At 30.2% G+C, this 72,089-nt stretch overlaps 4 protein-coding genes across 6 annotated transcripts; 2 read left to right on the top strand and 2 right to left on the bottom strand.

The window, feature by feature from the left end:
• The first annotated feature begins 5,136 nt into the window (after positions 1 to 5,136).
• BDCG_06200 lies at positions 5,137 to 7,314 on the top strand. Of its 3 annotated transcripts, XM_045421927.1 has the most exons (8): positions 5,137 to 5,402; positions 5,504 to 5,625; positions 5,680 to 5,755; positions 5,830 to 5,839; positions 5,896 to 6,092; positions 6,151 to 6,246; positions 6,306 to 6,983; positions 7,060 to 7,314. In XM_045421927.1, exons 2-8 carry the CDS (start codon positions 5,536 to 5,538, stop codon positions 7,173 to 7,175), a joined length of 1,263 nt encoding a protein of 420 aa, XP_045281579.1. In that variant the 5' UTR covers positions 5,137 to 5,402; positions 5,504 to 5,535; the 3' UTR covers positions 7,176 to 7,314. The 3 variants fall into 3 exon arrangements, with proteins under 3 accessions (XP_045281579.1, XP_045277683.1, XP_045281580.1); XM_045421926.1 differs by having other exon boundaries at positions 5,137 to 5,625; XM_045421928.1 differs by having other exon boundaries at positions 5,137 to 5,625; positions 5,830 to 6,092.
• Positions 7,315 to 7,328: 14 nt separating this feature from the next.
• On the top strand, positions 7,329 to 9,486 carry BDCG_06201 (phosphopantothenate-cysteine ligase). Its single transcript, XM_045421929.1, has one exon. The coding sequence runs from the start codon at positions 7,935 to 7,937 to the stop codon at positions 9,204 to 9,206; it is 1,272 nt and encodes a 423-aa protein (XP_045277684.1). The 5' UTR covers positions 7,329 to 7,934; the 3' UTR covers positions 9,207 to 9,486.
• A 28,858-nt stretch (positions 9,487 to 38,344) lies between these two features.
• BDCG_17258 (uncharacterized protein) lies at positions 38,345 to 38,614 on the bottom strand (the record flags this gene model as incomplete). The annotated part of the gene is made up of 1 exon (XM_045426401.1): positions 38,345 to 38,614. One exon carries the CDS (start codon positions 38,612 to 38,614, stop codon positions 38,345 to 38,347), a length of 270 nt encoding a protein of 89 aa, XP_045281581.1.
• Positions 38,615 to 56,261: 17,647 nt separating this feature from the next.
• BDCG_17259 (uncharacterized protein) lies at positions 56,262 to 56,592 on the bottom strand (the record flags this gene model as incomplete). Its single annotated transcript, XM_045426402.1, has 2 exons — positions 56,262 to 56,423; positions 56,479 to 56,592. The coding sequence occupies 2 exons, from the start codon at positions 56,590 to 56,592 to the stop codon at positions 56,262 to 56,264; spliced, it is 276 nt and encodes a 91-aa protein (XP_045281582.1).
• Positions 56,593 to 72,089: the final 15,497 nt, after the last annotated feature.

A 72,089-nucleotide genomic window follows, 5' to 3' on the forward strand; every position in this document is an offset into this window, starting at 1 on the left:
ATATCTTCTCAGTTTCTTCTCTTCTTCAGTTTCTTATAATCACTAGTATAGTGATTATCAGCTTCACAGTTAAAATAGAGATCTTTATCAAATCTTTTTTAATATTTCTTTACAGTAAGTGAAGAATCAGAATACTTGAAATTCTTCTTTACTTTCTCTATTCTAAAGCTGTCACAGCACTGTTTAGATTCTATCATTAATTACTTAGAAGAGATCTTATTAATCTTTTTCTCATAGTATTAATTATTTAAATAGATTTAGAAAGTTAAGTTAATAAGCTTAGTATAATTAATTAATAAACTCTGATACTATTATTATTATTATTATTCTTTCATTATACTCATATGCAAGCGGAGCTTATGATGAGTCCTTGCGTGATGTTAAATACAGGCCAAGTGTTGATTATACAGAAGGAAATACAGGTGTTAAGACCACATCAAGATAACAAGAACATAGGAAATACAAAGGAGTGACAATTAGATACATGCGATAATAACTTCCCAGCCCAGGAACATAGAGCGATTTTATTGAAGCGATTTGTACACCTCTGTATTTATTAGAAACCTGAGGTGCTTGAGTTCCGGATTTAATGTATTCCCTGCGGGTTTCGAACCCACACACCTTGGTTTCCCACGTCAAGGCGCTACCGGGTGGCCGCATTAACCATTCGGCCACCGGGGCATAAACTCTGATACTATAATATTATTATTTACATCTTATAAGTCAGCTTTGTAAGATAAAGCTATATCTTTAATTAATTCAAATTATCAGTTAATTTCTCTTAATATTCTTCAAAACTTGTATTGTAATTGAAAGAATTCTTATTATCTTATTAATGTAATAAGTTGAACTGCTGTGTCACTGTAAAGCTGTAGTTATAATAATCTTCAATCTGATTCAGTAGAAAGTTTTTGAATTCTTCTCAAGTTATAATAGTATTGATATACTTAAGCTTTCTCTTCTTAATAGTTCAAGTAGTTGCAGAGATGTCTTCAAGAAGGTTAACAGTGTATATAACTTATATCTTATAAGTATTAAACTGGCTCAGATTAAGGTGAAATTTCTGTTTAAGAATATAAGTGAAGTTGTGAAATTCAGATAATATATTTCTCTTATAATTCAGAGAATTTTCAATCTTAATCTCTCTATCTTTATAATAGATATAGATGTGTAGAGGCTGCAGTGATGATAGAGCAGTTAAAGATATTATACTAAAGTATACAGCAGGTTCAGAAATCTCAGATTTCTGTCAGAGTAGAGATGTACACACTCTAGAGAATGATATAAAGTTTTCTTCAAAGAGTGAGATCAGATCAGTTTCAGCATAGATATATAGAGTTATATTAGTTTATTAATAGAGCTCAACTGATTCAAACTTATAATCAGATTAAGTAATTTGAATTGTAATATAATAGAACTAAAGCAGTGACTAGTCAGCAGTGTTATATAGAGATAGTTATATAAGAAGCTGTAGAGATGAGCTTGACTATTTTACTTAAATAGTAAGCTTATAAGTTACAGAATTATTGTCAGAATATCACAGATATAATACTTAATATATTAAGAAGATTGTATAAGAAATGCAGTAACTCTTATATATATCTCTGTCAGAGATAAAAATAAATCACTGACTTCTTTAATAAGAAGTCAGTATCTAGTTATTCTATATAGACAATGAGCAGATACTCTTCTCTTATTTCATAAATAAGAATAGTCAGAGTGATACCTTAGCAGTGTCTTACTACTATAAAAGAGTAATCTGCTGATCTTATATAGAAGTGAGATTATTATATTTATCAATCAGATCTTTCTATATTATATTTAAATAATGTCATAGAGTAATTGAAAACCAGTTTGAACAGCCTGCAGAATGAATGAAATCATTCACAGAGAAGTGATAAGCTGTGTGAAACTGCAGCAGAGTCTTGACACGGTCAGAGGCGTGATAATACTGATTTCTTTATTATCTCATCTTTATCTTAATTATCTGCAGTTCTTTTAAAACAGCTTCTGATAGATGACTGACATCATTAACTTGATTATATCAGTGAAAATAGTATATTAAAAATAATCAGAAACCTGTGATTTAATATTATTATTATCAGTCTGAAAAAAATTATCATTCTGTTTCACATGTGTTCAGACTGAATAGAAACATGCTTTCTACAAGAATTTCACATCATATCATATTATCTACAAGGTTTTGAAGATTTGAGTGAATATATTTAATAATGATAAGACTCTTGAAACTGAAAATGTATTATCTTACACTGATAAGAAGCTTGCAATGATGATTACAGACAATATCATCTAAGTGAGATGAATATTTCTATTGAAATGAAAAGATAAGATGTTGAGATATCTATAGATCTTCAATTAATTTATCAAGAATCTACTGAAATGTAGCATTGCAATTATTCACTCAGACTGTGAAGAATTGAATTTGAATACAGTTATAGTATATATAGTCAGTGAAGAAATAAAGTAAGAGCTGACTCTCTCTCATACTTTACAGTAAGATGAAGTATCTGAATAATTAATTAATTTAATCATTGAGAAGTTCTGATCACTATTAATAGACTCTTCAGCTTTAGAAAAGATGTAAGATGAGACAGTTATTATAGTCACAGAGCTGCTTAATCTTATGTCAATCTTAATAATATTATATAAGCACTCTGAAAATACAAAGCTGATTACACTGTATGAGATCTGACTTGAAGCTCTATCTTCTGCACACGGCATTTATCAATGAGATTGCAAAGCATTCTTGAAGATAGTTCTCAAGCTTATTAATAAGATGACTTTCTGTTTCAAAGAGTTGATTTTTGCAGAATATGATGATTTTATTAATTATAGATTAATGAACCTCTTCAACAGATGTTTATACATATCAAAAGATGTCATCTTTCAGAAGAATCTTTATCTTGTCAATTCATTGATACTGACTACACACAATCTGAAGGTTCTACTTAATGCGGTCTGTAAAGTGACTCTGATGATTTCTTCAGTAATATCAGGTCTACTCACTGCAACAATTTCTGCAATGATTCCCGCAGTAATTTCTGATTCATCAATTGATGATATGTTCATTGATTAGAAAATGGAACCTAAGTGTTCATTATTTCTCATATTTACTAATAATTAGTGAATTGACTATGATATCTCCGCGAGAATACCTATCTTTTTAGTGCAGAATACACTGAACTTCTCAGAACTTACAGTTGAATCTGATGATTCTCTGACATCTACAAGAAATATCACTACAGTGAGAAAATCTTCAGTGAGAAACAGTCTTGAAGATCTAATGTAATTAATCATCTAACGCTTGTTTCCACCTAACGCTCACCTTTGTAAATCAATTACAATCAACTTTGAATGTTAATATCTCAATAAATATTCATTATTTTATTTTTTTAATTTGTAATCTATAAATATCAAGACTTATAGTATAATATAATTCAAAATGATTATAATATAGTTAGAATTGATTAAAATATAGATTCAATTAGAAAATAAAATACAGTAAAATAAAATATATAATATTTTATTGTAAATTAAGAAATATATATTCATATATTATTAAAAATAATAATTCTTATATAAATATATTATAATTTAATAAATATTAAATTATTTTATATAAGAATTCTATATTTTAATTTTTAAGAATTCTTTTATTTTTTTATTATAATTCTTTTTATAAATTACAAGTAAAATATTAAAAATTCTTGAAATTTTAAATTTCGAAAAATAATTTATTAAATATTAATATATTTAAATAATTTGATATAATAATTTATTTAAATTACAATTTTAAAGTATAAATAATACATAGTTATTATAAAAATAATATTTTAAAATATAAAATTTTATATGATAATTTAAATAAATCAATAATAAATAAGAATTTCAAGATAAAATTTTATATTTTATTAAAAATATATATAATCTATAAGATATTTAATTTTTATATGAAAATAATTTATATTTATAAATATATTTATAAATATAGACTGTGTATTTTATTTTAAAATAGTATTTTAAAAAGCTTAATAAATTAATAATTATATATTATTTTCGTATAGAAATTTAATATAATATAATATATATCTACAAATTATTATTTTGTTTTTTAGAATGATTTTAAATAAATATTCATTGAGATATGAATATTTGAAGTTAATTGTAATTGATTTACAAAGGTAAGTGTTAGGTGAAAACAAGTGTTAGATGATTGATTATGTTACTTACTGATTTCAAGATCACTGTACTTTCAATTCTGAAAAACCTCACACACTGCTTAAAGTATATAGAGTTCTCATTTGCAAGAACAAGATATCTATCTGATATATTTCATCTGCTAAGAACATAGTGAATAAGCTTACTAAACTTCTTAAAACATTGAAATATACATGTTGAAAGAAGTAGACTGGCCGCCGCAATTATAAATTTCATGTTTAATTTCATTTGATCTGATCTCATACATTTCTTGATGTGAATCTCACTGAGACTAGTCATTAAAAAAACATGCAAAGTGACTATATATCAGATCTTAAAATGAAATCATGACTTGAAAAAAATAAGAAAGTAATCTCATTTAATCTCATTTAGTCTTATTCTTGATATAAAGTTACTATTTTTAGACATTTTAAGATTTTTTTTAGACTATTTTTAATTTTTTAAAAAGTAACACTTTTTAATAACACTTAAATGAGATTTAAAGTCATTTAAAGTAATAAAAATAATTTAAATTGAGAAGTGAAAATCATGATCTTATTTGAAAAATATAATAAGAGCAGACAGTAAGTCTCACTGAGATAGTATGAAACTACTATCTAATGTTAAAACTATGTAATGAGATCAGTCAAATTGATAATGAAACTATCAAAAAATCTGGTCCTGGTCCCAGACATGGTCACACGGTCAGTCTAGGAAGGAGAATATGAAGATGCTGGTTTTTCATTGCTACACATTTTCCAGTCATTTTTTGTACCTGTACTTGATTTGAAGGCGAATTTTGTATATAGCATTGTGTATAGTTACTCTGGTGAGTGGGGGTGTCAGGTCATGTGATCTGGCTTACTAATCCTTCCACCATATAACTTTTCACAAGCTACAATCACACAAGCTTTACACCTTCCACACATAGCGTATGATCTCTTATTTCCCGACACACTCATTCTAACTACTCCGTACTCTGCCTCCAGTTCAGCTAATGCTAACTAGCTAGCTTGCTTAATAAAGAATGACTCATCAATTTCATTGAACGTGTCCACAGGAGCTTAACTTTAATTTGACGTCAGGTCATATGATCAACATCAACTTCCTGTGAGCTGCCTTAGCGCATCATTACTTTGCCTATTGTGAATAGCAGTTTAACACTCTTCCATAAGCTCTCTGATGTATGGTGCGATTCATTTTTCCTATCTTTACTGCTCATCTAAATATGCTGTCAACTTGTCTAGTATTTTGACTGATAGTCTCCCATTTCCATTCATACCAGTTGCCTAAGCGCAGCTCTGAGCCGTCTCAACCATGGGCCTTCAACCGGCAGAAATAGATCCACATTTCACTGTGTTCATAAGGCTACCTTTTCCTAGAGGTGACTTTGTAGATACTCCTGCGGTATGTTCACTTGAAAATACCTTGCTCGCAATGTGTTCTGACTGTTGCTTCTAGGTCGACTGGAGTGTTGCCAAAGACCATGCCCTGTGGGATATCCTCTCACGGCCTTCGAAAGGCAATGATATTGACTGTCTGTAACATTCTCTGGTCGTCATTGTGTATTATATTTGCTGCCGCTCTAGCTGACTCTATGATTATCGACAGGGAAAGGATTGTACGCCTATTTCTGTGCTCTCGTACCTATCTAGTAATGAATCTAACAGCCTCTAGGGCAGAACATTTTGACGTGACTCTGCCGTTCCTTCTTCAACAAGCAGCATGGCTATATGATCGGCAGCTATCACAAGTTAGAGCTCAGATACGAAAGGTTGGAAACCCTCATTCTGCTGCAAGCTCGCCCGTGCCACAATCGATGTCCGGGAGTGCCGCCATAGGTGGGCAGCCAATGAAGAGAGTAGGGAGTAGTGGTACGTTATATTGACTACCAAGAAGTTCTTGTTTGCGTTTTTACTAACGGATCCACAGCTTCAAAAGACCTGTCAAAATTATCGATGCGCCAGAAGGAAGGACAAGTGGTTAAACAAGATCCCTGTTCACCTCCTACGCCAATTAAGTCCAAAGGTAAGCGCCTACAAACGAACCATCTTTACGATATGTTGATCTTGACTATTGCTTTACAGCTCTGTACCCAAATATTTCATCAATGAACCCCCCAATTCAGGCAACTGGCATGGGACTCCAATCACACCGACAGGCAGCACCACCTTATACAGATTCCATCACTCGTAATCAACCATCCTCAAAAAAGGAACTGCACACAGTTTCTTCGCCGCTTACATCACCCCCTTTGGATCAGGACATCTCGCCAGCCAGCTCATCGTCATCGTCATCTGATTCCGAAGAAGAAGCGACAACGAGAAGAGGTCCACCGTTCAAAAGATTTGGTAGATTTTCTGTCCATAGGGGAAGCAATAGTATTGACGAGGACGAAGAGGATTCGCCGGCGTTTTTACCTCTACGTACGCACCATAGCCAATCTACACAACAAATGGGGAATGGTACTAGTGCAACACTTCGACAGGAGCCAGAAGCAGCCAGCCATCCACATGCTCCTTCGACTGAAGCCACCGTGCCTTTGACCAGGATATCAGCACCAGAGTCTTCAGCTAGTTCAGGGAGCTCAGGACCCGCAAGCGGCACAGCAGCACACGAAAGAACCCAGCCCTCTCGCCACCCCACCGCTCTCAGTCCGAGGAGGGCTGCAGAATTAGCTCGACTGGGTCCACGCCGACGGGCAGCTGGCCGAGAGGGAAGTGATGGGACCCCTAGCATGGGTAGTAGCTTTAGCGATTTGGATGGTACGCTGCTTCCCCAAACCAATGAATATCACCCCATTGTACCCTTCCGGTTTAGTCACTAACTTACAATGCGCAGACGCCAGTTTAACACAATCTGCACTCGAAGAAGCACTCCTAAGCACAATGCAACGCGGCGGGGTTGCAAGCAGGATGAGTACTATCAGCCAGGCCCTCAAAAGCCGATATTTGTAATACGCCTAGAATCGGACCGTTACATTGCTACATAGACTAGCCTCTATTCTATTAGATTTTAGATAGGGTTCTGACTAAATAGTTAAAGAAGAAAATATTTACCTCGAAATTGATGGTGAAAACCGAATATCACGTGACATTAAGAGTGAGGCTTGCGATGACATCATCCGCCTTTTCGATTCCCGAGGCAAACTGTGTTTCAGCTCCAGAACGCAAACCAGGAAAGGTTGAAACGGACAACCGAGACACTGAGGGGCTCAATCAGGGTTCCCCGCCTATAACATAGCAAAGAGACTGCGATCCAACTCGTATCGGCCACATTGGAGTTGAAACCGTTCAACTGACGGTGATATACCAGGCCTAACCCTCCTTCCGCTGCCCCGTGCCCCTCCTTTAAAAGAAATACCACTCCAGCAGTTTGAAATCGGTTCGGCTACATGTGGTGAATATTTTAGCCGTGTAACAACAACCCGAAAGAGAGATAATTCTCAATCTTTCCCTGCAGGACAAAGAAAGCACTGCCCGCGAATTGGAGAGCACTAAATACGTGTGGTCTTTGTCCCTCGATTAACTGGAAGCTCTGGACGGATTTCTTGGCACCGCCATAACCGTATACCTAATACGGAGTAAAGAGCTGCTTAAAAGGAGACGCCTTTTGAGGACATAGAAATTTACTTCACTGTTCGATTTACGAGCACCTACATTGTGAAATCGATTCATTAGTCGTTTCTCCTGCCGTTTCCCCAAATACGTACAAAAATGCCATTCCCAAGTGCCAAGGTAGAAAATGTCCCACCGACGCTCACGCCCGAGCCTGACTATTTCAAAACCAATCCTCCACCTCGTGATCTCCAAGAGCATGCTACGCAGGCCCAGGAGTTTGTAAACCTCCATCTAGTGGCAAACAGACGGGTGGTTCTGGTCACATCCGGCGGGACTACCGTGCCCCTCGAAACCCAAACGGTGCGTTTCATCGACAATTTCTCTGCAGGCACACGAGGTGCCACATCAGCTGAATACTTCCTCCAAGAAGGCTACGCAGTGATATTCTTGCATCGTCAATTCAGCCTCCTCCCGTACTCGCGCCACTACAGCCACTCGACAAACTGCTTCCTAGATTTCATGGACGAGGCCGTCGCGCCACCCTCATCGTCTCCCGGCCATGATGAAAATAGCCCGGACCACGGTGCCGTAGTTGTCCGCCCAGAGTACCAGGACGAAATGCGCAAAGTGCTTCGCCAGTACCGCCACGCGAAGCAGAACCAACTCCTCCTGCTTATCCCCTTCGTGACAGTGACGGAGTATCTGTACGAGTTACGCTCCCTTGCCACAATCATGCGACCCTTGGGCGCCAATGCGCTCTTCTACCTCGCTGCGGCGGTTTCAGACTTCTTCATCCCACGCGACCGCATGGTAGAGCACAAGATCCAATCTTCAAACGAAGTCACCACGCCCTCTTCCCAACCCACACAAGGCCACAGCGTCATCCCAGCCGACCGGATCTACACAGGTTTCAATGACCCACAGCCACCAACGCACGGCAAGAAACTGATCGTCGACCTGGACCCGGTCCCCAAATTCCTCCACAGCCTCGTTAACGGCTGGGCACCACAGGGCAGCATGGTCGTCAGCTTCAAACTTGAAACAGACCCGTCGCTGCTGATTTCCAAGTCCGAGCAGGCACTGAATCGCTACTCGCATCACCTCGTCATTGGCAATTTGCTCTCGACGCGCAAGTGGGAGGTTGTGTTTGTTGCTCGGGGCGCGGATGGGAAGATTTCCGAGCACTGGTTGCGGATCCCGAAGACGGCGGCGGCGGCGCCACAGAGTGGTTCAAGGAGGTTGAGTTGGAATGTAGTCCAACCACATCAACAAAATTCTGTGACGGAAGGGAAGAAGGAGTATGGCTTCCAGGTGACGACGGCAGATGTCAATGCGGGTGAGATGATAGAGATTGAGAGCTTAATTGTTCCGCAGCTGAAAAAGAAGCATACGGCGATGATCGAGGCAGTACTTGCAGGGAAGAAATAGGTGTGTTTGTCTTTCGCTGATGTTGATGTGTATGCAGCGACGTTATGTGTGGTTTCGATTGTAGGTTTCATTTTTTGGAAGCGTGGTGAGAATCGCTGTTTGACACCCACACCCCGTGATATATAAAGCCAGTAGACACCTGCTTTATTGCAATTTTCTAGTACTAGATATATTTACTGTATAGCTGCATATCGAATTACATTCATAGAAGGATGATCCATACAAAGTTAAAAGTCGAGCTATATTTTAATAATCCTTGTAGTACCAAGGAACTTAAAACAACAAGATTTACCTTCATTCAGTAGAGTAGATGAATAATATATTGCAATCAGAGAATATCAGATCTGTAGAGAAATTGTGATAGAAGTTGATGAAATTTGTTAAAAGATGTGTGAAACATGTTGTTTTCCAAGAACTGACAGAATTTTCGAATAGTTACGCTAAGGGCGCATCTTCTCAACACCTCCAGGCTGGTATTTTCCCTGGTGTTTTGTTCAGTGAATTTTTACAAGGACGCGGGAAATTCTGTAAGAAATCTGATGTTCCTGTATAATGGAAGATAGCCTAATAGTATCAGATTATGGCGCATTCATAGCCAATCCCAGATATTGTGGCGGACGTATTGCTTGCGAAGTTGCGAAAACAGAATTTTCGCAGCACCCCCTGAAAATTAGTAGCAAAACACTACTTGTCTTGACACACTCTTTGTAAAAGAACTTAGTCTTAGAATCTTCAATTATGACTTCAGTATGAAGATTCTTGATCATAGTAATTATAGTATCAGTGTGAATATATTCAAGATTGTAATGTTAATTTAAAAGAGTTTTTGATATCTTTAATATCTATCTGTGTTTTCATGTCTGCAGAATTAATATTATCAATAATAGTAACAGCAGTCACAGGAAAATCAACTTTTGAGTCAAAATTGTACTTGTAAGGCATCACAATATACTTAACTGCTTTGCTTAAATAATTAGAATTCTCATTGAACTTCTATTCAGTGATCTTATATATATTGTTCTAAGCAGTCTGAATTGTATGAAAAATGACATTATTCAGAGTTCTGTAAATGAAAAAAGAGAGAATAGTGAAAGAGAATGTAAATCAGAACTTCTGATCTTCAAGCTTTTTAAATAAGATCAGATTAACTGTAATATTGAAAATATAGTGAACATTCTTCAAGTTAATATTCTCATTCTCAATCTTCAAGATAACAGTCTCAATCTTCTTGACAAACTCTGTTCTCTCAGTCACAGAATTGACAGTGATGATATTATTAAAAGATTTAACATTTGAAAAAGAATGAAGCTCATTTATTATATTCAGACTTATACATGTGTTTAAATATAAAGATCTAGAGAATTGTTTTTCAGTAACTGTGAAAGAGAAATAGAACTTAATATTTGTAATTACTGTATTTACTGATAATTAAGAACTAATTAAGTCATTCTTCTTCTTCTTCTTTTTATCATTATTCTTCTTGTTCTTTCTCTTTCTCTTTTTATCAGAGTGTAAGATGAAATATCTGTCAACTGTATATTTATTCTTTTTTGTAGTGAATACACTTCTGTATATCTGTGTCTTTATTCTTGCCTTTGTTCTTCTTTACAGTCACAGAATCAGTGTGAGCCTGCTTTTTAATTCACTAATAATCTTCTTAAATGTATAATTAATCAGTTACTTTATTAAATTATTGATATTAATATTGACAATGAGTTCTTAATCAGTGAAGAAACACTTAGTCAGATATATCTTAATAAATAGTCTTTGATAATTATATAAATTGTTAAGAAAAAGATTATAATATTTATATTCAGTACTCTAACAGAGCTTTTTATAATAAGTAATAAGATAGTGAAAATGTCTCTGAAAAGTAAGATAATCACTGTTCTTAATCTGTAATCTCATTAATTTCTTGAAAATGTTAACATGTTCTTCAGTTAGTGATGTAGTGTATTTAATATTAATCTTGTTTTATAGAGCTGTAGTATTGTCAGCTTCTAAGATTTCAATAGTAGATTAAATACTACTAATAAGACTTAATATCATATATCTATATAGAGACTTGAAATAAATCTTTCACTTCTCAGAATTAATATAATATGTAAAAGAAGATTCTTATTAAGTCTTCAATAGAATGTTAGTTATATTAATAATCTCTGTATTAATTCACATACTGACATGTTAGACTTTATAATTAGAACTGATAAATGTAATCATTAATTTAATATCTAGAGTATATTTTACTTTCTTCTAATATTTCTATAACTCATCTCTTATAGTATTGTTTAAGCTTTGTACAGAGATAGATGTAGTAAGATATTATGTAATTTCAGTTACAGTGAGTTGATTCTGAAGTATTATCTGTATAGAATTTATAAAATTACCTGTAATACAATAAATAAGTGAATTCAGATTATTATTCTTATTATTATTCTTCTTCTTTCATTATACTTATATACAAGTGAAGCTTATGATGAGTTCTTATGTGATGTTAAATACAGGTCAAGTGTTGATTATACAGGAGAAAATACAGGTGTTAAGACTATATCAAGATAACAAGAACATAGGAAAATACAAAGAAGTGACAATTAGATACATGTGATAATAACTTCTCAGCTCAGAAACATAGAGCAATTTATTAAAGTGATTTGTACACCTCTGTATTTATTAGCAATCTGAGGTGCTCGAGTTCTGGATTTAATGTATCCCCTGCGGGTTTCGAACCCACACACCTTGATTTCCCACACCAAGGCGCTACTGAGTGGCCGCATTAACTATTCGGTCACCGGGGCTCAGATTATCATTAAAAGTTAGCATTCTGAAGAAGATAAATAACGAAGAATTTATTAAGTGAAAATAAACAGATTCTGCACATGAATATAAATGTTAATACTACTTTTCTTTATTCTGAAGTATTTCTATTATCTTATCATTGAATTCTATACTCAGATAAAAACTAACATCACTCTTATCTTATAACTCAGAATTCTTCTCATAATAAGTAATTATTCTATTAATAAGTTATCTAGTAGAACAGATAGTTCTGAGTCTTGAGCTAAACTCTGAAGTAACAGATATATTACTCATATTAAGATGACTCTGCTTCTTCTAGATATTTAAAAATGAGTAACATTCTTCACAATGAAGAATATGTTTTTGAAAAGAATATAAATCTACTGACTGATAAATTTAGAGAAAATGAAATATCTCTAGTAAAAAGTAAGAGTCTTTCTGAAAAAGATAAATAACTTTTATAAAAATATTGATACAATATTTCTTAAAAAAGAAAAATGTACTATTCATACTATAATCTGTAGAATAGTTAAAGATTGTATTCATATATCTATCTACAAAGAGCTTAATATAGTGATTAATTATAAAATACCTGAGCTTTCATCTTACTATAAGAAGAATCTCATAATAGATTTATAGAAGAGTAGAAACTCTTCTAAGAATCAATTTATAAGCTCTTTTATTATAAGACAGAACTTCTGCAGACTTATATAAAGAAGAATCTGAAGAATAACTATATCTGATCTTCACAGATCTATGCAGAAGCCTCTGTAATATTTATATAAAAGAAGAATAAAAATCTCAGATTATATATGAATTATTATAATTTAAACTCTAAGACTATAAAAAGTTACTACTTTCTATCTCTAATTCAGAATGTGATTAACTATCTCACAGAAGCTATTATATTCATATAACTGAATATAATTAATATATATATACAGCTGTGAATACAGTCTGATAATGAATAAAAGACTGTCTTTAAAACTATGCTGAGATTTTTTAAATATTTAGTGATAACTTTTGAGTTGATAAATCTCTCTGCAGTACTTCAGTCTTTCATTAATGAAATACTTTATATATATATAAATGTCTTTATAATAATATATCTGAATGATGTGATAATGTACTCTATAAAGAAGAAAGAATATACTGAGTATATATAAACTGTGATAAAGATCTTGAATGAGACAGAACTGCATATTAAGCTTATAAAGTATAACTTCAGTGCTTATTAGATTAATGTTCTAGAATATGTAATTACTGCAGATAATATTCAGATAAAATCTTTATATATTAAGACTATTCTATTATAACTGAAGTTAACTAGTATTTATAAAACTCAGATCTTTCTGAGTTTTGTGAATTTCTACAGATAGTTTATCTTTATATGTATAAGAATCTTCTTAACTCTTACAGATATGCTGCAGAGTGAAAATAAAAAGAAGTTATTTTATAAATAAAGAATAAAAAGATTGTTAAGAAGAGAGAGTTGTAAGTAGACTGATCACTGAGATCATAAATTTCATATTTAATTTCATTTGATCTGGTCTCATACATTTCATAGCATGAATGCCGCTGAGACTAGTCATTAAACAACATGTAAAGTGACTATATATCAGATCTGAAAATGAAATCATGACTTGAAAAAAATAAGAAAGTGATCTCATTTAATTCCATTTAATCTCATTCTTAGAATAAAGTTACTATTTTTAGACATTTTAAGGTTTTTTTAGACTATTTTTAATTTTTTAAAAAGTAATGCTTTTTGATAACACTCAAATAAGATTTAAAGTCATTTAAAGCAATAAAAATAATTAAAATTGAGAACTGGAAATTATGATCTCATTGAAAAAATATAATAAGAGTAGACAGTAAGTCTCACTGAGACAGTATGAGACTACTATCTAATGTTAAAACCGTGTAATGAGATCAGTTGAATTGATAATGAAACTATCAAAAAATCTGATTCTGATCTCAGACACGGTTACACAGTCAGTCTAGTTGTAAGAACTTTCTTATTTTAAAAGATCACAGAGTCTTTATAAGATTGAAGTAGATATTTCTAGATACAGTGATACTATTTCACTTTAATTTCTTACTCTTAATCTGATTAAAGACAGATATTTTCTTCTTTACAATTTCAGAAATAGTCTCATAACTATAGTTAAATGAGAACTGAGTTTCAGTAGTCTTTTTCTTATAAAAGATGCAATCTATGAAGATTAACTATAATATTCATAATTAGATGCTTCTTATAATAGTAAAATTCTTCTATTACTGATATTACTACTTCAAGTATCTTATAATAGTAATTACTAGTAAAACTGATTATAATAGCTTATAAGAGTTTATCTTAATTAAGAAACTTTTACAGTGACAGATTAACTAAGCTCAGAAACTGAGTGAATTCTGATTTAAGATAGAGTATATTTTCAGAGAATTAAGAACTTAGTGAGCAGACTCTCTTACAGATCTAACTATATTAAAAAAGTCAGAGTAATAAATATAGAGAGATTAGAGAAGATAGAAAAGCTTTATAGAATAGTCTGACTAAGTATTATAAAGAGATTAATTAAAGACTCTCTCAATCTCTTATAAGAAAAGAGAGAGAAGAGAGAGAAGAAGTCTGTACAACTTCTTTCTACAATACTGAGAGTCAATACTCTGAGAATCTCTGTGATAATTCTCAGAGAGAGTATCTATAATCTGAAGAATTTATATACTTTGAGAAGTTCTGTAGAAGGTTTAATATAGAGAAAAACAAAGTATAAGTCTTTATGAGATCTTCTATTCAGATTATCAGAACTGTAGCTGAAGAATGAATATATACAGTATATTTAACAACTTCTTATAGCAAAGATTAATTCTGCAGAAACAAAGAATTGAAGAGACTTAAATAATCTCTTATAAAGAGAGAGTCAGATTTATTTAATTATAAATAAATTTCTATGTATAAAACTTATTAAAAGATATCATAACTCTTCTCTAGTAGATTATTTTACAGATGCTAGAATTAATAAGTTACTTATAAGAAAATACTTCTAACTGAAGATATAAGAGCGTTTGATGAAGATACTGAATTCGTATACTATTTATAAGAGTTTGCAGATTATTATTATTATTATTATTATTCATTTATAGATGTATACAGTCAGAGCCTATAACATCTACCTGAAAACTTTTAGTTCTCAGAGTTTTTCAAATATCTGTAAAGTCAACTATTATACATTTATCAATTTCAGATATGCAAAATCAGAAAATTCCAGCTCAGACTATAAAAACTCTTTATAAATTACAGTATTTTAACACCTTCTGATACTTTGAAATCATTTAGAAATATCATGACAAAAGAAAAGAGAACAAAGTCTTAAAGATAGATACAGTAAATAAGTAGATAGAAAAGAACAGAGAAGAAAAAATAAAGTAAAGAGAGACTATAATAAAATAAAAATATTAAAAAATACTGTATAGCAGTTTTAATCAACTATATCTGATTAATTTTCATCTCTTCATATTCAGATATTTCTGAATTCAGTCATTTTCTTATAGCTGCTTGAGTTTCTGATAGAAAGTCTATTAAGTATTTAATTCTTATCTCAGTTGAGAATAAGAATCTTATATTGAATTGATTTAAATCATACTTCTCTTTCAATCTAGCTCTGAGACTGTTGTTTAATGCATAATACATTACATTATACTCAGGATTTTCATTTATATTGCAGAATAAGCATTGTGTTGAATCAAATCTATTTTCAAATCTTTATATATAAGATTTGAAATAATCATGTTCTAGTTTCAGCTGAATTATAGATGAGAATATTTTCTTTTTACATTTAATTATACCAGATTTTCACCTGAGTTTTGTTTCAAATCTTGAATAATATATAGTCTTCTTTTGTTTCTGTCAGCTTTCATTTCACTTATTTGAACAAGATACTTTTATCTTTCTCTTTATAAAAAATTTAAACACTGTTTTTTGAATAGATCTACTTAATTCTGAACTCTTTTTTACAGCTGAATTAGTCAATTCATTGTCATGAATATTCATATAAGCAGGAACTCAGTGCAGATAAATTATCAGTTTTAATATACTTCTATTTTAAACTTTTATAAGGGAATTTAAAATCAGTTCAAGATTCATTTAATTATTATAAATCTGACTATTTCTAAGTCTTTTTAAAGCTGCTTAACTATCAGAGAATATTCATATCTCTTTCAAACTATTTTCTCTTTTATAAGATTTTATTTTAATAAGTTTGAAAGCTTTCACTATTACAAATATTTCAGCATCAAAGACTTCAGAGTCACAGTCTAAATTTCAGAAATCTTAGATAAAATTAAGATTATCTTCAGTATAAGTAATGTCTGCATCTAATCTGTTCAAATTCTTATTTTTTAAGTCATCTGAGTAAATCAGAATAGAGTCTTTTATATTTATTATAGAGATTTTATTCAAATACTGTTCATATTCTCTCTCTTTAGATTCTTCACTTATTTATAAGTCTATGAGAGATTTTATCTTTTCTCTTCAGAGAGATATCTTCTTATGATAAATTTTCTCAACATTTAATAAAGAAAATTATTGTTTAATTAGTGAATATAGTCTGTATAGTTGAGAGAGTATTTTCTTTGAAATATTATTTTCATTTTAATTAAGAAATCTATTTCAATTCAGTTCATTTTCTGAGTTAATCAATAAAAATGAAGAAGAGACTCTTTCTCTGATTATATAATTTAAGCTCATCTTTATGACTCTCAGAGTATAGTTTATACAGGCCTTTTCACATCTAATAGTAGAAGAGAGAATTAAAGCTTCATTTTTCATTACTTTAATAGAAGATGATTTGAATACTCTCAGAATTTTTCTCAAAGCACTGTTTTGCAGACTTTGAAAGAGTTCAGTAAAACTTTCTTGATTATTTTATCAAACTTGAACTTTATAAGAAGCTACAGAGATGATACAGACTATGTATAACTATCTTATAATCTGAAAGAATAGATCTCTCTCTGTATTTAATAGTCTGATTATGCTATTTAATAGTCTTTCTGTCTTGATAGTTCTTTTAAACTGTAGACTAGATGAATATTATTCACATAGCTTGAAAATCTCACTATTTTGATTTCTCTATTCTTGAATAGATATGCAGTATATATTGCAAATAAAATATTTGAGATTGAAGATTTTTACAGTACATCTATTTTTATCTCAGTCTTATCTTATTGCATTTTATCAAAGAATAATTATATAATTCTTTTGAATATAAAACAGTTAACTCATTTTATTAGAGAAAGTGATAATTTAACATCTTCAAAGTTTAAATAATCTTTGACTTTGAAATATAATCAAATGCATCTTTTATATTAATAAAAACTACAGTTGAGATCAGATCTTCATACTTTGTTATTTAAATATTATGAATAACTGAAATGTGATTCAAAGATTGCTTAAGCCAGCGTACAATTACAGGTGTACGCCGGCTTCTTATATATTGTAATATCATACACTAATTTAATTAGCAGCCGCTATGGCCCCTTTACATTTGTATGTGTATGCTAGTAGTTCGGAAGCGGCCGCGTTATTATCCGACAGTTGTACATTCTTTCAAACCACATCCTCCCCCACCAGATTTGGTCACGCTCATGTGATCATATCATACACTCTAGCTTCATGCAGATTAGCTCACCACTAGCATTTCACAGTTGTGTGACCTATTTCTGATTCAGCTAGTATTCTGTGTACACTCTCACAAAGAAACTTCCACTATATTACATCACTCATTCACTAACTTTTCTCATTCTTCAATCATCTTCTTCATCATCATCATTATCAAATATCACTATCTCATCTCAGATTTCTATCTCTTCTTCTGTTCAACTCTTTTCATCTGTTTATCTATCACATTATACACATTTCTGACAATGACTCTCTGTTTCCATAACAAGCATCATTGTAGTGCTTATACTGAGCAGTTCATTAGCAGTAAGTGTAACATGTTGTGAAATGTACATAGTCAGGACTTGTTTATCTTCTAACAATTGTTAGAATATATTATTATAAATGACACATCTTCTTCATCTTCTTATATATTCTCTTCATCTTCTTATACACTCTTGACTGTTTCTCTTCTCAGTGAGTTCCTGATCATGTTTTCTGACATGATTTTGTGTGAACACAGATGCTGATATGTTTGTTTTTATTCATGTAGAATCTTCATATGTTGACAGATTCATGTCTGCTAATGATAGTGAATTCAGTATTGAATCATTGATCAAGAACTTGAAGAATGTGATAATAAAGAAATTGTCTGTGTCATGTGTGACTGAGTCTTCTGCATTCTTTTCTGCTTCTTCTGCTGCTTCTTTTCCTACTGCTCTCTCTCAATCTTCTACACTTGTCTCTGTGTCTTGTTCTCCCGCTCCTGCTACCCCTGTTTCTATGACCTCTACTCTCACTACTCCTGGTTTTACCACCTCTGCCTTTGTTACTAGCTCTCCCTGTTTCAAGAAGATGTTGTGTAGACTCAGTGAATTATGTTTCTCAGTGTGTATACTCTCATCCTTCTTACCAATCTCTAGAACAATTTATTATATAAAGATGATATATAACATGACTATCTGAAGCTCAGTCACAGACACTGATTATTATGTTTATTTTAAATACTTATGATAAGATAATTATTCATTCATATCAGAGAATTACCTCTCTCTTCAACAGTGTCAAAATTATAAGTCTTTTTCTTTTTCATCTTTTCTTTCTGACACTGATTTTTCTATTCTTAGAAGAAATTGTTATAAGTTTTACTGTGTATGAAGTTGTGATATTCATAGATATTAAGAAGCTTTTCACTACTGTAAAGTTCAACATTGCAGAGATATCTGCTCTAATGAATTTCTTTGAAATGATAGATCTGTATCAGTCTATTCTCTAATGTCTGTCATCTGACTTTGTAATGCAGGCAAAAGATATCTGTGTTTTCAGAAACAGGAATATGAATGTCATTCTCTTTTACACTTATGAGTGTGAGGCTTGTACATCTTGTCTGAGATGTCATCATGAGAATAAGCTGTTCACACACTGTGTTCTGCTTTCTGTATTTCTCTGTATCTCTCTCTCTCTTTCTGAGAAGCCTTGTGTGTGTTGTAATTATGTGTACAACTCTAAGACCAGCAGATGTTCATTTGATAACTGTTTTCATCTCTGATTTTATAATTTTTATACACTAACAATGATTCTTAGTTGCTCTGATATCAGAGGCCATTCTGATCAAAGATAATAATATCACTGAGACTATTCTCTCTCACTCTCAAGCTTCTTCTGTTGTTTTCTCTCTCTTCTCTGCAGAGAAGATTGTGCACACACTAGATTGTAAGTATTCAGTGCTGAGTGACTTCTGCTATCATTTGTCTGATTCTGTGTCTTCTTCTTCTTCTGTCTCTTTCATCTTCACTCTTTCTGTCCTGACTTCTGATTCTGCAGATTCTGCACTCTTCTTCAATTTCTCTACATATATGCATACACATTTCTATATTAGCATTCCAGTCAATCTTGTGATAAATGACCTTAATGTTATATGCAGAGTAGTAGAGAAATCAGAGACATGCATGATATTATTGTAAGAGTGACTTATAACTCTTGAATTCCTTACAGATCTTGAGTTTTGAGATTTTCTTTGTTTTTGATGTTTTTCAGATGATGTGGTGTTGAAAATAGATTAAATATATGATGTATGAAAATGAATGAGATGTGTATAATAACATTTGTCTTTTTATAACTGACTCTTACAGTTAGTGATCAATTCATTATCTCTTTTCTTTTTCTTATACTTTTTCTTTATCTGCTAGTCACTACTCTTATATGATCTCTATATAATACAGCATTCAGTGACTAGGTTCAGCAGCTTTTATCTTTGTAATTCTGTCTCATGTATTATACTGTCTCTCTTCACTCACTCAGATCACTACAGTAAACAGCTTATTGAAACTAACCTTGCTCAATCTCTGAGCATTCTCAGAAATTGAGATGACTTGATTTCATGTGTCTGCAGATGTTTCAGATAGTTTGTTCTCTGTAATCTCTGCAATTGAACTGATATAAACAGTTGAATTTAACTCTGAATTTCTTTTTCTTCTGTGATCTGACTCATATATAAGTCTGCTGTTTTGAGACTGCTCTTTATCATATTACACTCACTATCTACAGTGTGTTATTATACAATCAGCTACAGTCTCATTACTTATTGAAGTGTGATATTCATCTGATTTCTTCATTTCTTCTTATTCTTTTCTTATAATTATGAAAAGATTGAAATAAGTGAGATCATCTGATTTATAAGTGTCTATGATTTCTCTTACTTTGTGAGACTTTTCAATTATAAGTCTCTTCTTTTTCAATGCTGATAATAGTGCTGTAGATAATTATAATTCACTCAGATCTTGTATCTTTACTTTTATAAGTCATGAACTATTAATTAAGTTATGTAAGATTCATCCCTCTGATTCTTTCAATGTGTACATTTTCAGAGAATGTGATTTGAGTATTTTATATAGCTCAAATCATCTAGATTGAAACTTCTCAGAACTCTCATTGTGTATAAGAACTCATATTCTCATCTTGAGACTTGATTTCTTAACTAGTGAGTCTCATATTCTTTTCAATTGAATTGCTCAGTTCAGAAGTAACTCATTAGCTTTTGTATATGTGTGGCTGATCTCTTTCAATCTTGATTCTGTGTTCATAACTGTTATGTCTGCAACTGCTACTGCTATGTTTGTAACTGCTGTTTCCTTCTCTATCTTTTCTGAAGCATTCTTCAGAATGCGCGGATGCAATTCATACAACAGGTAGAATGATGAACACTTAGAGACTGCATACTGTCAAATCCGTGTGACCAGTAGCGCCTGCCTGAGATATTCATTTCATAGTCTCATAGACTTACTCACTAGATATTTCATCAGTATGTTACTCAAGATTTCATTCAAGTGTTTCATCTTCCTGTTCATCTGCAGATGATATAGTGTTGTTCTATAATGTCTTATCTGTAACTGACTCATAAAATGCCTCATTACTTCTTCTACAAGATTTGCACTGTTATCAGTTAAAATCTCACACAGTATTTCATAGTTGACATAGATCTCATTATATAGAAACTTCATCACTATCTTCTCTATCACCTCTGAAACTGCTTTCATGACTGATCAGCCAGTAGTGTAATCAATAGCAGTCATTATTCATCAATTTTCATTTGACATCTGTGACAATATGTCTATGAGGTTCATCTCTCATTATTTGAACAGTTGTATCATATACTTCATCTGATGTTATGCTTTCTTGCATTCTAACCCTTTCTTAGATCCTTTCATAACCTGACAATTCAGGCACTTATGAGTATATATCTGAATGTTCTCAGCCATGCTTGACCAGTATGCTCTTGATTTAAGTATGCTCATGAGTTCAGAGCTTTCTAAGTGACTGAATTCCTTGTGCATGCGAGTCACCAAGTCACATTGAAATGAAGATTCTAGATAGAGAGCTTCTGTGTATTCTAGATCACAGTAAAGCACAACATCATTTTCATTTCTCAATTTTCTCAGCTTGAAGTTCAGAAGCATCTCTTCTACTACTTTTATAAGATACTTATTATCTGACATCTTGTCATTCTTCAAGTGAGAGATTATGATGTTCACTCATTTTGATTTCTTGCATTCTCTCAGCATGTTTAATACAAACATCTCTTATACCTGATTTGCAGAACTCTCACTCATGAAGTCAGATCTGTGACTGATTGTGTCAGATATCACAGTATTCAATTCCTTTCAGTATTTGATATGAAGATTATACACTTGAAACTCTGAGATTCAACATACTAAGTATTTGAAAGGTTTTATTATTAATTATAGATAGATGAGGCTTTTGTGATCTATGATCACTGTTGTTGTATACTTATTGTTAATATATCTATTTCACAACATCAGCATGTGCTTGATCACTAGTAATTTCTTTTCATATACTGAGTAATTGAGCTCAGTGTCTGATAGTTTTCTATCATTATATGTCACTGAGTGCAGCTTGTCATTCTTGCTCATCTGTAGAAGAGTGTCTCTGATAGCTCATTCAGATGCATTCATCTCAATGTAGAAAGATTTATCATGATCTGATTGAATAAGCACTGAGAATATTATTACATGTTCTCTCAGTATGAGAAAAGCCTCTTCACACACAGTATTTCAGATAATTGAATAAAACTTCTTCTTTCACAGATTTGCATCTGTTTCTCTTAAGAGATCTGAGAGTGATGCAGATATTTGTGCAAAATCCTTGATGAATCTGCAGTAGTATGAGACCAACTCAAGAAACTGTTGTATATAATGTACATTTCTCAGCTATGATCAATTCACTATGATATTCAATTTCTTTAGAATGAGATGTATACAGTCATCACTCACTACATATTCTATAAACTTCAACTCTTTCATTTCAAACACACACTTGATTAATTTGACATAGAGCTTATGCTCTGTCAGAGTTGTAAGCACTTTATTGAGATGCTTCAGATATTCATTGTATGAGTTTGAAAAGACTAGAATGTCATTGAGATATACAAGATATGAGATTTTATTCTGTTTATGAAGAATTGTATTCATCATCATTTGAAAGATGACAGACACATTTATCAGACTGAATGACATTGCCAGGAATTCAAACTTCTCTTATTATATATTAAATGCAGTTCATGAAACTGACAGTTTATCTATACAGATCTGTCAGTATTCTGAGAGAAGATCAATCTTTGATAGATATTGAGTGTTTCTGACTGTATTCAACTGTTGTTGAATTCATGATAGTGAATATTCATTCTTGATTATAAGCTTATTAAATGCTTAATAATTAATACACATTCATCACTTCTCACTCACATTTTTCATGAATAGAACTGAAAAGCCTTATACACTTGATAAGAGTTATATAAGATCACATTCTAGAAGATCAGTGATCTGATACTTCTGTTCTTTGAGATGTGTTTGTGACAGAGAATATACATTCTGATTGACTGGTTTTGCATTCTCTGTGTCAATCTCATGTATGAATCCTCATTTCAGTGACAATTCCAGTGAAAGATCTGTTCAGAAGATCTTTTCATGCTTCTTCAGAAGCTTCTTCATATGCTTATTCTTCTGCATATTCTTTATCTTAGTTTTCTTCACTTCTGAGTTCTGTATGACATACAGAATGCTTTCAGATAAGGTCTTGTGAATTATTCTCTTTGCTTATTAATGTGTAAGCAGATTTAATTCTTCTATATCAGGGATGTGAAATGTCCTTCTCATATCAGTTAATAGAATTGTATGAATCATTTTCTTTCTATCAGTCAACTGTATATAGCATGTACACTATTGAATCTGTGAGTTGAACCTTTGAAATTAATTGAGTCTGAGAATAAAGTCATATTTCATGTTCTGCAGCTCTTGCATCTAAATATAGCAAGATCATTCTCTGAAGTGCAAGAGAACTCTTACTCTTACAAGTAATATCAAATATCAGTTATCAGATAATCTTATGTATTGAGAATTCTTCACTCAGTGAACCTCTTTCAATCTTTGAATCATATAATTATTAATATATTGTGTAGAAGCTTCTGTGTCTGCTAATACTTTTACAGTCATCTCTTGATTCTTATTCAAGTGTCTTCTATATATTAACATTTCAGGTCTCAAGGTATTGAGATGAGTGTTCACTTCATCATTCTCATCTGCATCTCATTCAGAAGCCTGCTTCTTCTTTACATTCACAGAATTCAGAGAGTTATCTAACATGAGCATCTCTTTCACTTTGAAGACTTTTCATAGAATATCAGTGAGTGTCTTCAAGCTCACTGATTCTACTAGTTTTTTAACTCTCTTGCTTCTCTTGACTGTGCATGCTGAGTGTAATCTTTTATATTATGATTTTAATATTCACAGTTGAAGCAAGCTTGATGCTCATGATATCAAGATTTTCACTCAGAGAATCTCTTTTTCAGAGAATTCAGTGCTTTAGCAATGACATTCAGATCTAGATTCATTGTGTTCAGATGTATAACTTATATCATAGAAGTCTGATTATCTGTTCTCTGCTGAGACATACTCAATTGCAGTATTTTCTATTACAATTAACTCACTTGTTTCTATATAATGAGAATGTTGTATGCTTCTTTCACTGTGTCTGATTGTAAGATTAAGCATTTTCATTCTGCTCTTAACTCAGATGTAAGATTATGAATAAAGATCTGTAAATAGAAAGATATTGAAAGCTCTTCATTCAATGTAAGATAGTGTAAGCTGAAGTGTGTGAAGTATAATATAAGATCACTTACTTATCTACACTTAGTGAAATGTTTGTAATGCTTATCTTATATATTCACTTTCTCAAAGTTATACAAGATTTATTTGAAAAACTCATTTCATGTTCATGAGAATGAATATTATTTCAGATCTGTGAGATTCATCTTTTCATCAGTCATTTATAATGACTTCACTTTTCTACATAGAAACACAGCAGATCTTAAGACTTGTTGAAATTCTGTTAACTGTCTGTCTGTGAGTTCACATTTAATCTGATAATATAATTACATCTGACTTAGCCAGCTGATTGCAGCATCATTTTTTCAGTCACTATTAAAGCTTAGTGACTTCAGCAGATCTTCTGACTTGATGTATTTTATACTTAAATTCTCATCCTGCACAGCAGTCTCTGATGATGTATACACTTCTGAAGAGATTATGAACAATCATAGTAAGATCTTCAGATTCAGTGTAGTCATCTATCTGTATAAATATTCAATCTTCTGCTGCAGATCTAAGATCTGGTTTTCTCTATTCTTATTAATGATGATAATTGCATCAGTGAAGCTCTTCATAGTGAATGCTTGATCTGCAGTAAATGTTAATTATTGTTTGACTTTCATCTCAGTCTGTCACTGTATACACAAGACCTCAATCTTGTTTAGAATTCTCATACATGTACAGAGCTTTGATTTCAGTTTGATAGTTTCAGCTGCTTTTCTTACTGCTTCAAGTAAACTCTCTGAGAGGTTCTGCATATCTTCTGATTCAGGTAGCAGAGAAGGGTGTTGTTTGTATTAGCTAGAGAAGGTATTTATTTCAGTGGTTTTCTTGTTAATTGTACAATGTCTATTGTTATATCACTATATCACTGTATCATTATATTACTATATTATTCTATCACTATATTATTATATGATTTCTGTTATCATCATACAACTCCGGTGATGGTCATCTCTCTCTTTTTATTCTTCTTTTGAGTAGAGAGTGAACTTCTTTGAATCTGGTTCATCACTCTCATTCCCTTTCTCATATCTCATTCATTCGCGTCTCATATGTGGCATTCGCCTGGGCATGAAGTTTTTCCCTTAATAAGTGAAGCAGCATTAATCAGATGCTCTTTCACTCACTACTCTTTGTACACTATCTTTTGAGGTGTTTCTAGAACCACTCTGGCATGATAACTACAAATCACTTCATAGGTGAAATTATCACACTCTGGAGGAGCCTGTGCTTCTCACCAGTTTTTAGACATGCTATCAGATGTGATTCAAAGGTTGCTTAAGTCAGTATATGATTACAGGTGTACACCGGCTTCTTATATATTATAATATTGTATGCTAATTTAATTAGCAGCTGCTATAGCCCCTTTACATTTGTACGCGTACGCTAGTAGTTCGGAAGCGGCCGCGTTATTATCCGACGGTCGTACGTTCTTCTGAACCACAGAAAGAACAGTGTCAATTGTAAAACATTATTTTCTATCTTTCATTTATTCATTAAATAGAAGAGAATCACTAGTAGAGCTTATAAAAGATAGTCTAGTAACTATTATCTTTTCTAAAATCTTTTTCAGATAGTTCAATAGAGATATTACTCTATATAACTTAGAAATTGAAGCTTTTCTGTTAGGTTTTGCAAGAATTACTCTAGTGACTTCTCTTCAGTATTCAGAATAATAACTGTTATTTAAGAGATTGAAAAAGAGCTTAAAATATTCATTCTTCAAGTAGAAATATGTATTTTGAATAATTAAGTTATTAATTGAATTAGGCTCTGCAGTAGTTTTAATTGAACTTGAGAAAATAACTAACTCTAGTTCATCATGTATATGGTCAGATTATTCTCAGTTATTCTCATTAATATATTTATAAAATAATATATTCTCTTCTTCTGAATCTGATGAATTTTGAAAGTGAATTCTTATAAAAGCTTGATATTTTTTTTCACAAGAGTTTGCTGTATATAATTTATTCTGAAACTTATATTCTAAGATTGAAAGTTTTACTACAGTTCTTATTTTAGTATAGTTAAAGACTTTGCAAACTTCTTTCTCTTATACTTCTTCAAGAAATTTGTTTCAGCAGTCTGTTTTTACTCTTTTAATATCTGAAAAATATTCATTTCTGATAGCTTTGAACTCTTTATCAGATATTAAGTTATTCTTTCAATCTCTTCTAGCAGTGATTAATTATTTTCTTTTAGAAGTGATATTCTCATTTCATCAAGATTTGAAATACTCAGAAGACTTTTTCTTTGAAATATTTTCTTCAATACTTATTAGAAGAATAGATGTAATCAGCTTTACTCTATTCTTAAGTATTTTATTTAAGATATCTTGACTCTAATTTCAATAGAGCTTACTCTGCTTTTCAGATTTGAGCAGTTTTATACTTTCTTCAAATGCTTTTCAATCAGCTTTTTCAAAGTTATATTGATTAGAGAGAAGATGATTTTCACTTATTTATTTTTCACTCAGTTCAATATTATATTGAATAATCTCATGATCTGATTCTGAGATCTCATTTGAATTAATAAATCAGTTTATAAGTCTTTTTTCAATTAGATTTTATAATATGAAAGTTAAATCTATAATAGATTTCTATTTCATGTTATTTCTAAAGAATGTTTATTAATCAGACTTGTTAACTAAATCTATTGAATATTCAAAAGTGTATTTAATCAGTTTATTCACTCTCACTGCTCTTCTGTATTCTAAATTTCATCAGAGATAATATGCATTGAAATCTTCTACAATTATAGGGTTTTTTAATAAAGTTATATTTAAAAATCATCTGTTAATTATTCAGGTATTGTTGTTTTCTTTCAATAACTTTTCATTATAGATATTTATGAGTTGTATAGTATTAAACTCATTCTCTTTATCTATAATATCACTCACTAGACTATCAGAGTCAGATATGATTTTAAATCTTAGATTAAACTGATATCTGAATCTTCTTCTTTCATAAATCACTACTCTTGATTTTATCTCGGAGTTTTCAGGTAAAAAGCAGTAGTAGCTTGAATGAGAAATAATGTACTTTTTCTCAGCATCAAGATATGATTCTTGAAGAAGTATAAAATCAACTTTTTATTCAAATACAATTTGAAGATAAGAATAAATGCAATTTAAGTTTCTATTCCCATTATTTTTAATAAATGTGATTTTTGAAGAGTGTTTAAACTTTTTTTGTTCTTTTTGTTGTATATTCATACTAAAAGAGAGTGGAGATGAAGTAGAATCTAATCACTATCATCAGATAGTAGATTATAACTAATTTAAAAAGCAGGAATTTTAACTACTTGTATTCTTTTGTAACGTAGCGTAACCGAAGTAATGACTAGTCAGCGGCGTCACATAGATAGTTGTTTGAGAAGCTGTATAAGTGAGCCTGACTATCTTGCTTGAATAGCAAGCTCATCAGCTACAGAGTTATTGCAAGAATATCAGAGATATAGTACTGAGTATACTAAGAAGATTGCATGAGGTTTGCAGTAACTCTTAATATATATTATCAGTAGAAGAAAAAAAATGAATCACTGACTTCTTTGATCAGAAGTCAGTATCTAGCTATTTTATATAGATAATGAGTGAATAGTTCTCTTCTATTCTATGAGTGAGAATAGCTGAAGTGATACCTCAGCAGTGACTTACTACTATGAAAGAGTAATCTACTGATTTTATATAGAAGTGAAATTCTTATATCTATCAATCAGATCTTTCTATATTACATCTGAATAATATCATAGAGTGATTTAAAATCAGTTCAAACAGCTTGTAAAATGAATGAAATTATTCACAGAAAAGTAATAAGCTGTGTGAAACTATAACAGAGTCTTAATATGATTAAAAATATAATAATATTCTTCTCTTTAAGAGTATAGTTCTGATACTCTTAAGATTATCAGATTAGAAATTATCTTTATTATATAATAACAGTTATCAACTGATTTGATAGTATATATACTGTGCATAATATAAAGAAATAGATGAGTTTCTCTGCTAACTGTATAGATCTTCTTTTTCTCATCTTTATTTAAATTAAATATATAATAACTGAATTCCTTATATATTGATTTAAAATATAAAAAATATAGTTAATAAGTAACTTACAGATCTCTTATTATATTCTCATTTTATATACAAAATTCCTTACAAAAGTAATGTGTTTTAGAGACAAAGTTAATAGTAGTGACAGGATTTTTTGAAACAATTCTTTCTCTCTATGATACATTTTTCTTCCCTCTCTTCTTATCTCTAATAGTGAGTGCATAAGAGTATCATTCTTGAAAGATAATAAGGAACTTATTCTGACATTTTCTAGTAATAAAATGTCTTTGTGATGTGGCTGCAGTCTCTGTAACTATCAAGAAAGCCAGGTTGAAAACAGAGATAGCAGTGTTGATGAATTACAGAAGTATTACTCTCATTGTTACATCTTCTTCTTCTTCTTCTGTATCTCTTACAGCTGTGGTAATGAAAGCTGTGCCTTGCAGTGAGATATTATCTCTTCTGCTAATTAATTCAACAGTATCTGATTCTTCTTCTACTCTCTCTACTGCTACTGTGATACTATCTTCTCTCTCAATTAACACAGTGATGTATGACTCTGTGTGATCATTTGAGAAGAATCTCTGAGAGAGCTTGATTTCAGAGACAGTGACTCAGAAGAGTTTAATCTATAGTTTCTCTTTCATAATTTATATGAGCTCTACTCAGAATGCTGCTGAGTTAAGTCTGCAGAATTTCACAGTTTCTTTATCTTCTCTCTGTGAAGAGGCTCTGATACAGTCTCTGACTAACATTATCACATATCTACACTATACTAAGCAGCTGAAGAAAGAAGGAATTTTATACACTTATCTCTTCTTTTACTTCTGTTATTTCTGTTATATCTGTAATAATGACTTTTATCTCTCTGTAAGTATTAACTACTCTACAAGAAGATATTATATCAGTTCTGACAAGAAGTTCAGATACTTAAGTAGTACAGAGTAAGAGTTTCAGAGCTTTAAGTGTGGATGAATTCTGTTAAGACTGAGAAAATCTCTCTTACTCATCTATAAAAGAAGATGAAAATGTGAATCTCTGAGATAAAAAAACACCTCAGAATAACCAGTCTTAAGAAGAAGAGATTAGTCAGTATCACTATTAAAAGCATTATAAAGATTAATCACTAATTAAAGAGAATCTCACTTCAATTAAAGTAGATAACTGAGATGCTTTGTAAATTAATAAATTAATACTTTATATATCTCTTATACTCTTCTGCAGCACTACAGTACTAACTTCACAGCAGATAAAGATACTAATATCAGAGACTTTAATAATGAAGAATGAGTTTGATAAGAGTAAGGTTATTAATAAGTAGATCTTGATATTCTGATTTTGACTTTTTTTACAGACTGTAGTTCTATTAGAATAATAGCAGTCTGTGCATTAATAATATTAATCTTTATTAATTTCAAATATTTCTTTTCTTTAACTGCTTCAGAAATTTGAACTTGTATAGTCTTATTAAACTTCTAAAAAACTCTTTAAAAGAAAATAGAAGAAGAGTGCTACAGAGTTTATAAGACACTAACTTATTACTATAAGATTATCTCTAAAAAACTCTTTGAGAAAAATTAGAAGTTTTAAGTAATATTTCTTATCTAATATCTCTGATATATAATAGAGTAGTCTCTACTAGTTATCTTATAGCTTATAATCTCTTTCTTAGTATTTTTTAAATATTCAAGCAGTTCTTATGAATTTTCTGATAATGAATAATCTTCTTATTTAATAAGATAGTGAAGCTTACTATAATATATTCACTTATTCAATATTTTCTTTATAAGATATTCAGTATCACTTTTAATCTTAATATTATTTAACTGAGATATCTCTGTCTCAGAGTATTACTTATAGAACTTTAAATAGAAAATATTAAAAATAGAATGAATTAATTTCAATTCTGAGATTAATTTTAACTCATATATCTGCTTATTCATTACTTTTATTACTGAGAGAGATTCTAGTCATCACTCACTGAGCTTCTTATATAATCTTATTATCTTGATATTCTTTATTAAAAGTAGTACTTAATTCTCTATTAAGAACTTCATTGAGAGATGTTTTTAATTATAGTATTCTATCTACTACTTCTGAGTATGACAGATACTTTTCACTGTTTTATTATAAATTTTATTCAAAAGTTTTAATCTAGCTTTTACTTCTGATACTGAGAGATACTCTGTTCTCTGTATCTATTTAGCATTCTGACTATCTATTCTCTTTTTTGAAATATTATCTATAATGTCACTGAAAAATGAAGAATTATATTCATAATAAGTATAGAAAGAAGATACTTTTATGACTATATTCTTTATATTAGTATACACAAATTTGATAATTAGAAGATGTTTAAGTTAATTATTTTAATAATATGAATAGAATACTTAAAGATACTGTTCTAATATCTGATTCTGATATTCAGTCTGACTATCTGTCTGAGAATGAAATGCAGTGCTGAGAAGATGTTTTATTATAAGATAATAGTAAAAAGCTGATCAGTATTTACTGATAAAGAGAGATTCTTAATCTGTTATTAATAATTTTAAAGCACTGTAATTATAAATAATGATATCTAGAAATAGATCAGTTAATTCAGAGGCTTGAATCTTCTTATAAGTAGAGATATATTTTATTATCTTTGTAAAGTAATTAATAATGATTAAAATTAAGTTATATTCTTTAACTCTTATTGACTTTGACAGATTAACTATGAAATTTATTAATAGATTCTATTATAAGTTCTTTAAAATAGACAGTGATGCTAACTCACTGTATTACTTATATCACAGAATCTTTATTATTTGATAGATATTATAAGTCTTAATATACTCTTTAATATCTGCTCAGAGCTTGTCTTAAATATATTTATATTTTAGAAGCTCTTCAGTCTTCTCTAATCTGAAGTACTTAATATGAGAATCATTATAATAAATTCTTAACAACTTTTAATATACTGCTCCACTATATGAAATGAGAACTGAATTATTTAGTAGTAGAAGTTTATATTCATTCATTTATCAGTGACTTGATTTCTTAGCAGTATTATCTCACTCAGAGTCTGTCTCTTCTAAGTTTAAACTGAATTCTTTCTTCTTGAACTTTTGAATTTAAGCTGTAGTAGAGATGTCTCTCTGCTGTAATTTATCAATGAATTCTAAAAGCAGTTAAATTGAAAGATTGTGAACTATTTCATCTTTTATCAATTCAATGATAGTAAGATATGATATAAGAAGCTTCTTATCTTCAGTATTAGTTCTCTGTGAGAATCTGAGTTTTCTTTCATCTTCTATACTAAGTTATACAGCTATCTTATCAGTGCTGTTTCTGAGCTTTAGAGAATCTCAATCTTCTACAGCCAGCTTCTTCTGCAGTGATGATAGAGATTCTTTTATAGAATTCTTCTTCTTATCAATAATATTATAATTGAGCTGTCTAGACAGTGTATTGATGAGATTAAGTCAATCTGAGTAATATCAGATATTGAAATTATACTCTGAATACAGCTTCACTTATCTGACTTAACATTCTGTCAAGCACTTTAAAATTAAGAAGTAATGTAGATTTGTATAATCAGTGAGAACTTGCACTGAATACTTACTACTCTGAAGATAATATTATCAGATTTTAAAGAATTCAATAATTACTAATATCTTTTAATCATGAGTATCATATCTTCTCTATATGAGTGATAATTTCTTGAAGAAGAAGATCACTGATCTTTATTTACAGTGTTTTATAAACTCTGTGAAAAAACTGTCTTTCACAGACATTTCATTGTCTATATTTTCAGAGATTATTATTGTCTAATTCTTTCAATATTGTAAGATCTCTAATATCAACTGTGAAAAGATTTCACAGATCTCATTTCTGAATACATCAGTTTCACACTGACTGAGTAGATTGAGATTAAAGTGATTCAGTATTGTGATATCTGTAAAAGCTTGTTTCAATTCTACAAATATCTATACAGTGTCTTGAGTGAGAATAAATAATTCTGTTTTTCTGTCTTTAACACTTCTCTTTAACAGATCTGTAAGAAGAGTAGTAATCTGTGAATATATATAGATGAACTATCTATAAAAATTCATAAATTTTAGAAATACCTGTATTTTATAATATATCTGCAATATTGATCAGTTCTTAATAACAGAGACTCAGGCTCTCAGCTTCTATTTATTGAAATATCATTAATCTGAATAATATAATCTAAGAAATTAATCTTCTGTTTATAGAATAAGCATTTCTCAGTATTTACATAGAGTTAATACTGTCTCAAGCAACTTAATACTTCTTAAATATGAATATCATATTCTTTCTCTGTTTTTAAGAAGATTAGAATATTATTCAAGTATACTATATAGAAGATATTGACAAGGCTCTACAGTGTCTTATTTATATAGATCTGAAAGAGAACTGAAGTATTACAAAGATTAATAGATAAAATATAATATTTAAAATTACTGTACTTAACATGAAAAGCTATTTTTCAAATATCATCTTTATTAATTCTGATTCTATGATAGATATTTTATATATTAATCTTCAAGAACATCTTTGCTTCAAATAATTGATTAATTATCTTGTTAATAAACAGTAATAAATAGTGATTCTTAACTATCATTCTATTAACATCTCTGTAGTCTATATAAAGATGTAGTCTATTATTTTTCTTAAGTATAAATAATATAAATATCTCTGCTGAACTTATTATTATTATTATTATTCTTTCATTATACTTATATATTAGCGGAGCTTATGATGAGTTCTTGCGTGATGTTAAATACAGGTCAAGTATTGATTATACAGGAGGAAATACAGGTGTTGAGATCATATCAAGATAATAAGAACATAGAAAAATACAAAGAAGTGACAATTAGATACATACAATAATAACTTCCCAGCTCAGAAACATAGAGTGATTCATTGAAGTGATTTATACATCTCTGTATTTATTGAAAACCTGAGGTGCTTGAGTTACCGGGTGGCCGTATGATTAATACGGCCATCAGAGCCTCTCTGCTGAACTCTTTGATAAGTGTATTCAGTTCTTTAATTATACTTTCTTAAGAAATTTGTGCAGAACATTCAATATCTTTACTAATAAGTTATAAAGAGATCTGTATAATACTATTACATTATCTTCAAGATAAATCTTGTATTATATCTTAATATCAGAAAACTTTGCTGCTTTCTTTTCTGAAAAGATATTTTTATAATCTGTAAAGAGATATTATGTTCATTCATCTTTAACAATGAATACTACTGCTAAGCTTGCAGTGAGAGTGATGACTTCTTCATCTATTTTCAAGTCTCAGTTATCTGTTATACAGTATATTAACTCTATCTCTTTCTTCAGATTCTTCTGATAAAACTCTTCAGATTTCTCTATCACTGTCTCTTTATTAGTGAGATAATATCATCATGTCTGAGTGACTCAGTTAATGAGAGAATTATTTTCTCTCAATGTAAGAAATTCCGCTTCTCGCGGATTCTTTACTTTCATTTCTATCTCTCATGTAATCAATAGAGTTAGCAGCCCTTGACTACACATAACTATATAGGCTGAAGTGCACAAATACTATTCATAACTCAGCTTGAATACTATTATATATTAATCTCTACATTTTATCTTTCTACTGTAAATACTTCTAGTAGTTAACAGTATATATCATATCAAGCTGTAAAAATCTGTATAATCATCTGTAAGTACTTATTCTTACATTTCAAGCTCTGTTAGTGAGCAATTATCTATTGTAACTGAAAGAACTAGAAACTTATATACTTTAATCTCTGTAAACTCTACTGCAGACACTCAGAAGCAGTTATCTAAATTATGAATATCTCTTATAAAAGAAGTCTCAGAAAACTTATTAATTACTCACAGAATATTATTCTCTACATCTGTGACAGAGAAATTCTCTGAACTTATAAATGAATTAATCTTAGTGAAGAACATTCTTAAGCATCTTTCACAGAATGAAGCTATTTTTCTATAAGAAATGCTTACTATCTATAAACACTCTTAAATCAAGTCTCTAAACATAATCTTCAGAGATATGTATGAACTGAAAAGAAACTTTCTTAAGTTATAATTACTTAAGATTAACTACTGAATCACAATCTATAAAAGCTTTTATAAGTTTATATTTGAAATTAACTTACAAGTCTGACTATATAATATGAAAGATAAAGAAGCTATTATTTATATAATAACAGATCTCTACTACACTGAAGTCAAGAACTGACTGAATTATTCAGAGAATGATTCTGAGAGATCTTACTAATCTATTCTTAAGATTTATCTAAAGAATAAGTTAAGAGACTCTGTGAGCTGAACAGAGAACATCTGACCTGTAATTATTAAATATTAGAAAAAGAGATGAGAAATCTGATAAAGACTACTCATAGTACTTCATGAAATTGTAATATGAATTGAGATCTGTGAAAACAGAGCTCTGAAATAAGATTTGAATAATGATATTTATAAAGAAGCTGAATAAAAATATATAGAATAAGCTTATTAAGTAAGACTCTAAGCTCTTAACTCTGAAGAAACTGATAACTCTTATTCATTACTTATAGATTACTGTGAGAGTCACAGACTTATAGAGAGTGAATTATTAATCAGCTCTGTAAGAGTTAGAATAACAGAGAACAGATTTACTGAGAAAAGATAATAAGATATAGAGAGATTCATATCTGACTATTAAGTAGAGAGAGAGAGCTTCATAAGCTCTTATAAATAGAGTATATAATAGAGAGATTAAGAAAAAGAATCTCTGCTTTATCTGTTTTAAATCAGAATATCTTCACATAAACTGTTTAAATTAATTAAAATAGAAATTTGAAGAGTTATAGACAGAGTCAGCAACAGTCTTCTTAAGAGTCTTAAAACTAATATCTAAATCTCTTACTCTCTTAATGAAAATATATGCTTACAGAGAGAGGTTATACTGTAATACTACTATCTTATAAGTATAAGAAGTATTAATAAACTCAGAATCTCAGATCACTATAGTGTTTCTAAAGCTCACAGAGTAAATAAGCTTAGTGATGAAAACTGAAAACTTACTCTTATAATAAGCAGAGTATGAGAACTCAGATCTGAGAACTAAGAGACTTATAAGAGTTATCTTTGAATTATAAGATCTCTCTGAAATCTGAAGAAGATTTATAGAAACTATGATTATTACAGATATCATAGATAATATATACTTAAGACTCATATAACTTTAAAGACATAATTTATATATAGCTGTTTATAAGTCAGGTTTATACTTCTGATCAGTGTTGACAGACTTACTTATAAAGATAGAATCAGTTAATACTGTAGAGTTAATTAGAGAAGACAAGCTCATCTATATAATAACTTTATAAATGTCTGAGAACTTCACAGTTATAATAACTGAGCTTCAGATATCAGAGAAATATCAAGATCTTACAGAGACATTCAGTTCAGCTAAGACAGCTAAGCTTTTATCTTATTATAAGAAGAATCTGATAATAGATTTGATAAAAGAATAGAAATTCTTCTGACAATTAATATATAAGCTCTCTCATTATAAGACAGAGATCTTACAGACTTATATAAAGAAGAATCTGAAGAATAACTTTATCTAATCTTCACAGATCTTCACAAAAGTCTCTGTAATATTTATAAAGAAGAAGAATAAAGATCTCAGATTATATATAGACTACTGTAATCTGAACTTTAAGATAATAAAGAGTTACTATTTTCTATCTCTGATTAAGAATGTGATTAACTGTCTTATAGAAGCTGTTATATTCACATAACTAATTATAATTAATATATATATATAACTGTGAAAACAGTCTGAGAATGAATAAAAGACTGTCTTTAGAATTATACTGAGATTATTTAAATATCTAGTGATACTGTTTGATTTAACTAATCTCTCTATAATATTTCAGTCTTTTATTAATAAAATACTTTGTATATATCTGAATATCTTTGTAATAATATATTTGAATGATGTGATAATATACTTTATAAAGAAGAAAGAATACACTGAGTATGTATAAACTATATTAAAGATCTTAGATCAGACAGAACTATATATTAAGCTTATAAAGTATAACTTCAGTATTCACTGAATTAATTTTCTAGAATATGTAATCACTGCAGATAATATTCAGATGAAATCTTTATAAGTTAAGACTATTCTATTATAATTAGAGTTAACTAGTATTTATAAGATTCAGATCTTTCTGAGCTTTGTGAATTTTTATAGACAGTTTATCTTTATATTCATAAGAATCTTCTTAACTCTTACAGAAATGCTGAAGAGTGAAAACAAGAAGAAGTTATTCTGTAAATGAAGAATGAAAAGATTATTGAGAAGAAAGAACTGTAAGAACTTTTTTACTTCAGAAGCTCATAGAGTCTTTACAAGATTGAAACAGATATTCATAGATATGATGATACTGTTTCACTTTAATCTCTTACTCTTAATCAGATTAAAGACAGATGTCTTCTTCTTTACAATTTCAGAAATAATCTTATAACTACAGTTAAATGAGAACTGAGTTTCAGTGATATTTTTCTTATAGAAGATATAACTTATGAAGATTAACTATGATATTTATAATCAGAAGCTTCTTACAAGTTACAATAGTGAAATTCTTCTATTACTGATATTACTACTTTAAGAACCTTGTGATAGTGATTACTATTAGAACTGATTATAACAGCTTATAACAGTTTACTTCAATTAAGAAACTTCTACAGTAGTAGATTCACTGAACTCAGAGACTGAGTGAATTCTGATTCAAGATAGAGTATATTAGAAGAACTAAAAACTTAGCAGACAGACTCTCTTACAGGTCTAATTATATCAAGAAGATCAGAGTGATAGATATAGAGAGACTAGAGAAGATAGAAAAGCTTCACTGAATACTTGAACTGAGTGTTATAAAGAAATTAACTGAAGAGTCTCTCAATCTCTTATAAAAGAAGAAAGAGAAGAGAGAGAAGAAGTCTATACAACTACTCTCTATAATACTGAGAGTTATCACTCTGAGAATCTGTATGAGAATTCTTGAAGAGAGTATCTATAATCTGAAGAATTTACAGACTTTGAGAAGCACTGTGAAAGATCTGATATAAGAAGAAACAGAGTATAAGTTTTTATAAGATCTTCTATTCAGATTGTCTGAACTGTAACTGAAGAATAAATATACTCAGTATATTTAAAAATTACTTATAGTAGGAATTAATTCTGCAGAAATAAAGAATTGAAGAGACTTAAATCATCTCTTATAGAGAGAGAGCTGAATTTATATATCTATAAATAAGTTTCTATATATAAAACTTATTAAAAGATATCATGACTCTTCTCTAGCAGGTTATTTTACAGATACTAGAACTTATGAGTTACTTATAAGAAAAGACTTCTGATTAAAAATATAAGAACTTATAAAGAAGATAGTGAATTCTTATACTATTTATTAAAATTCACAGATAGTGCAGTTCAGATTATATGAAGAACTTACTTCTCTACTTATCTTACAGAAACCTTGAAAACAGCTAGAAATAAATATTCTTATAAGTCTCTCTAAAAGCAAGAACATATATAATACCTGCTTTGACAGTGTACTGATAATAGTAGATTACTTTATCAAGATAACACACTTTATATTCACTTATAAGAACTTAAAGTCAAAGTATTTGACTTATATCTTCATTTACAATGTGATTCAGTTGTATAAATTATCTGTGAATATTATCTCAGACAGAGAATCAATCTTTATAAAGAAGTTCTAATCTAATCTGATAATTATACTGAAGATCTCATGAGATCTAAGCACAGCTTTTCATCAATAGACAGATGATCAGATGAAATATCTGATAAGTATATTAAAACACAGCAACCGCTCCACCACGAACTCGCTCGATTTTTCGAATAAGAACCCGCCGATAGATCCATCGAAAAGCCCTCGATCATACGAGCATTTTGACCCCATCGCCGACCGCATACCCCGTGTGGTGGTGGAGATATCCAGCCAAACGTGGACTAGACGTTGTTCGAAGCTCCCGTGTGGGATTATCCCCCATCCACCCCTTCCACACCACAACCCCGGGCCAAAGTGCCATACAAATTGTAAGGTGAAGAGACATAGCCATATGCGCCAATCTTCTTGATTTTGGAAGATCCCCAATCTGTAATTGTGGAGATATCTGAGAAGCGATCTCCGCGAAAACCCTGTCCATCTTTGATGTTTCAAAACATCAACGCCAAGTCTCACCCTCGTACCGCCCTTCCCAATCTGGCCCATCCCCGGCAGAAAAATACAAAAAGATACCTCAGCAACTGTGCTTGATACATAATCGGCAGACACGACAACTATAAAATCAGTATACCTCAAGGTCTGACTGAGCCTTTGATCCCTGCACAGTGAGATATATTAAATCTAGTTTTAATATCTCAATATTCAATAGATTCTGCAAGAGATTGAGAACAGCAACACTAGATTTCTATTAAATTTAAGAATTAACTCTATATTGATATAATCATTGACAAAGTCTTCTATTTTGAGATATAAATAACCAGTTCCTCTACATCCTGCTGATAATATTTATATTATTATATAGAAACAGACTTATATTCTCTATAATATCAAGACTCTGAAGAGAGAAAGTCTTGATAGAGAGTATACAGTAGTATATATCTTAGTAGTTTCTATCTCATTCTTCTGCAGCAGTTAATGCAAAAAAAAAAAAGATCTTAGAAATAGTTTTTTACTTCTCTTAAAAAAGTAAGATGTTTTTCTCTAGATTTTATATAATATTCTTATAAAGAATTAAAAATAAAGTTATTTTCTATTATAATTTTATATTCTTTTAAATAAGAATTACTTTTTCAGTGACTGAAGAGCTTTTATTAATACTTAATTCTTTTTTATACTCTTTATTAACTGATTTGAGTTGCACACTTGTTGTGTGAGAAGAATTGAATGATTTAGAATAAAATTGAATACTTTTAATCAATTTCTCTGTAAAAAATTGATTTATTTTTTATCAGTTTTTCTCTTAAAAACTGTCATATTATCTGATTCATTATTAATTGATATTGTACTCTTTCTCACTGTATCTCAAGAAAGAGATTGTAAAGATTTTATTAATTTATCTTAAAAATCAATTTTAGTTTATTAGATTCTCTTCAAAAATCTAACCTAGTTACTAAACTAGTGTGAAAAAAATCAGGTGTTTTATACACAAAAGTCTTTTATTCTTCTTTTGAAACAGTCTGACCAACTTTTCAATTGAAAACAGACTTAGAAATATCTCAATTGAAACAGTCTGATCAACTTTTCATTGAGTGAGAATAATGATTTTAAAAATACACTCAGATGATGTCAAAAAAGATGCTTTCTCAAATGCTATTTCTGAGATTGAAATTCTGAAGAGAAGAAAGAAAGAAGAAATAGAGAAATAACAAGTTCTTGAAATACAGAAACTTGAAAAAGTAAGCAAGATTCTTGAAAAGCAGTGTCTGAGTGAGATAAATAAAGAAGTTCTGTTAATTCTTCATACTCAGACTAGACAACTACAGAAGATGATCAAGTTCAAACTTGAAATCTCAAACACAGTTCAAAAAACATTGAAAATTCCTAGTACAATCACTGACTCTTTATCTTGCTCTTCTTCTTTTTTTCCTACTTCTTCTTCTTTTTTAAATCAGAAGAAAACATATGCTCAAACAGCTGAATCTGCTATCTCTAAACCTACTGTCTCAAAACCTGCTCAAAATTCTGAGAAAACTGAGAAGAATACAGCTCATATTTCTATTCATAGAAAAGTGAAAAAGAAAATGCAAAAAGAGAAAAACTTTCAAATCTTCAGAAATAGAAGACTTATTCTCAAAGTCTTAAATCAGGATATTCTGCAAAGAAACAAGCTAAACTCAAATCTCATTTTCAGAATCAGAAATGAAATTAATCAGCAGTTCTTTTCTCAGTTAATGACTGATATTGAAGTTCAAAAATCAGTTATAGCTTCAATTAAGTCATCATTCTTTGAAAACTTCATTATTCTGACTACAATGCCTGAATTCAGTGCTGAATTCCTTATTCAGAATGAGAATCTCTGAAAGTCAGCAGTAGAATCTTTGTTAAACATAATAATTCTATCTGAAAGAGATGAAAAGTGAGACAAATTCATTCTTTATAATATTTCAGTTGAAATTTTTGACTGTGAAGAAGAAATACTACTTCTCAAAAATGAATTGAAAGAATACAACTCTATTCAACTGAGAAAGAAGTCTGTATGACTAAATTTAATTGAGTTCAGACAAAGTAGGAGAAATACCTCTGTTCTAGTATATATAAAAACACTTGAACAGTCAAAGATCTCTGAAGTAAGAGTAACAGATTTGAAAATGAGAGTTCATGAATACAATGACTCAAGAATGAATCTCAAAGCTCAAACACAGTGTTCAAACTGTCAAAGATATGAACACTTTACAATCTCATATTTTAGAGACTCAAAATGTGCATTCTGTGCCAGAGATTATAAAACTAGTGAGCATAAATGTGAAATATGCTTAAAAAGAGATGAAATATGTCAATACACTCTGCTTAAGTGCTCTAATTGCAAAGAAAAACATGTATCTAGCTCAAAAGAATGTATATTTACTTCTAGAACTCAAAAGAACTGAAGAAAAGATGAAGCTCAAAGTTAATCTAGAACTGAAGAGAAGAGTCAAGCCAGTAGACTTATAACTGCAAGCTTAAAAAGAAGACACTCTTAACTATCTAAATCTTCAAATTTCAATTCTTCAGCTAAATGTAAACAGAATTTGAATCCTCAAACTTCTGTTAAGATTAGAGAATTGAGAAATAACTCTGATAATAAACTAGATACAATACAAGCAGTTAAGATTTCTACATTTTAAAATAGTTATAATCTACTATCTGATGATAGTGACTAGATCCTACTCTATCTCTACTCTCTTTTAGTATGAATATACAATAAAAACAACAAAAAAAGTTGAAAAACTCTTCAAAAATCACATTTATTTAAAATAATGTAGATAGAAACTCAAATTGTATTTATTCTTATCTTCAAATTACATTTGAATAAAAAGTTGATTTTATACTACTTCAGAAACTGAATTTTGATGTTGAGCAAAATTATATCATTTCTTATTCAAGCTACTACTGCTTTCTATCTCAAAAGTCTGAGATAAAGTCAAGAGTAGTGATCTATGAAAGAAAGAGATCAAGATATTAATTTAATCTAAGATTTAATATCATATCTGACTCTGATATTCTGGTGAGTGATATTATAGATAAAGAAAATGAGTTTAATACTATACAGCTCATAAATATCTATAATGAAAAGTCATTGAAGAAAAATAACAATATCTGAACAATTGATAGAGAATTTCTGAACATAACTTTATCAAGAAACTCTATAATTGCAGAAGATTTCAATACACATTATCTCTGATGAAATTCAGAATACAAGAGAGAAGTGAGAGCTGATAATCTGATTAAATGAATCTTTGAGCATTCAATAGATTTGATTAATAAGTCTAATCAATAAACATTCTTTAGAAAAGATATGAAATAGAAATCTATTGTAGATCTAATCTTCATATCACAAAATCTAATAAGAAGAAGACTTGTAAACTGGTTTATTGATTCAAATGAGACATCAGAATCAGATCATGAGATTATTCAATTTAATATTGAACTGAGTGAAAAATAAATGAGTGAAAATCCTCTTCTCTCTAATCAGTTTAACTTTGAAAAAGCTGATTGAGAAGCAGTTGAAGAAAGCATAAAACTGTTAAAATCTGAAAGACAGAATGAGCTATATTGAAATTCTGATCAAGATATCTCAAATGAAATGCTTAAGAATAGAGTGAAGCTTATTACATCTATTATTCTAACAAGTATTAGAGATAATATTTCAAAGAGAAAATCTTCTAAGTATTCAAAATCTTGATGAAATGAGAATATCTTATCTAAAAGAAAAGAATTAGCTGCTGCTAGAAGAGATTGAAAGAATGATGTAATATCTAATAAAGAGTTCAAAGCTGTTAGAAATGAATATTTTTCAGATATTAAGAGAGCTAAAACAGACTACTGAAATAAATTTCTTAAAGAAGCATAAGAGAAGAAAGTTTTTAAAGCTTTTAACTATACTAAAATAAGAAGTGTAGTAAAGCTTTCAGTCTCAGAATATGAGTTTCAGAATGAATCATATACAGCAAACTCTTTTGAGGAAAAATGTCAAGCTTTCATAAGAATTCTCTTTCAGAACTCATCAGATTCAGATTCAGATTCAGAGAAAGAGAATATATCACTTCTCAACTACATTGATGAAAATGACTAGAAATGACCTGACCTTACACAAGATGAATTAGAGTCAGCTATCTTCTCAAGTTCTATTAAAACTGCTGCAGGGCCTAATTCAATTAATTACTTAATTATTCAAAATACATATTCCTGCTTAAAGAATGAATATTTTGAGCTCTTTTTCAATCTCTTGAAAAATGAATATTATTCTAAATGCTGAAGAGAAGCCACTGAAGTGATTCTTATAAAACCTAATAGAAAAATTTCAATTTCTAAGTTATATAGAGTAATATCTCTATTAAACTGTCTAGAAAAGATTTTGAAAAAGATAATAGCTACTTAACTATCTTATATAAGCTCTATTAATAACTCTCTTTTATTCAGTGAATAAATGAGAGATAGAAAAAAATGTTCTGCAATTGACACTGTTCTCTCAGTTGTTCATAATATTTAAATAGCAAAGTATGAAGGTCTGGTCTCAACTGCAGTTTTTATTGATATAAAAGAAGTATTTGATCATGTTTCAAAGTCAAAGTTAATTCAGACTTTGAAGATATTAAAACTGTCACTTTCTCTAATAAAATGAGTTAACTGTTTTATGTCTAAAAGAATTATACAACTTTTCTTTGATGAAATGAAACAAGTCAAGACTGAAATAAAAATAGAAGTGCTGTAAGAATCTCTAATCTCACTCATTTTATTTACAATATACACTGCATATCTATTCAAAGATAGAAATATGAAAATAGTGCAATCTTCAAGTTATGTAGATGATATTGATCTAGTCTACAGCTCAAAAACTATCAAAGAGAATTTGAAAGTGATTGAAAAAGCTGTAAAGGAAATTCTTATCAGAGCAGATATTAATTAAATTTAATTTGATATGAATAAAACTGAGTTAATTCATTTCTTTTCTAAATTCAATGAGAAAGAACTATCTCTAACTCTTTTAAATAGAGAGATTAAACTCAGTTTAAATGTCAAATAATTAGAAGTATGATTAAACTCTAAGTTGAATTTTAAATATTATATTCAACAAAGAACTGTCAAGGCAGAAAGACTATTAAATAACATTATCAGACTATCAAATACAGAGAGAGGTCTATTCTTTCAGGCTATGAGACAGTTATATATAGTCTGTATTATCTTAGTAGCTGATTATGAAGTTCAAGTTTGATGAAATAATCAAGAAAATTTCACTGAACTCTTTCAAAGTCTGCAAAACAGAGCTTTGAGAAGAATTCTGAAAGTATTCAAATCATCTTCTATTAAAGCAATGAAAATTGAAGCTTCAATTCCTTCTTCTGCTATTAGATTTGAAAAGGCCTGTATGAACTATGCTCTGAGAGTTATAAAGATGAGCTTAAATCATATAATCAGAGAAAGAGTCTCTTTCTCATTTTTATCAGTTAACTCTGGAAATGAACTGAATTGAAATAGATTTCTTGATTGAAATGAAAATAATTCTTCAAAGAAAATGTCTTCTCAACTATACAGACTATACTCACTGATTAAAAATCAATTTTCTTCTTTAAATGTTGAAAAAGTTGATCATGAGAAGTTATCTTTCAGAAGAGAAAAGATTGAATCTCTTATAAACTTGTAAATAAGTGAACTATCTAAGGAGAAAGAATATGAACAGCATTTGAAGAGAATTTCTACAATTAATATAAAAGACTCTATTCTGATTTATTCAGATAGCTCAAAAAATGAGAATTTAAATAGATTAGATACAGGCATTACTTATACTGAAGATAATATTAAGTTTATCTCAGATTTCAGAAATTTAGACTATGAATCTGAAGTCTTTGATACTAAATTATTTGTAATAGTGAAAGCTTTCAAACTTATTGAAATTAAATCTCATAAAAGAGAAAAGAGTTTGAAAGAGATATGAATATTCTCTAATAGTCAAGCTGCTTTAAAAAGACTTAGAAATAGTCAAATTTATAATAGTCAAATGAATCTTGAACTGATCTTAAACTTCATTTTAAAAATTCAAAAGAGAAGAATATTAAAGCTGATAATTCATCTGCACTGAGTTCCTGCTCATATAAATATTCATGATAATGAATTGACTGATTCAGCTGTAAAAAAAGGTTCAGAATTAAGCAGATCTGTTCAAAAAATTATATCCTGGTCTTTTATAAAGAGAAAAATAAAAGAATCTTATTTAGACAAGTGAAATGAAAGCTGGCAGAAATAAAAGAAGAGTATACATTATTCAAGATTTGAAATAAAACTCAAGTGAAAATCTTGTTTAATTAAATGTAAAAAGAAAATATTCTCATCTATAATACAGCTGAAATTAGAACATAACTATTTCAAATCTTATATATAAAGATTTGATGATAGATTTGATTCAATAGAATGCTCATTCTGCAATGTAAATGAGAATTCTGAGTATATTGTAATACACTGTGCATTATACAATAGTCTCAGAGTCAGATTGAAAGAGAAGTACAATCTAAATCAATTAAATTTTAGATTCTTATTCTCAACTGAGACAGGAATTAAATACTTAATAGACTTTCTATCAGAAACTCAAGCAGCTACAAGAAAATGACTGAATTCAGAAATATCTGAGTATGAAGAGAAGAAAATTGATCAGATATAGTCTGTTAAAACAGCTATATACTATCTTTCAATAATTTGTTTCATTATAGTCTCTCATTATTTTACTTTATCTTTTTCTTTCTATTCTTTTCTATCTATCTATTTAATGTGTCTATCTTTAAGACTGTGTTCTCTTTTCTTTTGTCATGTCAAATGGTTTCAAAGTATCAGAAGATGTTAAAATACTGCAATTTGTAAACAGTTTTTGTATTCTGAGCTGGAATTTTCTGATTTTGCATATCTGAAATTGATGAATGTATAATAGTTAACTGTATAGATATAGGAAAAACCCTGAGAACTTTTAGTTCTCAGGTAGATGTCATTGTCTCTGACTGCATACATCTATAATTGAAGAAGAATAATAATAATAATAGTATATTAAAACAGTATCTGTAGTACTTTGTTAATTACAATCAGAATAACTGAATACATTGATTATCATTTACAAAGTTTATATACAATAACTTTAAGTATATCAGTATAGGTAAAACCCTCTTTAAGATACTTACTAAGACTTACTCACAGATAATCTTGATGAATCTGTAAGAGTATACTATAAAGTGTGATGATGTCTGTGAACAGGCTGTAAGAATTCAGAATATTTAAGAGAAAGCTTTATAAATTCTTAAGACAGATCTAAGAGTATCAGAAGATATACTATAACTTCAAGTATATTATAAAGTGTTTTAAGAAAAATGATAGAGTCTGACTGAGTCTAGAAAATATTATTATACAGAGATCTAGTAAGAAGCTCAATCTCTTATAGATAGAGTCTTGTAAAATTATAAAGAAAGTTAACTCACAGATTAAAATTATTATCTGAGTTATAAATATATAATGTTTTTCATATCTCTTTACTCTGTGAATATAAGAAATTCTTAGAAGAGAACTCTGTGACTTATCACTCTATTTACAAAGCACTAAAGAGTGAAAGAGAATATCAGATCAAAGAGATTATTAACTCAGAAAAGTGAGATTATAAACTCTGATTCAAGATTCAGTGATAAGAATATTCTGATAAGATGAATAAGTTCACTTAAAAATCATTTAAATAGATAAGGCATTTATAGAAGCTAAGACATGACTTTTATACTGTGAATTCTGATAAGTCAAAATAATATAATCTTTACTAAGAATCTGATTGTGATAAAGATATTAACACTGTTATTTATAAACTCTAGTCTATAAGAAAATGAGCTTCTACTGAGATGAACAGTCTGCAGTGTATACAAAGAGAAGAAGAAATTATATTCTTAGTAAAAGCTAGAAAATAAAGAAAATAAAAACAGAGCTGTGAATACAATTTAGAGATTAATAAAGAAAAAATAAAGAAAATTCACACTCACATTCTTAATACTCATAACACTCAATTTCTCTATAACTATTAATTTAACTCTTTAAAGAAGTAGAGAGTATTATATCTGTGATACAGACAATTATTCCATTTGATACAAAGACTGTCAGAAATGCACAGACTTCAGAGAAGTTAAATATCAGAGTATGTATAGTTACAGTAAAATCTTGAGAGCTGATCAACTGTGTATATAATCAGATATCTTTTATGAAGCTGTATCTGCTTTCTCAGTCATGCTGAAGTATTCAGCTCAGAAATAATTAAAATATAGAGAGAAAGCTTATCTGTTCAGCTTAACTCTTATCATGAATTTGTGATATTTACATTGTCTTAATTACCTAGATTTTATAAGTACTCAGAGACTCATCTCTTATTGATATTAGAATTGCAGAAATATGCCACAGTGTAAGAACTGATGATAGAAAATCTAGACATATTTGCGAATATCTGATCAGAGATTATATGAATAGAAGAGAGATGATCATAGACATATCAGACTGCAGAGAGCACTGACAGCACTGAGAGCTTTGCAGAAACTGTCAGCTAGAATCTATAAGAAATTACTTATGAGAAGACTTATAGCAAAGAGCAGAACTACACTGCTTGAAGTCAGAGACTGATCTGAGAAAGACACAGAGTTAATCACTGATCTGAAGATTGAGTGCAGTGACAGAGCTGAAGAAGATGAAGACACTGTTATAAGCAGTGATATTTATGCTTCATTAGCTGATCAAAAGTGATTAGAGCAGTTACAGAGACATCTACAAGACACTTAGTAGTAATCAGACATTATTTATAAAGATATTGAAATTAAAAAAAATTTTATTCTTGAAAAGTTCTTGAATTAATATATGAATATTATTAGAAACACTCTCTCTCTATTATCTAAGTGAAAACACTTCACAGATGAATAAGAATACTTATAGTTTATAAAAATAAAAGCTGTTACAGAAAAAGAGAAAAGAAGATAAGATTCTATGAACAGATCTGAAATATTTATACTACTCTAGAGAGATTTATTTACACTATAAGTAATTTCACAGAACAGTCAGATTACTCTAGTAAATAAAGAGTGATTATAAATTACAGATCTGAATCTTTCTATATAACTATAAAGAGTGATTACAGACTATAAACATCTTGATTCTATAATTCTACAGAGTTAATAAAAGAATGAAAAATCAGAAGATGTTAAAATACTGTAATTTATAAACAGTTTTTGTATTCTGAGCTGAAATTTTCTGATTTTGCATATGTGAAATTGCTGAATGTATAATAGTTAACTTTATAGATATAGGAAAAACCCTGAGAACTAAAAGTTCTCAGGTAGATATCATAGTCTCTGACTATATACATCTATAATTAAAGAATAATAATAATAATAATAATAAAAGAATGAAAAATTCCTCACAATTCTACAGTGTCAAAGAATGATAATTTATAAGAATAAGTAAAAGATTAACTCATGAATACTTCTCTTTAATAAGAGTGATTATTATTATTATTATTATTCTTTCATTATACTCATATGCAAGCGGAGCTTATGATGAGTCCTTGCGTGATGTTAAATACAGGTCAAGTGTTGGTTATACAGGAGGAAATACAGGTGTTGAGACCACACAAAGATAACAAGAACATAGGAAATACAAAGAAGTGACAATTAGATACATGCGATAATAACTAGACTGACCGTGTGACCGTGTCTGGGACCAGGACCAGATTTTTTGATAGTCTCATTACCAATTCGACTGATCCCATTACACAGTTTTAATATTAGATAGTAGTCTCATACTGTCTCAGTGAGACTTACTGTCTACTTTTGTCACATTTTCCAAATGAGATCATGATTTTCACTTCTCAATTTAAATTATTTTTATTGCTTTAAATGACTTTAAATCTCATTTGAGTGTTACCAAAAAGTGTTACTTTTTAAAAAATTAAAAATAGTCTAAAAAAAACCTTAAAATGTCTAAAAATAGTAACTTTATGCCAAGAATGAGACTAAATGGAACCAAATGGGACCACTTTCTCATTTTTTTCAAGTCATGGTCTCATTTTAAAATCTGATATATAGTCACTTTGCATGCTTTTTTAATAGCCAGTCCCAGCGGGATTCACGCCAAGAAATGTATGGGACCAGACCAAATGGGACCAAACATGAAATTCATGGTCCCGGCGGCCAGTCTAATAATAACTTCCCAGCCCAGGAACATAGAGCGATTTTATTGAAGCAATTTGTACACCTCTGTATTTATTAGAAACCTGAGGTGCTTGAGTTCCGGATTTAATGTATCCCCTGCGGGTTTCAAACTCACACACCTTGGTTTCCCACACCAAGGCGCTACCAGGTGGCCGCATTAACCATTCGGCCACCGGGGCTAATAAGAGTGATCTTACAGAGAGTGATTCATCTGCAGAATAAATCTGTGTGATAATCACATAAGAATCTCATAAATATGATTGAGAGTCAATCAGAACTCTTCTATATAAAAGATATGAGATGAATCTGTATAATAGTCAGAGAAACATCTACAGACTATAAAGAATCTCACAGAATAAGAAACTGAGTAATAATCTCTTTTCTCTTTATAGTAACAAGAGATTTTTCCTCACTGAGATTTTTTATAGATGTGAAGAGTTTTTTAGTGAGTATCACTGCAGTGCTGAGCCTGATTCTATGAAATCACTCAGTGAAAGGCTTCGCGGATGAAGTCTTAGAGAGAAGAAAGTATGTAAGAAATTCTGCTGCCCCGGTGGCCGAATGGTTAATGCGGCCACCTGGTAGCGCCTTGGTGTGGGAAACTAAGATGCATGAGTTTGAAACCCGCAGAGAATACATTAAATCCAGAACTCAAGCATCTCAGATTTTCAATAAATACAGAGGTGTATAAATCACTTCAATGAATTACTATATATTGCTGAACTGAGAAGTTATTATTGTATGTATTTAATTGTCACTTCTTTGTATTTTTCTATGTTCTTATTATCTTGACATGATCTCAACATCTGTATTTCCTTCTGTATAATTAACACTTAACCTGTATTTAACATCATGCAAGAACTCATCATAAGCTTCACTTGTCTATAAGTATAATGAAAGAATAATAATATTAATAATAATAATAAATTCTGCTTCTTATAGATTCTTTACTTCTATTTCTATCTCTTATATAATTAATAGAGTTAGCAGCTCTTGACTACACACAACTATATAGACTGAAGTTTGTGAATACTATTCATAACTCAGCTTGAATGCTATTATATATTAATCTCTACATTTTATCTTTCTACTGTGAATAGTTCTAGTAGTTAACAGTACATATTATATCAAGCTGTTAACATCTGAATAATCACCTGCGAGTACTTATTCTTATACTCAATTATAAAAGATCTAGAATGATATTTTCATCTATAATATTAACGGTGTGAAGAAGCAGACTGCGCTTCTTAAAGATTTCTTCTAAGTCTGTAATCACATACTTTGCTTGAATTATGCTAAAATAGTGATATTTCATTTCATTGATAAATTTTATATAGTCTGATAAGTCTATCTTCTTTCAACTCTTTATCAAAGAGAAGAAATAGAATATGAAGTTCATATCTATCTCAGAGTTAAGTAAATATTTCACTGATATCTCTCTCTTCAGAGTATTTATTGTGATTGTAATATACACTGTGAATATAAGAATTATCAATTCTTTATTTCTTTCTCTTCTTGATCTTCTGCAGATACATTTGTCAGAAGAAGAGTTAACTTTAAGAAGATATCTTCTTAGTTTCTTCTCTTCTTCAGCTTCTTACAATAACTTGTATAGTGATCATTAGCTCTGCAGTTAAATGTAAGAAATCCCGCTCCTCGCGGATTCTTTACCCCTATTCCTATCTCTCATGTAACCAATAGGGCTAGCGGCCCTTGGCTACACACAACTATATAGACTGGAGTTCACAAATACTATTCACAACTCAGCTTGAATGCTATTATACATTTAATCTCTATGTTTATCTTTCTATCATGAACACTTCTAGTAGTTAACAGTATATATCACATTAAGCTGCAAACACCTGAATAATCACCTGCAAGCACTTATTCTTACATTTCAAGCTCTGTCAGTCAGCAACTGCTCATTATGACTGAAAGAACTAGAAACTCACATGCTTCAACCCCTGTGAACTCTACTGCAGGCACTCAGAAGCAGCCATCTGAACCATGAATAACCTCTGTGAAAGAAGTCTCAGAGGACTTATTAATCACTCATAAGACATCATTCTCTGCATCTGTGACAGAGAAACTCTCTGAACTCATGAATGAATTAATCTCAGTGAAGAACATTCTTGAGCATCTTCTGTGAGATTAAGCTATTTTTCTACAAGAAATGCTTACTGTCTGTAAACACTCTTGAACTGAGTCTCTAGACATGATCTTCAGAGACACCTGTGAACTGAAAAGAAACTTTCTCAAGCTATGATCACTTAAGGTCATCTATTGAATCACAATCTATAAAAGCTTTTGTGAGTTTGTATTTGAAATTGACTCACAAGCCTGACTGTGTGATATGAAAGATGAAGAAGCTGTTATCTATATAATGACAGGCCTCTATTACACTGAAGTCAAGAACTGGCTGAATTATCTAGAGAATGATCATGAGAGATTCTGATGATCTGTTCTCAAGACCTATCTAGAGAACAAGTTAAGAGACTCTGTGAGCTGAACAGAGAACATCTGAACTGTGATCATCAATATTAGAAAAAGAGGTGAGAAATCTGATGAAGACTACTTACAGTGTTTCATAGAATTGTGATGTGAATTAAGACCTGTGAAAACAGGGCTCTGAAATAAGACCTGAATAATGATGTTCATGAAGAGACTGGATAAAGATATGCAGAACAAGCTCATTAAGTAAGATTCTAAGCTCTTGACTCTGGAGAAACTGATGACTCTCATTCATCACTTATGAATCACTGTGAGAGTCACAGACCTGCAGAGAGCAGATCATCAACTGGTCTTATAAGAGTCAGAATAACAGAGAACAGGTTTGTTAGAAAAAGATAATAAGATACAGAGAGATTCACATCTGACTGCTGAGCAGAGAGAGAGAGCTTCACAAGCTCCTGTAAACAGAGTGTATAACAGAGAGATCAAGAATAAGAGACTCTGCTTCATCTATTCTAAATCAGGACATCTCTGTGTAAACTGTCTGAACAAACTAAAATAGGAATTTGAAGAGTCACAGACAGAGTTAGCAACAGCCTTCTTAAGAGTCTTGAAGCTGACACCTGAATCTGTTACTCTCTCAATGAAAATGCTTGCTTATAAGAAGAGATCACACTGCAGTGCTGCTGTCTCACAAGCATGAAAAGCATTGATGAACTCAGAATCTCAGGTCACTGTGATGTTTCTAAAGCTCATGAAGCAAATGAGCTGAAAGATAAAGACTGAGAACCTGCTCTTGTAACAAGCAGAGCATGAGAACTCAGATCTAAGAACTGAGAGACTTGTGAGAATCATCTTTGAATTGCAAGATCTCTCTGAAATCTGAAGAAGATTTATAAAAACTATGATTGTTGCAGACATCACAGATGACATGTATTTGAGACTTACATGACTTCAAAGACATAATTCACACATAGCTGTCTATGAGTCAGGTTTATACTTCTGATCAGTGTTGATAGACTCATTCACAGAGATAGAAGCAGTTGATACTGTAGAGTTAATTAGAGAAGACAAGCTCATCTATATAATGACTTTGTGAGTGTCTGAGAATCTCACAGTCATGAAAACTGAGCTTCAGATATCAGAGAAATACTGAGATCTCACAGAGATGTTCAGTTCAGCTAAGACAGCTGAGCTTTCTTCTCACTGTAAGAAGAATCTGATAATAGATTTAATAGAAGAGCAGAAACTCTTCTGAGAATCAATCTATAAGCTCTCTCATCATGAGACAGAGGTCTTGCAGACCTATGTGAAGAAGAATCTGAAGAATAACTTTATCTGATCTTCACAGGCCTCCGCAGAAGTCTCTGTGATATTCATAAAGAAGAAGAATAAAGATCTCAGATTGTGTGTAGACTATTATGATCTGAACTTCAAGATAATAAAGAGCTGCTATTCTCTGTCTCTGATTGAGAATGTGATTAACTGTCTTACAGAAGCTGTCATATTCACACAACTGAATGTAATCAATGTATATACACAGCTGTGAATACAGTCTGAGAATGAATGAAAGACTGTCTTTAGAACTGCACTGAGATTGTTTGAATATCTAGTAATGTCTTTTGATCTGACTAATGTCCCTGCAGCATTCCAGTCTTTCATCAATAAAACACTTCACATATATCTGAATGTCTTTGTGATAATATATCTGAATGATGTGATGATGTACTTCATGAAGAAGAAAGAACACACTGAGTATATACAAAGTGTGTTGAAGGTCTTAGATGAGACAGAACTGTATATTAAGCTTATAAAGTACAACTTCAGTGTTCATCAGATTAATTTCCTAGAATATATAATCATCATAAATGATATTCAGATGAAATCTTTATAAGTTGAGACTATTCTATTATAATCAGAGTTAACTAGTATTCATGAGATTCAGATCTTTCTGAGCTTTGTGAATTTCTATAGATGATTTATCTTTGTATTTATGAGAATCTTCTTGACTCTTACAGACATGCTGAAGAGTGAAAACAAGAAGAAGTCATTCTATGAATAGAGAATGAAAAGATTGTTGAGAAGAGAGAACTGTAAGAACTTTCTTATCTCAGAAGCTCATGAGATCTTTACAAGATTGAAACAGATATTCACAGATGCAGTGATGCTGTTTCACTTTAATTTCTTACTCTTAATCAGATTGAAGATAGATGTCTTCTTCTTTATAATTTCAGAAATAGTCTTGTAACTACAGTTAAATGAGAACTGGGTTTCAGTGATCTTTTTCTCACAGAAGATGCAATCTGCAGAGATCAACTATGACATTCATAATCAGAAGCTTCTTATGATAGTGAAATTCTTTCATCACTGATGTCACTACTTTGAGAACCTCATGACAGTGATTACTATTAGAACTGATCATGACAGCTTGTGATAGTTTACTTCAATCAAGAAACTCTCACAGCAGCAGGTTCACTGAGCTCAGAGACTGAGTGAGTTCTGATTCAAGATAGAATATATTAAGAGAACTAAGAACTCAGCAGACAGACTCTCTTACAGACCAGACTATGTTAAGAAGATCAGGGCAACAGATACAGAGAGACTAGAGAAGATAGAAAAGCTTCACAGAATGCTCAGACTGAGTATTATGAAGAGATTAACTGAAGAGTCTCTCAATTCTCTGTAAGAGAAGAGAAAGAAGAGAGAGAAGAAGCCTGTACAACTACTCTCTATAACACTGAGAGTCAACACTCTGAAAATCTCTGTGAGAATTCTTGAAGAGAGTATCTATAATCTGAAGAGTTTGCAGACTTTGAGAAGTATCATGAAAGACCTGATGTAAGAAGAAACAGAGTATAAGTCTTTATAAGATCTTCTATTCAGATTGTCTGAACTGTAACTGAAGAATGAATATACTCAGTATATTCAGAAACTGCTCACAGTAGAAATCAATCCTGCAGAAATAAAGAATTGAAGAGACTTAAATAATCTCTTGTAAAGAGAGAGCTGAATTTATGTGCCTGTAAATGAGTTTCTATATATAGAACTTATTAAAAGGTATCATGACTCTTCTCTAGCAGATTATTTTATAGATACTAGAACTCATGAGTTACTTGTAAGAAAATACTTCTGACTGAAGATATAAGAATTTGTGAAGAAGATAGTGAATTCTTATACTGTTTATCAGGGTTCACAGGTAGTGTGATCCAGATCATATGAAGAACTTACTTCTCTATTCATCTCACAGAAATCTTGAAAACAGCTAGAAATGAATGCTCTTATGAGCCTCTCTGAAAGCAAGAACATATATGATGCCTGCTTTGACAGTGTGCTGATAATAGTGAATCACTTCATCAAGATGACATACTTTATACTCATCTGCAAGAACTTGAAGTCAAAGAATTTAACTCATATCTTCATCTGCAATGTGATCTGATTGTATGAATTATCTGTGAATATTATCTCAGACAGAGAATTAATCTTTACAGAAGAGTTCTGATCTGATCTGATGACTATACTGAAGATCTTATAAGATCTAAGTATGACTTTTTATCAATAGACAGATGATCAGACAGAACATCTGATGAGTATATTAAAACAGTATCTGCAGTGCTTTGTCAATTACAATCAGAATGACTGAGTGCATTGATTATCACTTACAGAGTTCATATACAATAACTCAAAGCATGTCAGCACAGATAAAACCCTCTTTGAGATGCTCACTGAGACTTATCTATGAATGATCTTGATGAACCTATGAGAGTACACTATAGAGTGTGATGATGCCTGTGAATAGGCTGAGAGAATTCAGAAGATTCAGAAGAAAGTCTGTGAATTCTTGAGAAAGGCTCAAGAGTATCAGAAGAGATACTATAACTTCAAGCACATTGTGAAGAGTTTTAAGAAAGATGATAGAGTCTAGCTAAGTCTAGAAAACATCACTATATAAAGATCTAGTAAGAAGCTGAATCTCTTACAGACAGAGTCTTATAAGATTATGAAGAAAGTTAGTTCACAGTTCTACAGATTGAAACTGTTATCTGAGTTGCAGATATACAATGTTTTTTATATCTCTTTACTCTGTGAATATAAGGAATTCTCAGAAGAGAATTCTGTGACTCATTACTCTGTCTGTGAAGTACTAGAGAGTGAAAGAGAATATCAGATTAAAGAGATTATTAACTCAGAGAAGTGAGATCATGAGCTCTGATTCAAGGTTCAGTGACAAGAGTATTCTGATAAGATGAATGAGTTCACTTAAGAATCATCTGAGCAGATAAGACATCTGCAGAAGCTGAGACATGACTTTCATACTATAAATTCTGATAAGTCAGAATGATACAGTCTTCACTAAGAATCTGATTATAATAAAGATATTAACACTGTCATTTATGAATTCTAGTCTATAAATAATGAGTTTCTACTGAGATGAATAGTCTGCAATGTATGCAAGAGAAGAAGAAAATATATTCTCATTAAAGCTAAAAAATAAGAAAATAAACAGAACTGTGAATACAATTTAGAGATTAATAAAGAAAAAATAAAGAAAACTCACACTCATATTATTAATATCTGTGACACTCAATTTTCTCACAACTATCAATTTTTCTCTTTAAAGAAGTAGAGAGTATCATATCTGCAGTACAGATAATTATTGCATTTGATGTGAAGACTGTCAGAAATGCACAGACTTCAGAGAAGCTGAATACTAGAGTATACACAGTTGCAGCAGAACCTTGAAGACTAGTCATCTGTATATATGATTAGATATCTCTTATAAAGCTGTGTCTGCTCTCTCAGTTGTGCTGGAGTATTCAGCCTGAAAACAATGAGAATACAGAGAGAGAACTTATCTGTTCAGATCAACTCTCATTGTGAATTCATGATATTCACATTGCCTTGATTATTCAGATTTTGCAGGTACTCAGAGATTCATCTCTCATTGATAATGAGATTGCGGAAATGCACCGTGGTGTGAGAATCATTGATAGAGAATCTAGACATATTTGCATATGCCTGGTCAGAGATTGTGTGAGCAGAGAAGAGATGATCATAGGCCTGTGAGACTGCAGGAGACACTGACAACACTGAGAGCTTTATAAGAACTGTCAGCTAGAATCTGTAAGGAATTACTTATGAGAAGACTTACAGCAAAGAAGAGAACTACACTGCTTAGAGTCAGAGGCTGGTCTGAAGAAGAGATGAGATGAGCCGCTGGCCTGAAGATCAGATGCAGTGATAAGGCTGAAGAAGATGAAGGCATGATTGTGAGCAGCAGTGTCCCTGCTTCACCAGCCAGTAAAAAGCAATCAGAGAAGTCATAGAGATGCCCATGAGAAGCTCAGCAGTGATCAGACATTGTTTACAAAGATATTGAAATTGAAAAAAATTTTTATTCTTGAGAAGTTCTTGAATCAATATATAGATATTATCAGAAACACTCTCTCTCTATCATCTGAGTGAAAACACTTTATAAATGAATAGAAATACTCACAGTTTATGAGAATGAGAGCTGTTACAGAAAAAGAGAAAAGAAGATAAGATTCTATGAACAGATCTGAGATATTTATACTACTCTAGAGAGATTTACTTACACTGTGAGTGATTCTATAGAACAGTCAGATCACTCTAGTAAATAAGAGTGATTGTGAATCACAGGCCTGAATCTTTCTATATGACTATAAAGAGTGATTGCAGACTGTGAATATCTTGATTCTATAATTCTACAGAGTTAATGAAAGAATGGAAAATTCCTCACAATTCTACAGTGTTAAAGAGCAATGATTTATAAGAATGAATGAAAGATTAACTTATAAATGTTTCTCTTTGATAAGAGTGATCTCACAGAGAGTGATTCATCTATGAGATGAATCTATGTGATGATCACATAAGAATCTCATGAAAATGATTGAGAGTCAACTGAAACTCTTCTGTATGAAAGATGTGAGATGAATCTGTATAATAGTCAGAGAAGAATCTGTAGATTACAAAGAATCTCATGAAATAAGAAACTGAGTGATAGACTCTTTTCTCTTCACAGTAACAAGGGATTTTTCCTCACTGAGGTTTTTTTATAGATGTGAAGAGTTTTTAGTGAGTATCACTACAGTGCTGAGCTGACTATGAAGTCACTCAGTGAAAGGCTTCACAGATGAAGCCTTAGAGAGAGAGAGATATGTAAGAAATCTCACTTCTCACAGATTCTTTATCTCTATTTCTATCTCTCATGTAATCAATAGGGCTAGCGGCCCTTGGCTACACACAACTATATAGACTGAAGTTCATGAATACTATTTACAACTCAGCTTGAATGCTATTATACATTTGATCTCTATGTTTATCTTTCTATCATGAACACTTCTAGTAGTTAACAGTATATATCACGCCAAGCTGCAAACACCTGAATAATCGCCTGCGAGCACTTATTCTTACATTAAACTAGAGATATTTATCAAATCTTTTTTAATATTTCTTTATAGTGAGTGAAGATTTAGAATACTTAATATTCTTCTTTATATTCTCTGTACTGAAGCTATCACAGTGCTATTTAGATTCTATTATTAATTACTTAGAGGAGATTTTATTGATCTTTTTCTCAGAGTATTGATTATTTAAATAGATTCAGAAAGTGAAGTTAAGAAGCTTAGTATAATTAATTAATAAACTCTGATACTATGATATTATTATCTACATCTTGTAAGTCAGCTTTACAAGATAAAGCTGTATCTTTAATTGATTCAAATTATCAGTCAATTTCTCTTAATATTGTTTAAATATTATATTGAAATTGAAAGAATTCTTATGATTTTATTAATATAATGAGTTGAACTACTGTATTACTGTAAAGCTGTAATTACAGTGATCTTTAATCTGATTCAGTAGAAAGTCTTTAAATTCTTGTTGAGTAATAATAGTATTAATACACTCAAGCTCTCTCTTCTTAATGACTTAAGTAGTTTCAGAGATGTCTTCAAGAAGGTTAACAGTGTATATTACTTATATCTTAAAGTATTATACTGACTTGAATTAAGATGAAATTTTCATTGAAGAATATAAGTGAAGTTGTAAAATTCAGATAATATATTTCTTTTATAGTTTGAAGAATCTTCAATCTTAATGTCTCTATCTTCATACTAGATATAGAAGTGTAGAAGCGGCAGCAGTGACAGAGTATTTAAAGAGCTTATACTGAAGTATGCACTGAGTTCAGAAATCTCAGATTTCTGTTAAGATAGAGAGATATACACTCTAGAAGATAATATGAAGTTTTTCTCAGAAAATGAGATTGAATCAGTCTCAGCATGAGTGTATGAGATTATATCAGTCTGTTGATAGAGCTCAACTGATTCAAATTTATAATCAGATTAAGTAATTTAAATTGTAATATAATAGAACTGAAGCAGTGACTAGTTAGTAGTATTATATAGATAGTTATTTAAGAAGCTGTATAAGTGAGCTTAACTATCTTACTTGAATAGTGAGCTCATGAGCTACAGAGTTATTATGAGAATATCATAGATATAGTACTTAGTATACTAAGAAGATTAGACTAACCGTGTAACCGTGTCTGAGACCAGGACCAGATTTTTTGATAGTCTCATTATCAATTCAACTGATCTTATTACATGGTTTTAAGATTAGATAGTAGTTTCATACTGTCTCAGTGAGACTTACTGTCTACTCTTGTCACATTTTCCAAATGAGATCATGATTTCCACTTCTCAATTTAAATTATTTTTATTGCTTTAAATGACTTTAAATCTCATTTGAGTGTTATCAAAAAGTGTTACTTTTTAAAAAATTAAAAATAGGCTAAAAAAAACCTTAAAATATCTAAAAATAGGAACTTTATGTCAAGAATGAGACTAAATGGGACCAAATGAGATCACTTTCTCATTGTTTTCAAGTCATGGTTCCATTTTAAGATCTGATATATAGTCACTTTACATGTTTTTTTGATAGCCAGTCCCAGCGGGATTCATGCCAAGAAATGTATGAGACCAGACCAAATGAGACCAAACGTGAAATTCATGGTCCCGGCGGCCAGTCTAAAGAAGATTGTATAAGGTTTGCAGTAACTCTTGATATATATTATCAGTAGAAGAAAAAATGAATCACTGACTTCTTTGATAGAGAGTCAGCATCTAGCTATTCTGTATAAATAATGAGTAGATACTTCTCTTCTATTCTATAAGTGAGAATAGTCAGAGTAATACCTCAGCAGTGTCTCACTGCTGAACTAACCGCTGAGATCATGAATTTTATATTTGATCTCATTTGATCTGATCTCATACATTTCTTAGCATGAATCCCGCTGGGACTAGTCATTAAAAAAACATGCAAAGTAACTATATATGAGATCTTAAAATGAAACCATGACTTGAAAAAAATGAGAAAGTGATTTTATTTGATCTCATTTAGTGTCATTCTTAACATAAAGTTACTATTTTTAGACATTTTAAGGTTTTTTTTAGACTATTTTTAATTTTTTAAAAAGTAACACTTTTTAATAATACTTAAATGAGATTTAAAGTCATTTAAAGCAATAAAAATAATTTAAATTGAGAAGTGAAAATCATGATCTCATTTGAAAAATGTGACAAGAGTAGACAGTAAGTCTCACTGAAACAGTATTAAACTACTATTTAATGTTAAAACCATGTAATGGGATCAGTCTAATTGATAATGAGACTATCAAAAAATCTGGTCCTGTTCTCAGACACAGTCACACAGTCAGTCTACTCACTGCTATGAAAGAGTAATCTGCTGATCTTATATAGAAGCAGGATTTTTATATTCATCAATTAAATCTTTCTATATTACATCTGAATAATATCATAGAGTGATTGGAAACCAGTTTGAATAGCCTGCGGGATAAATGAAATCATCTGTAAAGAAGTGATGAGTCATGTGAAACCGCAACAGAGCCTTGACGCGGCTGAGAGTGTGACATCTTTCTAGTTTATCAACAGAGTCATTTCTCATTTCTCTACTCTTAACAGGTGTTTGAGAATTCAAATTCTTTTTATATTTAGCTGAAGAATTTGCATTTGAGAATTTATATAATTGAGAGTTTCTTCTTTTTAAGCTTGTAGTTGCAGATTAACTGATCTGACTATTATCTTCAGTTTTAGATTGACTTTGAGCTTCTTCTTTTCTTTAGTTCTTTTGAATTCTTGAAGTAAACATGCATTCTTTTGAGCTAGATACATGCTTTTCTTTGCAGTTAGAGCATTTAACCAGAGTATATTGACATATTTCACCTCTTTTTGAGCATATTTCATATTAATGCTCACTAGCTTTATCATCTTTGACACAGAATTCACATTTTGAGTCTCTAAAACAAGAGATTGCAAAGTGTCTGTATCTTTGACAGTTTGAACACTGTGTTTGTGCTTTGAGATTCATTCTGAGTTTGCAGATAGTGTAGTTAAAATTATATAAAAAACTTATTTCTCTACTCATCTGATAGAAATCTTAAGAATAGCTAGAAATAAACACACTTATAAATCTCTCTGAAAGTAAGAATATGTATAATATTCTCTTTAACAGTGTGCTGATGATAATAGATTGCTTTACTAAGATAACACACTTTATACTCATCTATAAGACTTGAAGTTAAAGAATTTAACTTAGAGCTTTATCTGTGATATGATTCAGTTATATAAGTTATATATAAACATTGTCTCAGATAAGATAATTAATTTTTATACAAGAGTTTTAATCTAATCTAATAACTATACTAAAGATCTTATAAGATTTAGAAATAGCTTTTCACTAACAGATAGATAATTAAATAGAATATCTGATAAGTATATTAAAATATAATCTATAGTACTTTGTCAATTATAATCAGAATAACTGCGTCTATTAATTATTATTTAAAGTTTATATATAATAACTTAAAGTATATTAGTATAGATAAAACTCTCTTTCAGATACTCACTGAGACTTGTTTATAAATAATCTTGATAAATTTATAAGAGTATACTATAGAGTATAATAATATCTGTAAACAGACTGAGAGAATTCAAAATATTCAGAAGAAAGCTTATAAAGTCTTGATAAAGACTCAGAAGTATTAAAAGTGATACTATAACTTTAAGTATATTATAAAAAGTCTTAAGAAAGATAATAGAGTTCACTAAGTTTGAAAAATATTACTATAATAGAGATCTAGTAAGAAGCTGAATCTCTTATAAACAAAGTCTTATAAAATTATGAAGAAAGTTAGTTTATAGTTCTATAGATTAAAACTGATATCTAAGTTATAGATATATAATATTTTTTATATCTCTTTACTCTGTAAATACAAGAAATTCTCAGAAGAGAACTTTGTGGCTTATTACTCTGTTTATAAAGTATTAAAGAGTGAAAGAGAATATCAGATTAAAGAGATTATTAACTCAGAGAAGTAAGATTGTAAGCTCTGATTTAAGATTCAGTGATAAGAGTATTCTGATAAGATAAATAAGTTTACTTAAGAATTATCTAAGCAGATAAGATATATGCAGAAGCTGAAATATCACTTTTATACTGTAAATTCTAATAAGTTAAAATAATACAGTCTTTGTTAAGAATCTGATTATAATACAGATATTAACACTGTTATTTATAAACTCTAGTTTATAAAGATAATAAGTTTCTATGAAGATAAACTGTCTACAGTGCATATAAAGAGAAGAAGAAATCATATTATTATTTAAGTTAGAAAATAAAGAAAAACAAAGATCAGACTGTAAATAGAATTTAGTAATTAATAAAGAAAGAATAAAGAAAATTCTCTCTTATATTCTAATTATTTATAACACTTAACTCTCTTATAACTAGTAATTTCTCTTTTTAAAGAAATAGAGATTATTATATCTGTGATACAGACAGTTGTTACACGTAATATAAAAACTGCTGAAAATACACAGACTTCAAGAGAATCAGATATCAGAGTATATACAGTTATAGCAGAGTCTTGAAGACTGATTATTCATGTATATTATCAGATATCTTTTATAAAGCTGTGTTCACTTTCTCAGTTATACTGAAGTATTCAGTCTAAAAATTATTGAAAATAGAGAGACAGTTTATTCTGCTCCGGATTAACTTCTGTTATAAACTCAAAGTATTTACATTATCTTAATTACTCAGATTTTATGAAGATCTGAGAACTCATCTCTCATTGATTTTAAGATTTCAGAAATGCACTGCAGTGTGAGTATTATTAATAGACAATCTAGACATAATTACATATATCTGATTGAAAATTGTGTGAGTAGAAGAGAGATAGTTATAGATCTGCAGAGCTGCAGAGAGCACTGACAGCACTGAAAGCTTTATAGAAACTATTAACTAGAGTTTATAAGAAATTACTTACAGAGAGACTTACAGTAAAGAGCAGAACTGTACTACTGAAAGTCAGAAACTTATCTGAAAAAGACACAGAGTTAACTACTGACTTCAATGATTAAGTACAGTGACAGAGCTGAGAGAAGTGAGGACACTGTTGTAGATAATAATACTTCATCAGTCAACAGAAAGTGATTAAAGAAGTTATAGAAATATTTATAAGAAACTCAGTAGTAATCAGACATTGTTCATAAAGATATTAAAATTGAAAAATTTTTTATTCTTAAGAAGTTCTTGAATTAATATATAGATATTGTCAGAAACACTCTCTCTCTATCATCTGAATAAAATCACTTTACAGATAAATAAGAATACTCACAGTTTATAAGAATAAAAGCTGTTACAGAATAAGAGAAAAGAAGATGAGATTTCACAGACAGATCTGAGATATTTATACTACTCTAGAGAGAGTTACTTACACTATGAATAATCTTATAAAACAGTTAGATTAATCTAGTAAATAAAGAGTAATTATGAATCACATATCTAGATCTTTCTATATAACTATAAAGAGTGATTATAGACTATAAATATCTTGATTCTATAATTCTACAGAGTTAGTATAAGAATGAGAAATTTCTTGTAACTCTAGAGTGTTAAAGAATAATAATTTATAAGAATAAGTGCAAGATTAACTTATAAATACTTCTCTTTGATAAAAGTAATCTTATAGAAAGTAATTCATCTGTGAAATAAATCTATGTAATGATTAGACTGACCGTGTGACCGTGTCTGAGACCAGAATCAGATTTTTTGATAGTCTCATTATCAATTTAACTGATCTCATTACACAGTTTTAACATTTAGATAGTAGTCTTTATACTGTCTCAGTGAGACTTACTGTCTACTCTTATCACATTTTTCAAATGAGATCATGATTTTTACTTCTTAATTTAAATTATTTTTATTGCTTTAAATGACTTTAAATCTTATTTGAGTGTTATTAAAAAGTGTTACTTTTTAAAAAATTAAAAATAGTCTAAAGAAAACCTTAAAATGTCTAAAAATAGTAACTTTATGCTAAGAATGAGACTAAATGAGATTAAATGGAATTACTTTCTCATTTTTTTCAAGTCACAGTTTCATTTTAAGATCTGATATATAGTTACTTTGCATGTTTTTTTAATGGCTAGTCTCAGCGGGATTCACGCTAAGAAATGTATGAGATCAGATGAAATGAAATCAAACGTGAAATTCATGATCTCAGCGGCCAGTCTAGTAATGATTATATAAGAATCTCACAGAAATGATTAAGAGTCAACTGAAACTCTTCAGAATGAAACACATGAGATAAATCTGTATAATAGTTAAAGAAAGATCTACAGACTATAAAGAATCTTACAGAATAAGAAACTAAGTAACAGACTCTTTTCTCTTCATAATAACAAGAGATTTTTCCTCACTAAGATTTTTCATAGATGTGAAGAATTTTTAATGAGTATCACTATAGTACTGAGCTGATTTTATGAAATCACTCAGTGAAAGACTTCACAGATGAAGTCTTAGAGAGAAGAGAATATATAAGAAATCTCACTTCTCACAGATTCTTTATCTCTATGTTTATCTCTTATATAATTAATAGAGTTAGTGACTCTTGACTACATACAACTATATAGACTGAAGTTCATAAATACTATTCATAACTTAGCTTAAATACTATTATATATTTAACTTCTACATTTTATCTTTCTATCACAAATACTTCTAGTAGCTATCAGTACAGATCACGCCAAGCTGCAAACACTTAAATAATCACCTGCGAGCACTTATTGTGACAACTAGCTATCTATATATGTTATTAGATACTTCTTATAGAGCTCTGTTCACTCTCTCAGTTATACAGAAGTATTCAGCTTAAAAATTATTAAGATATAAAGAGAGAGCTTTTCTATTAAGATTAACTTTTATCATGAATTTATAGTATTTATATTATTTTAATTATCTAAATTGTATAAATATCTGAAAACTCATCTTTTATTAATATCGGAATTTCAGAAATGCATCATAATGTGAGAATTATTAATAGAGAATCTAAATATATTTAGATATATCTAATCAGAGATTGTGTGAATAGAGAAGAGATAGTTATAAATCTGTAAAACTGCAGAGAGTTCTGACAGTACTGAGTGCTTCATAGAATGAACTGTCCACTATAATCTGTAAAAAACTACTTATGAGAAGACTTACAGTAAAGAGTGAGACTATACTACTAGGAGTTAAAAACTGATCTGAAGAAGACATAGAGTGAACTACTAACTTAAAGATTAAATACAGTGACAGAGCTGAAAGAGATAAAGATACTATTATAAGTAATAATATCTCTGTATCATTAGCTTGTTAAAAGTGATTAGAGATATTATATAAACAGTTATAAGAAGCTCAGCAGCAGTCAGACATTATTTACAGAGATGTTTAAAATTTAACAACATTTAATTCTTAAGAAGCTGTTACTGTGATTCAAAGATTGCTTGAGTCAGTGTACAATCACAGGTGTACGCTGGCTTCTTATATATGTTATACTAAATTAATTAGTGGCTGCTATGACCTCTTCACATTCATAAGTATATTTAGAAGTATAAGCATGTTCAGAAGCAGCTGTATTATTATTCAGTAATTATATATTCATCTAAATCACATTCTCTCTCATCAGATTCAGTCATACTTATGTAATTATAACATATACTCTAGCTTCATGCAGATTAGTGTGTCTCTAGTGTTCATAATAATATAGTCTATCTCTGATTTGACTAGTATTCTATATACACTCTTATAAAGAAACTTTCACTATATTATATCACTTATTTACTAACTTTTTTCATTCTTCAATCATCTTCTTCATTATTATTATCATTGAATACTATTATCTTATTCAAGATTTCTATCTCTTCTTCTATTTAATATCTTCTATCTGTTAATCTATTACATTGTACACATTTCTGATAATAGCTTCTTATTTTCATAATAAGTGTTATTATATCATTAGCAGTAAGTGTAATGTGTTGTGAAATGTGACCAGAACTTGTTTATCTTCTAATGATTGTCAGAATATACTATTATAACACATCTTCTTTATCTTCTTAAATACTCTTGATCTTCTTTTTTCAGTGAGTATCTGATCATGTTTTCTGATCATGTTTTCTGATTGTTTTGCATGAATGCAGATGCTCGTATATTTGTTCTGATTTATATAGAATCTTCATGCATTGACAGATCTGCATCTGCTGATGATTGTAACCTCAATGTTGAATTGTTGATTGAGAACTGGAGGGACATAATAATGAAGGAATTGTCCGTGCCATGTGTGGCCGGGTCTCCCGCGTCTCTCCCTGCTCTCTCTGTTCCTTCCTCTGCCGCTTCTGCTGTCGTCACCAGCTCTCCCCGTTTCAAGAAGATGTTGCGTAGGCTTAGTGAATCATGTTTCTCAGTATGTACACTTCCACTCTTTTTACTGACCTCTAGAACAATCTATTGTATAAAGACTGTATATGACATGACTATCTGAAGCTCAGTTAGATGCTGATTATTACATTTATTTTAAGTATTTATAATAAGATAATTATGTATTTATATCAGAGAATTATCTCTCTTCTTAACAGTGTTAAGAGTGTAAGTCTTTTCTTTTCTATCTTTTCTTCTAATGCTAATTTTTCTAGAGGAAATTGTTATGAATTTTGTCATGCATGAAATCATGATGTCTACAGATATTAAGAAACTTTTTATGACTGTAAAATTCAATATTGTAAGTACATTCATTCTGATAAATATCTTTGAAATGATTGACTTATATCAGTCTATTCTCTGATGTTTATTATCTGACTTTATAATACAGATGAAGAATATCTGTGTTTTCAGAAATAAGAATACAGATGTTAAACTCTTTTACATCTATAAGTGTGAGACTTGTATATCTTGTCTGAGATGTTGTTATGAGAATAAGCTGTTCACACACTGTGTTCTGCTTTCTGCATTTCTCTGTGTCTCTCTCTCTCTTTCTGAGAAGCCTTGTGTGTGTTGTAATTATATGTATAACTCTAAGATTAGTAAGTGTTCATTTGATAACTATTCTCATCTCTGACTTTGTGATTTTTATATACTAATAATAATTCTTAGTTACTCTGATGTCAGAGATTATTTTAATTGAAGATAATAACACTGCTGAGACTACTCTCTTCTACTCTTGAACTTCTCTCAGTGCTTTCTCTCTCTGTTCTATGAATAGACTGACCGTGTGACCGTGTCTGAGACCAGGACTAGATTTTTTGATAGTTTCATTATCAATTCAACTGATCTCATTACACGGTTTTAACATTAGATAGTAGTCTCATACTGTCTCAGTGAGACTTACTGTCTACTCTTATCACATTTTCCAAATGAGATCATGCTTTTTCACTTCTCAATTTAAATTATTTTTATTGCTTTAAATAACTTTAATCTCATTTGAGTGTATCAAAAGTGGTTACTTTTTAAAAAATTAATCTAAAAAAAACCTTAAAATGTCTAAAATTAGTAACTTTATGCCAAGAATGAGACTAAATGAGATCAAATGGGATCACTTTCTCATTTTTTTCAAGTCATGGTTTCATTTTAAGATCTGATATATAGTCACTTTACATGTTTTTTTGATAGCCAGTCCCAGCGGGATTCACGCCAAGAAATGTATGAGATCAGACCAAATGAGACCAAACGTGAAATTCATGATCTCAGCGGCCAGTCTATCTATGAAGAAGATTGTGTGTATATCAGATTGTAAGTGTTTAACTCTGAGTAATTTCTACTGTTATTTATCTAGTTCTGTGCTCTCTTCTTCTTCTGTTTCTTTTATCTCTGTCTTTTCTACTCTGACTTCTGATTCTGCAGATTCTGTGCTCTTCTTCAATTTTTCTACATACACATGTACACATTTCTATATTGACATTTCAGTCAATCTTGTGATAAATGATATTAATGTTGTTTGCAGAGTGATAGAGAAATTGAAGACATGTATGATATTGTTATAAGAGTGACTTATAGCTCTTGAATTTCTTACAGATCTTGAGTTTTGAGGTTTCCTTGTTTTTGATGTTTTTTAAGTGATGTGATGTTGGAAATAGATTAAATATATAATGTATAAAAATAAATGAGATGTATATGATAATATTTATCTTTTTTATAACTGATTCTTACAGTTGATAATTAATTTATTATCTCTTAAGTCATTCTCTTTTCTTTTCTTATGCTTTTTCTTTATCTGCTAGTTACTACTCTTACACAATCTCTATATAATACAGTGTTCAGTGACTAGGTTTAACAGCTTTCATCTTGTGATTCTGTCTCACACATTATACTATCTCTCTTTGCCTGTTCAGATCACTACAGTAAATGATTCATTGAAACTAATCTTATCTAATCTCTAAGTGTCTTCAGAGGTTGAGATGACTTAATCTTATATATCTGCACATGTTTCAGATGCTTCATTCTCTGTTATCTTCATAATTGAACTGATGTAAACAGTGAAATTCAACTCTGAATTTCTTTTTCTTCTGTAATCTGACTCATGTGCAAGTCTGCTGCTCTGAGACTGCTCTTTACAATGTTATACTCACTATCTGCAGTGCATTATCATATGATCAGCTACAGTTTTATCACTTATTAAAGTGTGATGTTTATCTGATTTCTTCATTTCTTCTCATTCTTTTCTTATAATTGTGAAAAGATTGAAATAAGTGAGATTATCTGATTCATAAATATCTATGATTTATCTTACTTTGTGAGACTTTTCAATTATAAGTCTCTTCTTTTTCAACACTGATAATAATACTGTGAATAATTATAATCTGCTCAGATCTTGCATCTTTACTTTTATAAAATATGAATTATTTATTAAGTGATATAAGATCTGTTCCTCCGATTCTTTCAATGTGTATATTCTCAGAGAATGTGATTTGAGTATTTTATATGACTCAAATCATCTAGGTTGAAACTTCTCAGGACTCTTATTATGTATGAGAACTCATATTCTTGTCTTGAGACTTGATTTCTTGACTAGTGAGTCTCATATTCTTTTTAATATGAATTCCTCAGTTCAGAAGTAACTTATTAGCTTTTGTATGTATATAACTGATCTCTTTCAATCTTGATTCTATGTCTGCAACTGCTGTGTCTGCAACTGTTGTGTCTGCAACTGTTGTTTCTACTATATCTGAAATCACTGTTCTCTTTCTCACCTTTTCTGAAGCATTCTTCAGAATGCGCAGATGCAATTCATACAACAGATAGAATAATGAATGCTTAAAGACTGTATACTACTGAATTCATGTGACTAATAGTGTCTGACTGAGATATTCATTTCATAATCTTATAGACTTGTTCACTAGATAGTTTATCAGCATGTTATTCAGAATTTCATTCAAGTATTTTATCTTTCTATTTATTCACAGATAATATAATGTTATTCTATAATATCTTATCTATAACTAGCTCATGAAATATCTCACTACTTCTTCTATGAGATTTGCACTGTTATCAGTTAGAATCTCATACAGTATTTCATAGTTGATATAGATTTCATTATGTAGAAACTTCATCATTATCTTCTTTATTATCTCTGAAACTGCTTTCATGACTGATCAGTCAGTAGTGTAGTCAATAGCAGTGATTATTCAATAATTTTCATTTGATATTCACAGTAATATGTCTATGAGATTCACTCTTTATTATTTGAACAGTTATATTGTATATTTCATCTGATATTGCACTTTCTTGTATTCTAATCCTTTCTTAAATTCTTTCACAACCTGATAATTCAGGCACTTATAAGTGTATATCTGAATATTCTTAGTTATGCTTGGTCAGTATACTCTTGATTTAAGTATACTCATGAGTTCATGGCTTTCTAAGTGACTGAATTCCTTGTGCATGCAAGTCATTAAGTTGTGTTTAAATAAATATTTCAGATAGAGAGCTTCTGCATATTCTAGATTACAGTAAAACACAACATCATTTTTCACTTTCTATAGCTTGAAGTTTGAAAGCATCTCTTCTACTACTTTTATAAGATGCTTATTATCTGACATCTTGCTGTTCTTCAAGTAAGAGATTATTGTATTCACTCATTCTGATTCCTTGTATCTTCTCAGTGCATTTAATATGAACTTTTCTTATATCTGATTTATAGAACTCTCACTTATGAAATCACGTCTGTGACTGATTGTATCAGATATCACAGTGTTCAATTTCTTTCAGTATTTGATATGAAGATTGTATGCTTGAAACTCTGAGATTCAATAAGCTAAATATTTGAAAGGTTTTATTATTAATTATAGACAGATGAGACTTTCATAATCTGTGATTACTGTTGTTATATATCTGTTATTAATATATCTATCTCATAATATCAGTGTGTGCTTGATTGCTAGTAATTTCTTTTCATACACTGAGTAATTGAGTTTGATATCTGATAGTTTTCTATCATTGTACATCACTGAGTGTAGCTTGTTATTCTTACTCATCTGCAGAAGAGTGTCTCTGATATCTTATTCAGATGCATCTGTCTCAATGTAGAAACATTTATTATAATTTGATTGAATAAGTACTGAAAATGTTATCATGCATTTTCTCAGTGTGAGAAGGGCCTCTTTGCATGCAGTATTTCAGATAATTGAATAAAACTTCTTCTTTTATAGATTTACATCTGTTTCTCTTAAGAGATCTGAAAGTGATGTAGATATTCATGTAAAATCCTTGATGAATCTGCAGTAATATGAGACTAATTCAAGAAACTGTTGTATATAATGTATATTTCTCAGCTGCAGTTAATTTGCTATAACATTTAATTTCTTCAGAATGAGATGTATACAGCTATCACTCACTACATGTTCTATGAACTTCAACTCTTCTATTTCAAACACACACTTTGTTGATTTGATATAGAGCTTATACTTTGTCAGAGTTATAAGCACTTTATTAAGATGCTTTAGATATTCATTGTATGAGTTTGAGAAGACTAGAATATTATCTAAGTATATAAGATATGAGATTTCATTCTATTTATGAAGAATCATATTCATCATCATTGAAAACATGATACATGCATTTGTCAGACTGAATAATATTATCAGAAATTTGAACTTTTCACATTGTGTATTAAATGTGATTCATAGTATTAACACTTTATCTATACAGATCTGTCAATGTTCTGAGAGAAGATCAATCTTTAATAGATATTAAATGTTTCTGACTGTATTTCACTGTTGTTGAATTCATGATAATAAGTATCTGTTCTGAATTGTAAGCTTGTTGAGTGCTTGATAATTGATATATATTCATTACTTCTCACTCACCTTTTTCATGAATAGAACTGAGAAGTCTCACACACTTGATAAGAGTTATATGAGATCATATTCTAGAAGATCTGTAATCTGATACTTCTATTCTTTGAGATGTATTTATGACAGAGAGTATGCATTTTAATTGACTGATTTCACATTCTCTGTGTTAATCTCATGTATGAATTCTCATTTCAGTAGTAGTTTCAGTGAAAGATTCATTCAGAAGATCTTTTTATACTTCTTCAGAAGTTTCTTTATACACTTGTTCTTCTGTATATTCTTTATCTTGCTTTTCTTCACTTCTGAGTTCTGTATGACATACAGAATGCTTTTGAATGAGGTCTTATGAATTATTCTCTTTACTTGTTAATATGTAAGAAGATTTAATTCTTCTATATCAGAGATGTGAAATATTCTTCTCATATCAGTTGAAAGAATTGTATGAACTGTTTTCTTCTTATCAGTTAACTGCATATAACATGTACATTATTGAATTTATGAATTAAATCTTTGAAATCAATTGAGTCTGAGAATAAGATTATATTTCATGTTCTGTATCTCTCATACTCAGATATAGCAAGATTATTTTTCAAAATATAAGAGAACTCTTACTCTTACAGATAATACTAAATATCAGTAATTAGATGATCTTATATATCAGAAATTCTTCACTCAGTGAATCTCTCTTAGTCTTCAGATTATATAATTATTAATATATTATATAGAAGCTTCTATATCTGTTAACACTTTTACAATCATCTCTTAATTCTTACTCAAGTGATCTCTATACATTAATATTTCAGGCCTTAAGATATTGAGATGAGTGTTTACTTCATTCTCATTTATATCTCAGTTAGAAGTCTGCTTTCTCTTTACATTTACAGAATTCAGTGAATCATCTAATATAAGCATCTCTTTCACTTTGAAGACTTTTCATAGAATATCAGTGAGTGTCTTTGAGCTCACTGATTCTACTAGTTTTTTAACTCTCTTGACTGTGCACACTGTGTGCAATCTTTTGCATCATGATTTTGACATTTACAGTTAAAGCAAG

The sequence above is a fragment of the Blastomyces dermatitidis genome (genome assembly GCF_000003525.1).
Source record: "Blastomyces dermatitidis ER-3 genomic scaffold supercont1.6, whole genome shotgun sequence".
NCBI lineage: Eukaryota > Fungi > Ascomycota > Eurotiomycetes > Onygenales > Ajellomycetaceae > Blastomyces > Blastomyces dermatitidis.

Bases quoted from the DNA above. Each gene is read 5' to 3' on its own strand.
- BDCG_06200 (XM_045421926.1), top strand. From the start codon at position 5,536: ATGGGCCTTCAACCGGCAGAAATAGATCCACATTTCACTGTGTTCATA. The intron at 5,626-5,679 runs GTATGTTCACTT...TGTTGCTTCTAG, and splicing joins ACTTTGTAGATACTCCTGCG to GTCGACTGGAGTGTTGCCAA. The intron at 6,093-6,150 runs GTACGTTATATT...ACGGATCCACAG, and splicing joins GAAGAGAGTAGGGAGTAGTG to CTTCAAAAGACCTGTCAAAA.
- BDCG_06201 (XM_045421929.1), top strand. From the start codon at position 7,935: ATGCCATTCCCAAGTGCCAAGGTAGAAAATGTCCCACCGACGCTCACG.